The 72089-nt window shown below is 44.0% G+C and overlaps 1 protein-coding gene across 1 annotated transcript; it reads right to left on the reverse strand.

Moving 5' to 3' along the window:
- Positions 1-16311: 16311 nt before the first annotated feature.
- Positions 16312-57771, reverse strand: LOC132234471 (cyclin-Y-like protein 1). The gene is made up of 9 exons (XM_059695459.1): positions 57576-57771; positions 51999-52051; positions 33693-33790; positions 30731-30766; positions 28104-28155; positions 25543-25662; positions 20899-21065; positions 17754-17919; positions 16312-16600 (listed from the first exon to the last, which is right to left on the reverse strand). The coding sequence occupies exons 1-9, from the start codon at positions 57769-57771 to the stop codon at positions 16490-16492; spliced, it is 999 nt and encodes a 332-aa protein (XP_059551442.1). The 3' UTR covers positions 16312-16489.
- Positions 57772-72089: the final 14318 nt, after the last annotated feature.

Here is a 72089-nt window from a genome sequence, read left to right on the forward strand (position 1 = left end):
GCCTGCAACCCGTGATCATGATTTGAAAGCTGGGCCGCAGGCAAGGCGGCATTCTGAAACCCAGGATCCGCCTTGTTTGCGGCCCATAAGGTGATCATGAAGGTGATCGGAAAGCCAGGCCGCAGGCAAGGCGGCTTCTGGGTCTCGGAATGCGGCCTAGCTTGCGGCCCAGCTTTCAAATCTTCATCACGGGCCACAGGCAAGGCGGCTCCTGGGTGCTGGCTGTCTCCTTGCCTGTGGCTCAGGTTTCTGGTCACGATCACGAGCTGCAGCAAGGCGGAACCGGGGTCCTAGTGTGCTGCCTTGCCTGAGGCCTGGCTTTCCGATCACGATCACGATCATGAATCTGGGCCTCAGGAAAGGCGGCTTCTGGGTCTCGGAATGTCGCCTTGCCTGCGGCTCGTGATCACGACTGAAGCTGGGCCGCAGCCAATGCAGCATTCTGAGACCCAGAAGCCTTTGCCTGCGGCCTATATCGTGATCGTGATCCTGATAGTGGTTTTGATTGTGATAGTGATCACGATCGTAATCGTGATAGTGGTTGTGATTGTGATCGTGATCGTGATCATGATTGTGATCATGATCATAAATCCAGGCTGTGGGCAAGGCGGATTCTGGGTCTCAGAATTCCACCTTGCCTGCGACCCACCTTTCAAACCATGATCACGGGCCACAGGCAAGGCGGCTCCTTGGACCCGGGATGCCAACTTGCCTGTGGTCTGGCTTTTCCATCTCATTCACGGGACACAGGCAAGGCAGCTTCTGGGTCTCAGAATGCCGCCTGGCCTGAAGCCAGCTTTCAAATCACGATCATGGGCCTCAGGCAAGTTGGCTCCTGGGTCCCAGCTGTCTCCTTGCCTGTGGCCCAGTTTTCTGATCATGATAATGAGCTGAAGCAAGGCGGATCCTGAGTCCTGGTGTGTTGCCTTGCCTGAGGCCTGGCTTTCTGATCAGGATCGCTATCACGAATCTGGGCCGCAGGCAAGGCGGCTCCTGGGTCTTCCGGGGACTTCTTGTCTTTGGCCAAGCTTTCTGATCACAATCACAATCATGATCATGATCTCAAGCTGCTTTCAAGGCGGCTCCTGGGTCCCAGGCTGCTGACTTGCCTGTGTCCTGGCTTTTCGATCTCGATCAGAGGCTCTAAGCAAGGCAGCTCCAGGGTCATGGCTGTCTTCTGGTTTGTGGTCCAGTTTTCCGATCACGATCATGAGCTACAGTAAGGCAGATCCTGGGTCCTAGTGTGCTGCCTTGCCTGAGGCCTGGCTTCAGATCACGATCACAATCAGGATCACGATCATGAAAATGAACCTGGGCCGTAGGCAAGGCCGCTTCTGGGTCTCGAAATGACGCCTTGCTTGCGGTCCACGATCATGATTTGAAGGCTGTGCAGCAGGCAATGTGGCATTCTGAGACCCAGAAGCCGCCTGCCTCCGGCCCATATCGTTTTCGTGATCGGAGAGCCAGGCCGCAGGCAAGGCGGCTTCTGGGTCTTGGTGTCCTGCCTTGCCTTAGCTCCAGCTTTCAAATCATGATCATGGGCTGCAGGCAAGGCGGCTCTTGAGACCCGGGATGCTGCCTTGCCTGTGGTCTGGCTTTTCCAGCTCAATCACAGGCGGAAGACAAGGCAGCTACTGGGTCTCAGAATGCGGCCTTGCCTGAAGCCTGGCTTTCAATTCACAATCATGGGCCACAGGCAAGTCGGCTCCTTGGTCCCGGCTGTCTCCTTGTCTGTGGCCCATTTTTCTGATCACGATCATGAGCTGCAGCAAGGGAGAAGCCGCCTTGCCTGCGGCCCAGATTTCAAATCATGATCACAGGCCGCAGGCAAGGCGACATTCCGAGACCAAGAAGTCGCAATGCCTGTGGCCTGGCTCTCGGATCGCGATCACCATCGCGATCACAATCAGGATCATGATCACGATCACGATATCGGCCTGAGGAAGGCGGCTTCTGGGTCTCGTAATGCCACCTTGCCTGCGGCCCAACTTTCCAATCACGACACGGGCCGCAGGCAAGACGACATTCCGAGACCCTGAAGCCACCTTGCGTGCAGCACAGGTTCGTGATCGTGATCATGATCGTGATCATGATCGTGATCGATATCGGAAACCAGGCTTCAGGCAAGGCAGCACACCAGGACAGAGGATCCACCTTGCTTGCAGCTCATGATCGTGATCGGAAAACTGGGCCACAAGCCAGGAGACAGCCATGACCCCGGAGCTGCATTGCCTACAGCTTCTGATCGAGATCGAAAAGCCAGGCCACAGGCAAGTCAGCAGTCTGGGACCCAGGAGCCGCCTTGCCAGCAGCTTGAGATCGTGGTCATGATTGTGATTGTGATCGGAAAGCTGGGCCAAAGGCAAGAAGTCCCCGGGAGACCCAGGAGCCGCCTTGCCTGTGGCCCATGATCGTGATTTGAAAGCTGGGCTTCAGGCAAGGCGGCATTCTGAGACCCAGAAGCCGCCTTGCCTGTGGCCTGGCTTTCTGATCACGATCACGATCACCATCACTTTCACAATCACAACCAATATCACAATCACTAGATGATATAGGCCGCAGGCAAAGGCTTCTGGGTCTCAGAATGCTGCATTGGCTGCGGCCCAACTTCAGTCACGATCACGAGCTGCAGGCAAGGCGACATTCTGAGACCCAGAAGCCGAATTGCCTGTTGCCCAGATTCGTGCTCATGATCATTATTGTGATTGTGATCGTGGTCGTGATTGGAGAGCCAGGCCTCAGGCAAGGCGGCACACTAGGCCCCAGGATCCGCCTTGCTGCAGCACATGATCGTGATCAGAAAACTGGGCCACAGGCAAGAAGTCAGCTGTGAGCCAGAAGCCGACTTGCCAGTGGCCTGTGATTGAGATTGGAAAGCCAGACCACAGGCAAGGCAGCATCCAAGGTCCCATGTGCCGCCTTGCCTGCGGCCCATGATTATGATTTGAAAACTGGGCCGCAGGCAAGGTGACATTTCAAGACCCAGAAGCTGCCTTGCCTGAGGCCCAGATTCGTGATCGTGATCGCGATCGTGATCGTGATGTGAAAGCCAGGCCTCCGGCAAGGTAGCACACCAGGACCCAGGATCTTCCTTGCTGCAGCTCATGATCGTGATAGCAAAAATGGGCCACAGGCAGGGAGACAGCCGTGACCCAGGGGCCAACTTGCCTGTGGCTGATGTTTGTGATTTGAAAGCTGGGCTTCAGGCAAGGCGGCATTCTGAGACCCAGTAGCTGCCTTGCCTGCGGCCCGTGATTGAGATTGGAAAGCCAGAACAAAGGCAAGGTCTCATCCCGGGTCCCGGGAGCCGCCTTGCCTGCGGCCTGTGATCATAATTTGAAAGCTGGTCCGCAGGCAAGCGGCATTCCCTTACCCAGAAACCGCCTTGCCTGTGACCTGGCTCTCCGATCACGATCACCATCATGATCACAATCACGATCACGATCACGATCACGATATGGGCCTGAAGCAGGCGGCTTCTGGGTCTCGGAATTCAACCTTGCCTGCGGCCCAGCTTTCAAATCATGATCACGGGACACAGACAAGGTGACATTCCGAGACCCAGAGGCCGCCTTGCCTGCGGCCCAGATTCGTGATCGTGATCATGATTGTGATTTGTGATCATGATTGTTATAGTGATCGTGATGGGAAAGCCAGGCCTCTGGCAAGGCAACACACCAGGACCCCGGATCTGCCTTGCTGCAGCTCATGATCGTGATAGGAAAAATGGGCCAAAGGCAAGGAGACAGCTGGAGCCCAGGAGCCGACTTGCCAGTGGCCCATGATTGTGATTTGAAAGTTGGGCCGCAGGCAAGGTGGCATTCCGAGACCCAGAAGCCGCCTGCCTCAGGCCCATATCGTGATCGTGATCGTGATCCTGATTGTGATCATGATCGTGATCGTGATCGTGATTGGAGAGCCAGGCCACAGGCATTGAGGCTTCTGGGTCACAGAATGTTGTCTTTCCTGCGGGCCAGTTTTCATGGATCACGGGCCGCAGGCAAGGAGGCTCCTGGGACCCGGGATGCTGCCTTGCCTGTGGTCTGGATTTCCAAACTCAATCACTGGCCGTAGGCAAGGCACTACTGGGTCTCAGAATGCCACCTTTCCTGAAGCCTGGCTTTCTAATCACAATCATGGGACACAGGCAAGTTGGCTCCTGGGTTCCGGCTATCTCCCTGCCTGTGGCCCAGTTTTCTGATCACGATCATGAGCTGCACAAGGCAGATCCTGGGTCCTGGTGTGCTGCCTTGCCAGAGGCCTGGCTTTCCCATCACGATCACGATCACGATCAAGATCACGATCACGATCACGATCACGATCACGAATCTGGGCCGCAGGCAAGGCGGCTTCTGGGTATCAGAATGTCGCCTTGTCTGTGTCCCATCATCATGATTTGAAAGCTGGGCAGCAGGCAAGTTGGCATTCCGAGACCCCAAGTCGCCTCCCTCGGGCCCATATTGTGATCGTGATCATGATAATGATCGTGATCCTGATTGTGATCGTGATGGTGATAGTGATCTTGATTGGAGAGCCCGGCCGCCGGCAAGGCGGCTTCTGGGTCTCGAAATGTCACCTAGCCTGCGGCTCGTGATCATGACTGAACCTGGCCGCAGCTAATGCAGCATTCTGAGACCCAGAAGCCTTTGCCTGTGGCCTATATCGTCTAGTGATCGTGATAGTGGGTGTGATTGTGACAGTGATCGTGATCGTGATCGTGATCAGAAAGCCAGGCCACAGGCAAGGCGGCTCCTGGGTCACGGCTGTCTCCTGGCCAGTGGCCCAGTTTTCTGATCATGATCATGAGCTGCAGCAAGGCGGATCCTGGGTCCTGGTGTGTTGCCTTGCCTGAGGCTTGGCTTTCTGATCAGGATCATGATCACCGTCACGATCACGATAACAATCACGAATCTCTGACGGAGGCTAGGAGGCTACTGGGTCTCGCAATGTGGCCTTGCCTGCAGCCCGTGATCATGATTTGAAAGCTGGGCCGCAGGCAAGGTGGCATTCTGAAACCCAGGAGCCGCCTTGCTTGCGGCCCATAAGGTGATCATGAACGTGATCGGAAAGCCAGGCCGCAGGCAAGGCGGCTTCTGGGTCTCGGAATGCGGCCTTGCTTGCGGCCCAGCTTTCAAATCATCATCACGGGCCACAGGCAAGGCAGCTCCTGGGTGCTGGCTGTCTCCTTGCCTGTGGCTCAGGTTTCTGGTCACGATCACGAGCTGCAGCAAGGCGGAACCGGGGTCCTAGTGTGCTGCCTTGCCTGAGGCCTGGCTTTCCGATCACGATCACGATCATGAATCTGGGCCTCAGGAAAGGCGGCTTCTGGGTCTCGGAATGTCGCCTTGCCTGCGGCTCGTGATCACGACTGAAGCTGGGCCGCAGCCAATGCAGCATTCTGAGACCCAGAAGCCTTTGCCTGCGGCCTATATCGTGATCGTGATCCTGATAGTGGTTTTGATTGTGATAGTGATCACGATCGTAATCGTGATAGTGGTTGTGATTGTGATCGTGATCGTGATCATGATTGTGATCATGATCATAAATCCAGGCCGTGGGCAAGGCGGATTCTGGGTCTCAGAATTCCGCCTTGCCTGTGACCCACCTTTCAAACCATGATCACGGGCCACAGGCAAGGCGGCTCCTTGGACCCGGGATGCCAACTTGCCTGTGGTCTGGCTTTTCCATCTCATTCACGGGCTGCAGGCAAGGCAGCTACTGGGTCTCAGATTGCCGCCTGGCCTGAAGCCAGCTTTCAAATCACGATCATGGGCCACAGGCAAGTTGGCTCCTGGGTCCCTGCCATCTCCTTGCCTGTTGCCCAGTTTTCTGATCACAATCACGAGCTGCAGCAAGGCGGATCCAGGGTCCTGGTGTGCTGCCTTGCCTGAGGCTTGGCTTTCCGATCACGATCATGATCACGATCACGATCACGAATCTGGGTCACAGGCATTGTGGCTTCTGGGTCTCGGAATGTTGCCTTGCCTGCGGCCCCTGATCATGATTTAAGCTGGGCCGCAGGCAAAGCGGCATTCTGAGACCCAGAAGCCTTTGCCTGAGGCCTATATTGTGATCGTGATAGTGGTTTTGGTTGTGATTATGATCGTGATCTTGATCATGATCGTGATCGTGATCAGAAAGCCGGGCCGCAGGCAAGTTGGCTTCTAGGTCTCGGAATGCCGTCTGGCTTGTGGCCCAGCTTTCAATTCATGATCACGGGCCACAGGTAACGCGGCTCCTCCGACCCGGGATGCTGCCTTGCCTGTGGTCTGGCTTTTCCATCTCAATCACGGGCCGCAGGCAAGTTAGCTTCTGGGACTCAGATTGCCGCCTTGCCTGAAGCCAGCTTTCAAATCACGATCATGGGCCACAGGCAAGGCGGCTCCTGGGTCTCGCGGGGACTTCTTGCCTTTGGCCCAGCTTTCTGATCACAATCACAATCATGATCACGATCTCAAGTTGCTGGCTAGGCGGCTCCTGGGTCCCTGGCTGCTGCCTTGCCTGTGGCTTGGCTTTTCGATCTCGATCAGAAGCTGTAGGCAATGCAGCTCCTGGGTCACGGCTTTGTCCTTGCCTGAGGCCTGGCTTTCCGATCACGATCACAATCACGATCACGATCACGATCACGATCAGGATCATGATCACGAATCTGGGCCACAGGCAAGGCGGCTTCTGGGTCTCGGAATGCCGCCTTGCCTGTGGTTGGCTTTCCATTCTCAATCACGGGCGGCAGGCATGGCGGCTCCTGCGTGCCCACGGGCTGCTTTGCCTGCGGTCCTGTTTTCCGATCTCGATCATGATCACAAGCCACAGGCAAGGTGGCTCTTGGGTCTCCGGGGGACCCCTTGCCTTCGGCTGGGCTTTCTTATCTTGATCAGAGGCCTTAGGCAAGGCGGCTCCTGGGTCCCTGCTGTCTCCTTGCCTGTGGCCCGGTTTTCTGATCATGATCATGAGCTGAAGGCAAGGCAGATCCTGGGTTCTGGGGTGTCGCCTTGCGAATGGCCCAGCTTTCCGATAACAATCACGATCATGATCACAGGCCGTAGGCAAGGCGTCTCCTGTGTCCTAGGAGGGCGCGTTGCCTGTGGCCCAGCTTTCTGATCATGATCACGGGCCGCAGGCAAGGCGGCTCCTGATTCCCAGGGTGCCACGTCTCCCTCAGCCCGGCTTTCAGATCACGATCACAATCACGGGCTGCGGGCAAGGCGGATCTTGGGTCCCGGGGTGATGCTTGGCCTGCAGTCCAGCTTTCTGAAAATGATCACTATCACGATCAAGATCACGGGCCACAGGCAAGGCGGCTTCTGGGTCATGGGGAGCTGCCTTGCCTGCGACTTGACTTTCCAAGAATGATCACAATCACGGCTGCAGGCAAGGAAGCTCCTGGATCCAGGGGTGCCGCCTTGCCTGTGGCCCAGCTTTCTGATCACAGTCACGATCATGGGCCACAGGCAAGGCGGCTTCTTGGTCCCGGGGTGCTGCCTTGCCTTAGGCCCGTCTCTCCAATCATGATCACGGGCCGCAGGCAAGGCTGCTCCTGGGTACCGGCGTGCCATCTTTCCTGCGGACCGGCTTTCCCATCACGATCATGATCACGACCGTAGGCAAGGCAGCTCCTGGGTCCTGGACATCACCTTGCCTGCTGCCTGGCCTTCCAGCGGCTCCTGGGGTTTCACAGGAAATAGTAATACCCAAGCATGTCAAATTCGCAGTAAACAATACACTGAGGAAGCAGGCAAAAGAAAGACAGGGCTAAGTTTAGAGGATAAAAAAAGAGGATAAAAAAGGAAGAGGAGTAGTATAGGTGGCAAGCATGTTGTGGGAAAGCTTGTGTTTTTGACTCAGTTAAATTGTGGGAGGCAAGTATGCTTTTAATCAGCTTGCCTTAGTAGAACAGATTTATTTATTTATTTCCCAGATGCTACACTTGCTTTAAGAAATCATGTTTACTAGGCATATATAAAATATCAAGCGGCCCTACTCATTTCTGAATCACAGAGAGTAGACGGGTAGAGGGTTCCTCAGAATTCTTCTTTGTAGAATATTTTGTGATATTAACCAGAGAAAACATTAAAAAAAAATGTAGTGAAACTCCTTCAATGTTTGTTATTGAGTTAAGGACTGGGGAGGTGTGACAGTGTGTGGAGCATTGAGGACTGTAAACAAGAAGAGATTTGAGGGAATTACACACCGTAACCCAGTATGAGTTAAGTTATAAAACTGTAATTATAAAATTGTAGTGTTGAGTAAAATTATACAAACAAGTGCAATGCAAATTTCAAGGAAATATAAGCGCACTGGGGGCTATGACAGTTCACAAAAACAAATCTTGAAATATGGTTGAAATCCATAGACTGAGGAGAAGAGGGACGGGTACACCAGGTTTGGGGGAAGGTGAGGAAAGGCACAGAAGCATTCCCATGGTATGTGAGAGGAGGTATGAAAGACCCCAACTGGAGGAAGCGGAGGTTCTGGGTGGGAGTAAAGACTGGACAGGAGGTTGGGGGAAATCATGGAGTGCCTTCCAGGAGGCAGAGCCTTCTTCCATTAAAGTGAAGTTACAGGACTGAGGCAGGTCAACTCACTTCAATTCCATTTTATACTCACTGTTGTGTAGGAGATAGACTTTTTCTCAAAACATAACCATAGAGAAGGTTGTGTTAACAACTTATTGGTTAAAATCATGAAATAATGAAATAACATTAATATTCCACCTTTGAACCAAACATATTTATTTCTAAGTAAAAAAAAAACCTCACTTAATCTGTATATCTTGTGTTGTTACCAAAAAAAAAGAGTTAACATGCTTCTCAATGTTAAGAAAGAACTAAGAATAATACCTGTCCATCCCATGATTCTGTGCGAGCCATACTAGATGAAAGTGTTTGGCATGAATCCTAAACAATACCTAGGATTAGATGAGGGCTTGACTTTTTTTTTTGCTGTGAATGTTAATGCGAATTCTGTTAGTGGACTTTGTATAATGTAGCACCTGACTTTCAAAGCAAGTAGAAATTGGCAAAGACAACCAACATCAAGGCAAAAATTACCTTTTCACTGAACTTCCATCATATAGTATAAATTATTGCTCCCCAGGATCATGGGCAGCTTGACCCGAAGGGGCAGATCCAGTAGGGCAGCCACTCCCATACCTGAAAAGTGGGCTTCGTGCTCGCTCTGTCAGGAACAAAGGAGAGTTTTGTCTTTCCTTTTAGGCTTTATTTCCTTGGTCCAGGCCTATCTACCCCTACTTTAACCAAAGAAGCAAAGGGTCATATAGTCAGGTTTGAAGGGTCCTGGCCTGAAGACCTCCTGATCTGTTACCAGCCAGAAGCTACACCCCACTGCGCTGCACCAGGGCACCCCCAGCATCACAGTTACACCCATGGGACTTGTCTGTGGCTCTCCTGCCCCATGTAAGACAGGGCCTTCTGCCACTAGCATCTCCATATAGCTGGCTGTCTTCATGTCCTTGGCAAGACTGCTGGTGGCCTTCTTGGTGGGAGCAAAGCCAGCAGCCTTAGAGTGGGGGCTGAGGTAACTCTCCATTGAAGACCTGGGCCCCTGCCCTCCTCATCCCTTGTCCAGACCTCACCTGGAATGGCCGGTATGCCCTTTTGCCTGAGGCCCCGCTGTCTCCGAGTTCCGGGTTGTAATGTGGGGGCCCCATAGGGTGGAGCCCTCACAGGCTGGCTCCTCTCGCTTGAGGCCTGAGCTTCCAGAGCTGGGGAAATCAGTCCACAGGGCCTGGTCCAAAAATCATTTCTCTCTGAAACCAACACAAAACCACAGTCAAACCAAACCCCAAGTCACAACATATAACGCTTTGCGGGTGCATAGCTGGCTAATTTCTTCTGGCCTCCAAGGAGCTATGGTTCCAGAAAAAGAAAACTCCAGGAGTGATTGTACCAACCATTCTAGGGCCAGAGGCCTGGCTTTCCACCTGTCCCCTCCTAGACACTATGACCACACCTTTCTCAGGCTCCTGCAACCACTTCCCACTCCAGGTCTCAACGACGTTCTTTTGACCCTTGTTTCTCATCCAGTTCATCTGACTGCTACCCTTTATCCTTCTTGATCCTTTGGTGTCCACTGTCACCTCTCTTGCCTTAAGCTCTCACTTTATAATCCCAAAGTTTAAAAATTAAAAATTAAAGTAATGTAACATTCAAAGGGCTCAACAACATATATTCATTCATGTTATCAAATAAGAACAGGCAACACTTAAGAGTAAAGGACTGTATCTACCCTGCTTTGCTCCATAACAATTACTGCTCTCAGCTACAGAGCTCAGGCCCTCTCTGCCCAGCACAGCTACTTCCTCCAAAGGCTGATCTACCAAGCATGCCCAACTCCTTTCCTGGGGATCTCAAGGTAAGTGCTTAGTTGTTAATATTAGAAAGATGACTTTAATTGTCTGATATACCTACATGATCTCACAATTTTTTTATAGTATTGTGTACCATAAAACCAGTGAATGTTAACTTCTAATGAAAACTGGATTTGAAATTCTTTCCAGGGATAATATCTTAAATAGGGAAATTCAATTTGATTCAATTCACAGCATCTACCTTCACAACCACTCCCAAATGAGAAATATCAGCAATCATTTATTCAATAAACATAAGATTACTTTCCTTTTCCTCCATTTTCAGCCTTCCTTGCTATCTCTCCTTCTCCTAAAAAGAGCCTAAAGGGAAAAATGTGGTAAAATGAAGCCAAACACATGGTTTTGAATCCTAATTTTTGTTTTATTCTAATTTTGGCGACATGAAGTCTCAAGTATTTTTGCATAATATACAAGGATCTTCATATTCTAAACCTTATTTATATAACAGCCTAGTCTCATCTCCTACAGGTGCCTTTCTGGTGTACTATGCTGCAGTAAAGGCTGGTGTATGTTTCTCCAGACACGTTATACCCTCATTGATTATACCTTTATACTTGCTATTCTCACTGCTTGGGAAATCTTCCCACAGCTTTTCTGTCTAGAAAACTTCTTCATCCTTCAAATGATCCCTGCTATATAAGGTCCCCCCTGACTTCAAAAAATAAACTTAGGCATACCTTTACTATTTTCCGGTTTGCTTTGTGCATTCAACAAAAGACTACAAACACTAAGAAATGCTGCCATAATGGAAATGATCATTAATTATCAATTGTTGTTTATAACACCGAAGAGGAACCATTAAATAAATTCTATCCCACATCAGCAGCCCAGGGCCTAATATAGGGTCAATAAGCCTTTGTCAAGTGAAAGACGTCTGACTTCAGCAAGGCAAGTCTAGTAAGACAACTGAGACTAACAGGCCCCTAAAGATATGAAATTGGCACTGGGTACTGTACACATTGGATTAACACCTAGAGGTCAGCTGAGAGAATCAATACCCATAAAAGAAGCAGAATCCAGAACCCAGGGACTGAAATTTATGGAATATCAAAGTTTAGAGGAGAAAAGAAAGAACCAGGAGACAAAAGGTAAAGATGGAAAGAAAGATATAAACAAAAAAGGAATTATGAGACTATAGAAAGAGAACTTAGTGCTATGATTTATCACATAGGTAAGAAAGGGAGTGGGGGTTAGAAAGAGCTTCCAGAAGGGGGTAAGGTGTCATTTGCCAGACATTTCTAAGAGCAAAGAAAAGATAACATTCAGAAGAACTGAGCACATTTCATAATTAGCACATTATTGATAACCCCTGCAGTCCAGAAGGGCAGGGTGAAAGGAAGGTTCAGAGTGGTTACGTAACAAGTGAGTGGTGAGGAAAGGAAATTATTATCAGATAAGAGCTTTTTATTCTGAGATTCAGAAGCAACATCAAGAGTACATGTTGCAGGAAAAATATACTAAACTCAAACTAATAAAAGCCAGCAGAAGCATCTTCTTATACAAACCACTGTCAGTAACACAGAATTCAGGAAAAGCAATGCTCCAAGTGTGCTTCCCCACACTGAACACTGGTGCGAGACAGCGTCTCCTCATGCGGGTACACTTCTGAATGACGTTTTTCTGGGGGGTCAAAAGAAGTTAGTATGAGTACCATCATGATGTTTACGATATCCAAAAATGAGAAAAATCTTAAATTGTCTTAGACATTAAAATGCACATATCCAGAAGGAGATTTTTGTAAGTGTCTCAAATTTTCAAATTCAAATCTAGCCATTAAAAGCAAAAGCTATTGCGGACAACTGTGTGCGTATGTGTGTGTGTGTGTGTGTGTGTGTGTATCCAATTAGATAGAATGCCTACCTGGTAGGGAATCTCTTCATCTCTTAGGGGAAGTGTTTGGCATCAATAAATTATTCAATAATTATACAGGTCTTTAAGGAATGAGGTGAACCTCTTCTAAGATGACTTCGAGAACAAACAAAACTTGAATTTTTAAAGCCTGAAAATCATTAACAAATATCTGAATACCAAAGCTAAGTTGTACATTTATTATTCCTTTAAAAAAAAAACTAATATTTTAAGTCAAATGCTACTATACTACTACCACCACAGCTATCCTGACCGTTTCTCTTGGAATAACAAGTTTAAATGCTCTAATGAAAACATGGCCCTTTTAATGAAAAGTATAGAAAGCATATATTGACAAAAATTAAAAAATAATTCAAATATTGATCCCACTAGCAATCAATATTGAGGACAGAGAAACAGTAAACTGAAATTATTTTTCATTGAAATAATGAAAGAGCTTTTGATGTTATAAAAAGTGTATTTTGATAGTTATTTTAGAAATTTGAGTAATTTAAATATACATTTGAAAATTAGTTTTAAATTTGAAAACAAATTAATCCTCAGGTATATAAACCTAAGTACCTTTTCCTAGTATGAAGAGACTTAAAATGGCAATCTGTCCACAAGGCATTTTAAATGTTCCAAGGTTACTTACTGAATTAATGCATGAAATTTCTCAAAGCTAAGCTCTTTGGCAGCCAAGGCAACTATACCTAAAAAACACTGTTCAGCAATACACATGACAAATTAATGACACAAGATACACGCAGCAGAAGGCAAACACTTTCAAGCAACCAAAACTTTTCCTCTTCTTACTTCATTTAAATCCTCAGTTTACTTTAAACTTTACTATCATATAAATTTATGTTTCAACATATTAGTTGCCATCATTTTACTGAAATGGATATAATATTAAGAGTATAGAGGGTGAATAAATAACAAATACTTCTTTTCAGTTCAGGTATGCTAGGGTAGTTTTATTTTTTTTATTTTATTTTTTTATCAGGGTTTGCTTTTAAAATTTTTATTGATTTAACATGCAAAACATTTACATGGTTCAAAAGTGAAAACTGTATAAAGAGATAAGCAAAGAGAAGTTTCATTCTTTTACTTTCAAGATTTTCATTAGTTTCTGGTTTATCCTTATTTCTTTTTTTAACAATACGCAAATATATGTCAGCTTAATTCCCATTTTTTCTTATAAAATTATTTATATTATATATGTACTTTTTTACATCATGCTTTTTTAAATTTGGTATTTCTTGAAAACATTCCATATCAGTTCATAGAGATCTTTGCTGCATAGTATTCGTTGTTTGGATATACCATCATTTATTCAACTAGTTTTAGTTAGATGGGCATTTAGATTGTTCTCTGTTTCTTCTATGAAAATTGATTAGCTTAAACTTTTATCCCTAATAGGGACAATTTTGGAAATTTTTATTTTCCAAGGGAATTATTTATTTCAACGAGGTTTTCTAATGTATTTCCATGAAGTTATGCAGTCATGTAAATATTTTACATTTTCTTCTGTTTTTTTTAATTAAATCTTCATTGTTCAGATTATTACATTAGTTACTCTTTTTTCCCACCATAACTCCCCTCCACCCAGTTCCCACCCCACCCTCTGCCCTCACTCCCCACCCACTGTCTTCATCCATAGGTGCACGATTATTGTCCTATCTCTTCCCTCACCCCACACCCCTTCCCCCCGCCCCAAGAATAGTCAGTCCATTCCCTTTCTATGTCCCTGATTCTATTACAATCGCTCGCCAGTTCATACTGTTCATCAGATTATTTATTCACTTGATTTTTAGATTCACTTGTTGATAGATGTGTATTTGTTGTTCAGAATTTGTATCTTTACCTTTTTCTTCTTCTTCCTCTTCTTAAAGGATACCTTTCAGCATTTCATATAATACTGGTTTGGTGGTGATGAACTCCTTTAGCTTTTTCTTATCTGTGAAGCTCTTTATCTGGCCTTCACTTCTGAATGATAGCTTTGCTGAATAAAGTAGTCTAGGTTGTAGGTTCTTGCTATTCATCACTTTGAATATTTCTTGCCACTCCCTTCTGGCCTGCAAAGTTTCTGTTGAGAAGTCAGCTGACAGTCGTATGGGTACTCCCTTGTAGGTAGCTGATTTTCTTTCTCTTGCTGCTTTTAAGATTCTCTCTTTGTCTTTTGCTCTTGGCATTTTAATTATGATGTGTCTTGGTGTGGTCCTCTTTGGATTCCTTTTGTTTGGGGTTCCCTGTGCTTCCTGGACTTGGAAGTTTATTTCTTTCACCAGGTAGGGAAGTTTTCTGTCATTATTTCTTCAAAGAGGTTTTCAATATCTTGCTCTCTCTCTTCTTCCGGCACCCCTATAATTCTGATGTTGGTAAGCTTGAAGATATCCCAGAGGCTCTTTACACTATCTTCGTATTTTTGTATTCTTTTTTCATTTTGCTTTTCTGGTTGGGTGTTTTTTGCTTCTTCGTATTTCAAATCTTTGACTTGATTCTTGCGATCCACTGGTCTTCTGTTGGGAGTCTGTATAATGTTCTTTATTTCAGTCAGTGTATTCTTAATTTCTAGTTGGTCCTTTATCACAACATCAAGGGTCTCATTAGATTTCTTGAGGATCTCACTACATTTATTGGCGGTCTCACCAGTCTTCTTGAAGATCTCACTACATTTATCAGCGGTCTCACCAGTCTTTTCGAGGGCCTTATTAAGTTTATCGACGGCTTATAGACAGTTCTTTAAAGACCTTAAAAGTGTGGTTTTGAACTCTATATCCAGCAGTTTGCTTTCCTCCTATTCTGTCATTTGTGTCCTGTTTCTTTGTCTCGGCATTTTTTGTGCTTCGCTGTGTTGACAGAGTGCCTTTCTGTGCTAAGTGTCCCAATTACCTGAGGTGGACACTCTTGGTGCACCCCCTTGTGGGTTTTGTGCACAGTCTTGTTGTAATTAAGCCTTGATTGTTGTAGATATCACTGTGAGGAATTGACCTCCAGGCCAATTGGCTGTGAGAATCAGCTGTGTCTGCAGTGGGAGAACTTCTGTGCTGGAGACACCCCTCTGGGGGTAGACTTCCTTCGATGGGGCTTTGGTGCTCACTGAGTCTGCCCCCTGAGTGGGTCTTTTATGGTTCCACAGAGCTGCAAACTGCATGCTAGGATAGTTTTAAAATATGAGAAGTTATTGGCAATCATAGTGCTTCACACATCATTGTAATGTGTCCTGTACTTTTAAAACATCTGGAAACAAGTGTGCATTACCAGAAGCTAAAACTATACCCCACACAAGCCAGTGAAATTAATGCTTGTTCAGAATGCAATACTGACAATGGGGAAAATATCTCACAATTAAACATTTGGGATAAGATAAAATTTTTTCCAAAGAATACTAGTTTTTCTGTGACTGATTAAATAATTTTACTGTGCATCTACTACAAAAGTTGTCAAAAAGAGCAATTTAGAGAAAGGAGGCAAGCAATATATAAAGGTTAGCAGGCAGAATGGTGGGACATATAAAATCTGAGAAAAAGAAAATAGTTTGGAAAGAAGGGGAAAAAACCCTGGTAAAATAGATTGTTACCTGGAATAAAAATGTTAATGTATGTTCATCACCTTTGTTGACATCTAAGATAAATTCTCATATTTTCAGTTAACAAAACTTTTCAAATGTATACCACAATATAAAACAAATTTAAAATCTCGTTTTATTCATGTTCACTTTAAAAATGAGGCAAAGTAAATTGAAAAAGTACGAAACTATATTTTCAAAGGGGAATTCAGTGTAGTATGCCCACCTAAATTAGTTACTGAAGTAGCAAACTTAATGTATAATGAAGCCTTTTAATCTATCACTGTAGAACTTCCAGCACTGTCCACAGTATGTATGCAGTCTATACTAAGATACTAATAAAAAAAGTTACAATAAAAGATCTTACTATTTCCTTACTTTTTAATATAGAGACTGGCTTTAAGTACCTAATCATAAACTAAGCATAGGCTAAAAAAGATCCTGATCAGGTCAAAACCTTTCACTTATTCTTAAGAGGAAATACTAAACTTGCCAGAATAGGGAATCTTATATTTCAACAGTCCTTGTTTTGGTAGGTGAGAAACTCATTATGTCAATACCCCGGCCGCCGCCCCCGTCTCCCTTAAAAGGAAATAACTTAGCTGGGATTGGAGCAGGAGCGGTGATTCTTCTCCAGTCTGCAGATGAGGGGCTCATCATGTCACAGCCCTCATTCCTCCTTAAGATAAGATGGCATGGCCATGCTGCACATCAGTAAGGTTAGCACAGCTGCCAGATTTTTTTATGGCCACCCTGCACAGGTTTTTGTTTTCACAATATCTGGAAATGGCCTAGGGGGAGACATGAGACAGAGCACAGGTACATTCAAAATAAAGGAGTTGCAGCCTTCACAGGGAAAGCAGCACTGATAGCCACACGTTCCCACTTCTTTATATGGATTATAGTTATTGCCTCTTCGGAGAGCTAGCGTATACACTGCTTGGTCCTTGGGATCCTAGTTTATGTTCATCCAGGAAGTTAAGTAGTTTAGGGACTCTGATTAGATTGACAGAGCAAAGGGGAACTTAGGCTTTTTTAAAGTTTGGGTTTTTTCAATGATGTCAAAGGTGTGACAGTCTTCCTAACAACAGGGTCATCTGTTGTCTGTACACTTGGTTCCTTAAATATAATAAATATGCAGTTGGGAAAAGTCATTGTTTACTCAGTGATTTACATTCTACCCAATCTTCATTAGTTAGCATTTGCTCTAAGCAAATTTTAATGAGGCAGGCACGTGCTGTATTTTCCTGAAAGGTAGGAAAGGTCTAGTGACCGAAGCACCATAAAGGTACTATTTCACTTGCACATTAAGGTAGACGCACATCTTGTTCTAAAGGACTATTAGGTACCACAAAAACTGTCCATTTCAGTTGTAATTGTATTGTATACTCCCAGAATTCATAAGCCATAAATATTACTTTGTTGCACGTACTTTACAATTGCCATTAAAAACCCATATACTTTCTACACCCAGTGTTTGAAATACATATTCTACAATCTAAGTATCACTCTCTCAGGTTAGTTTTGTCTAACAAACTAAAGGTACTGAACTGTGACCTATACAGAAAAGACATGAATTTGCAAACTGAGTTAAGAGTGATAAGTAGAATATGGTTGTAGATATGATTAATGATACAATTGTAGGAAATGATTCATGTATGGTTATAAAATAGAATACAGTTTCAAAAAAAAACCATCAAAGCTTAAAATGGATTTAAATTATTCTGAATCGTGGTCACAGAAAAGATACTTTTTATAATGTGGAATTCTTATATACACCATAAAAATACTGCTAATATAATGTGAAAGAGTTAATAAGTCTTATTCAATGTGTTAGTTTAAAACAGCTTTTCATTTTCCTAGTCACTACACAATATGATTTATGCACAGATATTGGTTTTTGAGTCTGGCAGAAAACCCCACTTTGTGATTCCACAGCCTTACCTCTAGGTTCAGTGCTCTTTCTTTTTGAAGAGGAGTAAATGCAACAGGCAACAATCCATGGTCACTTGCTAAGGACCGAAGGTCAAAATAGTATTGGGCATAGACACTGGTGGAAACATAAAAATGAAACCGCAGTAGACATATGTATTGCCTTTCCAACTCATTTCTGGGGAAGAAGGAAAACACAAAACCACCACAGGGCCATTTTAGTCAACTTGGTTCTCTTCAAAATTGTCTTTCTAAGCTACTAGGTTGGCTCTGAGTTTAGTTTTGAAACAAATAAAGGCTACCCAGCTGGCTAATACACTAATGTTCAAACAGGCAAACAAGGTTCAACAATTTGTGGTCCCCTTTGAGTTTGGGACAAGGGGAAGGAGGTTATATCTCTTGTGCACAATTGCTGTTGGCTAGGGGCTCAATTATCAGAGTGCCATTAGTGCAGCTGTAGGTTTATTCTTCTTGCTCACTCACAGGGCTCCACTCTAGTGCTCAGATGAAAGGAATGACGTATGCTGTTTCTTAGCCCTGAAGAACTTGCAGACATTTTCACCAGGCTGATAGCAGGAAGGGGATTAGTAAAGTAGAGATGTGCCAACAAAAGGACTGGGCACATCACCACAGCAACAAATGGATCCATTCAGAGCCACCACTCTTATCTTTGAGGGGAAAACTCTTGGAAAATTATCAGACACCAAAGAAGAAATTGAGGAAGAGACAAATAAATGGAAGCATGTAAATGCTCATGGACAGGAAGCATTAACACCTTTAAAATGTCCATACCACCTCAAATCATCTCTTTCAACCAAATTCCTATCAAGACGCCAATGCCATCTTTTACAGAAGTAGAACAACTAATCCAAAGTTTTATATGGACCCACAAAAGACCCTGAGAGGAAAACAAAACAGGTTGGAGGTATCACACTACCTGATATCAAACTCCACTACAGGGTTATAGTCATCAATACAGCATGATACTAGCACAAAAACAAATATAGATCAATGGAACAAAATTGAAAGCCCAGAAGTAACCCCACACCTATATGTTTAATTACTGTTTGACAAAAGAGGAGACTTCATTCAACGGTATAAAGACAGTCTATTCAGTCAATGATGTTGGGTAAATTGAACAGATACATTCAAAAAATGAAGCTAGACCACTTCTTACACCATATACAAGAATAGACTCAAAATGGATTATTTACTTAAATGTAAGAGTCAAAACCATTGAACTCCTAGAAGAAAACATAGGCACTAAAATCTGGAATATTTCTCTTCATGTTTTGCTGATAGATTACCCTGAACAAGTGAAATAAAAGAAAAAATAAAGAAATGGGACTATCTCAAACTAATAGTTTTAGGATAGCAAAAGAAAACATCAACAAAATAAAAAGACAACACACTGATGGGAAAACATATTTGACAATGATATCTCTAATAAGGGGTTCAATATTCAAAATTTATAAAAAACATATATAACTCAACACCTTATAAAAACATGTACAGCTCAATACCAAAAATATGAACTATCTAATTAAAACATGGACAGAGGACCTGAAAAGACACTTATCCAAAGAGAGCATACAGATGGCTGATAGACATGAAAAGATGCTTAACATCACTGATCATCAGTGATATGCAAATTAAAACCGCAGTGAGATATCCTCACACCTGTCAGAATGGCTATCATCAACAAACAGCAAGTGCTGACAAGGATGTGGAGAAAAGGGAACCCTCGTGCACTTTTGGTGGCAAGGTATATTGGTGCAGGCACTGTGGAAAATAGTATGGAAGTTCCTCAAAAATTAAAAATTGAACTGCCTGTGACTCAGTGATTCCACCCCTGGTATACATATGAAGAAAACCAGGACACTAATTGAGAGAATACATGCACCCTATATTCACTGCAGGATTATTTATAATCCTTAAGCTGTAGAAGCAACTCAAGTGCTCATTGACTGATGAGTGGATAAAAAAGCAGTGGAATATTATTACTCATCCATAAAAAAGAATGAGATCCTGCCATTTGTGAGAGAATAGTTGGACCTAGAGAGTATAATGTTAGTGAAATAAGTCAGTCAGAGAAATACAAATAACATATGATTTCACTAAAAAGCAATATAAATGATCAAACAAAACAGAAGCAGACTAAGAGGTAAAGGGAACATTTGGATGGTTGCCAGAGGAGAAGAGGTTTGGGGGGGGGGCGGTGGCTGGGTGAAGAAGGTGAAGAAATTGAGAAGTACAGACTGGCAATTACAATGAAGTTATGGGGATATAAATTACACCATAGGAAAGAGAGTCAATAATACTGCAATAACTATGCATGGTGTCAGGTCAGTACTAAAAATACTGGGGAAAACACTTTGCAAAGCACATGATTTTCTAACCATTATGCTGTACACCCGAGACTCATATAAAATAACTAGAAGCCCTGTGCACAGATTTGTGTTCTTACACAATCCAGGACCCCTCGGGGGATGTCAGAGAGCCAGTTTTGGCCTAATCCCTGCAGGCCAGGCCGAGGGACCCCACCAGTGCACGAATCTGTGCACTGGGCCTCCAGTATGTATATAAGATCTTTGGTTAATCTCTTCCTGCCCTTCGCCCTCCCCCATTCTCTCTGAGATTCATCAGTCTGTTCCATATTCCCACGCCTATGGTTTTCACTCCTGCGTTAAGCGTCTGCCCCTGGTGGCCAGTGCACATCATAACTACTGGCTGGGCAGCCGGTCACTTAGGCTTTTATTTATATATAGATATTGAATGTAAAGTCTTATTGAAAATAAATGAAATTTTTAAAAGGGGGGAATAAAAGACCTGAACTGGTAGACAGCGTTAAGAAAGCCATGAAGGTATTAACATTACTGTTGTTTTTGGATGTGAGTTTCTACAAAGTTTGCTACCAGAGAAATATACCAAATCATCACACAGATTATTACAATAATAACACATGAAGACATACTAATTAATGAGGAGTATGAAATGTCAAAGCAAATATGGATAGAAAAATGTATGTAATTTTATGCCTAGTTCAGTCCTCTGCACAATGTAACCTTTCAAAATATTTCTTATTTTGTAAACTTTATGGGGGCAAATAAGGTATTCGAAAATGGTTAGAAACTTCATCAAAATCTTGCAAACTCACAAGTCCTTGATTGTAATGCCCTTTAGCAATGGGAAGAAGTGAAAAGTCCACATAATCTGATCGTGCAGATACTTGTATGTCAGAATAATCGCTCCCAAAACAATGCGTTTCCAGTTAGATGGGCAAATGTCGATTTCAGCATAAGATAAAAGTCTTTCTATGTAAACCTGCAAAGTAGAACACTGGTTTTTGATTCTAGTTCAGTTTAAGTTCTGTGATAAGAACTTTCAGGAATGATAGATTTCATCAGTTTTTGCCATGCCTTTTATTCTTAGCTTCTAGAGCAGCCGTGGGCAAACTACGGCCCGTGGGCCGGATCCGGCCCTTTTGAAATGAATAAAACTAAAAAAAGAAAAGACCGTACCCTTTTATGTAATGACGTTTACTTTGAATTTACATTAGTTCACACAAACACTCCATCCATGCTTTTGTTCTGGCCCTCCGGTCCAGTTTAAGAACCCATTGTGGCCCTCGAGTCAAAAAGTTTGCCCACCCATGTTCTAGAGAGACTGTTTGGCCAGTCAAAGCCAGAGGCCAAGAAACAGTTGCAAATCAGACACTTCTACTGCCTACTTTCCCATGTGAATTTCCAGCCTGCTCACCATAGACTCGCTGGTTCCACTCTTGGCCCCAGTCAGGACTCATGCGGGAGGCAATCAATAGATGTCTCTCTCTCATACTGATGATTCTCTCTTTCTCCTCTCCTCCCCTTTCTTTTCTACTTTCTCTGAAAATCAATGGATAAAATATCCTCTGGTGAGGATTAAAAAAAAATTTTTTAAAGACAGCCCCCCAGTGGCTGCTGTGTGGTGCAGCAGCACAGGCAGTGCAAACAGGTGTGTCTGAGGCAGGTCTCTACAACTGTCAGGTATTCCTGGACTTAGTGCCTTTGTAAGAAACACACACGCACCCCAAGGATAGTCATTTCATATCCCCTAAGCCTCACATCTCCATCATAATTCTGTGAAATCCATCTCTGTCTTACACAACCTGAAGCTTGGTCAGTTCTGTTGGTTTCAGGTGGTAGCAGAGCTGCAGGTCTCTATCTCCCTGGTTCTCCTCTAAACCTGCCAGATAGCTGGTGAGATCTCATGATTTCTACACATGTATTACATGTCTATTCTACAAAGAACTGGGTGAAGTTAACCTCTAAGCAAAGATTATAGAGGCAAGCTGTGATTTGCTGTTTCGTCAAAGGGTTCTTTGAAGAAGAGTATGTTTACTGTCCGAGGTTGTCACATTGACAGCTCACATTCACCAAAGGTGTTAACACCCAACTGTATTTTGGAAAGCAAAAGGTTATTGAACATTATGTGTTATTAGTGAAAGTTTGCACCAATCTTCCAAAGCTAAATGTTCCCAGATATCCTATGAATGAACCTCCTTACAAGGTTCAACTGTCAACTTTCTGGGAATAATTAATTAGAGACATATACAACATTGGAAATCACTCAACTTTCCTTCATCTCTTCTGCAGATCTAGAATGTGCCATTACTCATTCATTTATACCACTTGCCTTCCTGTGTCAGTAGAATTGAGATTTCTCTTCTCACTGAAACTCTTCTAGCAGTGAAGTCAATCCCATCCCACTTCTGAAGAACACCTCCCACAATTACCTCTTCTTGAACACTTTCCTGGGCCAGAGATTCTCCCCAATATGAATGTATTTATGTGACACCCATCCCACCCCCCACAATCCCTAGACTGCTCCTCTCTGTTTGCTTACAGTGAATGCCCTGAAGCTGCTTCTCATCTCCCACTCTCTCCTTCACCCACTGCAGTCTGCCCCTGGCACTGTCACTCGACTGAAACTACTACTGCTAAGGTCATCGGTGCGTTTGCACATACAAACCAGAGCTCTTCACCCCAGCTCCCCACTCCCCACGCATTCCCTAATGTCATGTGGGGCACTGCCATTTGCCTAGGTGCTTGGCCAAAGACGTCCAATTGAGTTGACCTGCTGCAATCTGTTAGCAACTCTTCTTATCTCTGCCTGTCACTGACAGTGAGACTGCTTCCTAGTCTATTTGTCACTTCTCACCCATGTCACTGTTATTGCCCCTGAATTCTCAGCCTCCACTCTGTCTCCCAGCTACAGTCATTTTCCCCAAAGCAGCCAGGATAGCTTTTGTAATCAAGAGCACTTCCCCACCCTGCTCAACTCTGCCAAAGGGTTTCCACCAAACAAATCAAAATGTCACTTCCTCCCATGGCCTGCAAGCTGCAAGGCCCAATCAGGTAGCCCTTGCCCTTCTAGGTCCTCATGCCCTACATTCTTTCCCTCATTCCACACTCTGACCACACTGGCCATACCTCACTCTTACTCAAATACCAAGTATAAGTTCCCGTCTCAGAGGCTGGCACTTGTTCCCTCTGCACATAACGCCAGAGCTCCTCATCTTCCTCAGTTCAGTCAGGCAAGGGTCAGATGTCATCTCTTACAGAGGCTCTTCTTGATCACCTCTCTAAAGTAGCAAGCCCCTCTCAGCATGATATCACGTCACCCTGCTGTACCTTCGTGATATTTACTACTACCTGAGATATTCACCTTTTAACAACACTCAGTTAAAGAAATATTTATATCTTCCTCACTAGGACAGAAGCTCCATAAAAGCAAACACTTTATTCAACCATGTCTCTCCTCTATCCTCTGCACTTAGATCTGTAAGGACTCAGCTCTGAAAGAGAAATTATCAGGCATAGCTTAGGGTGCTATCAAAAACAGGGGGAAACAAGAAAATAAAAGGAAGATAAGTGAGGTTCCAGAAAGAGAGTGAGGTCAAAGTGCTCAATGCTGCCAAGAAGTTGCTCCTTCCATAAATATCCACTAAATACCTGCTCTTGTTATTCTTCTATTTCCATGCACTTTTTATTCACACGTTTTCTCGGTACTGGAATAGCTAATACTAATTCCCTGCCAGTAGCTCAGATTCATGCTCTAATTCCACATATTCAAACGCGTGGCCTGGTGCATCAAATTCGTGCATGGAGTGGGGTGTTCCCTCAGCCCAACCTACACCCTCTCCAATCGGGAACCCCTTGGGGGATGTCCAACTGCCAGATTAGGCCCAATCCCATGGGCCTAAACTGGCAGTCGGACATCTCTCTCACAATCTGGAACTGCTGGCTCCTAACTGCTCACCTGCCTACCTGCCTGATTGCCCCTAACTGCCTCTGCCTGCCTGCCTGATCTCTCCCCCAACTGCCCTCCTCTGCTGGCCAATTTGGTTCTGACTAGTCTCTTTCTATGCCAATCAGCATCAAAAGCTCTGCTTCCTAGGCAGCCATTGGCTCCTCACACTTCACCCAGATTTGGTTCTGACTGGTCAGTTTCTATGCCAGTCAGAGTCTCTGAGCCTATCAACAGAGCCTGATCAGAAGGGCGGCACTGATCAGCAGCTCTGGTGGAGGCCTGGAGAGAAATGGAGGGGCTGCTGCTGGCCTGGCTTGGAGAGAAAGAGAGAGGCAAGTGTTGATCAACAGCTGCCACACAGGCTATGGATCAGACCCTGCTTCTCTCTTCAGGCTTCTCTCTTCTGGGCCTGGTTTGCAGTCCCCTCAGCAGTCTGTGCTGGGTCATCGTGCCTGCAGCTGCAGCATTCAGTACTGGGTCGCCATGGCAACCCAGTGCTGACTGCAGGACTGACTTCCGGTTGGCTGAACCTCCGGTTGTGACGGACCCAGGGTTTTTATATCGTAGGATGATCTCTAGAGATGCCCCTCTGTCTCACAGGTGCATCATCTTAATGTGTTTGAAAAGGAATCCCCCTCTTCTACCCCAGATACTCTCCTTGCTGAGTTCCCTAGCTCTTCAGGTGGGAGCACCACTCCCGCCTTTGATCAGCTATGCTCAGCACTCCAGATGGCTGGCAGCTCCATGGAAAGGACTGTGTCTGGTCCAGTGCCCACTGAGGGGTCTCTATTCAGAAGCACAGGCTGCCTCTCCAAAATTCTGACTGAACACTGAAGGAGGAGGCACTGCACTAAGTACTCTTCCCTCGGACCAAGCAGGAGACTTTCCCCTTTAGGATTGTCCGAGGGAGGAGTGATACAATCCCCATTCCTTCTCACTAGAATGGACCACTCATTCCAAATGACACACTCTTTCCACAGGAATCCTGGGTGAATGACACACAGGCCCTTACACAGCTGTAGCTGAGCAGACAACCAGCAAAGCCCTTTCAGGTCCTACTGGCACTAGAATCCTGGAAACATCACAGGCAGGCACAAGAGGACAGCAAGGACGGATGAACACCCATCATCCAAGGAACAGAGAACTTAGGGCTCTAGTTCTCCGTCAGGACACACATTACAACTGCGCGGGGAATGCAGCCTGCGACTCACCTTAGACCTACACTGAACCTGCAACTGCCTGGGGTCCAGAAGGTTCTGTTATTGCCCCCATCCTGCCCCATCAGCACACCTTGTATGCGTGCATTTTGTGCATTGGTGTGCCTATGTCTCCTGAGGTCTGGAGGGAGAAATTGGAAACCTCTCCCTCCTGCTGCCTTTGAGAGCAATCGCTTTGTGGTGAGAAAAGGAAGGACATTTTAAATCACAGTGATTATTAAGCTCAAATGTGTGAACTTTACATCCTTTGATAGGTTTCCCTTAATAAAGTTCTGAAAGAAGAACTATCTTACCAATGTTGTTATGGCATATCCTCCTGTTGCCTTATAGGCAATGAAAAAAGGTCGAATAAATCTGTAAATTGATTCGGGATCAGGATTATGATGAAAGAATTCCTCAGGAACCTTTTCTTCCTGAAAGAAAGTACCCATTGAAGAAAAATATTAAGAACTTTTGTAACAACCATGTTCCACTTGTGCCCATGTGCCGCTTAAAATAATTTTGATCGGGTGACATGTCTTTTAGCCTTTTAAATATAAATAATGGGACCTTAAAAAACAGTGACTGAATATGGACACTCATTAAAGATAAATACAGGCACAACCTCAGAATATTTATATATTCCTTTCCACCTTCCCCTACAATATTCTGTCTAAATGTGAACTATTTTTAGGCTCCAAAGACTTGTTGGTCGTCATGTCATACTTCTCTGCAATCAACTTTGAGAATGTAACCATCGGGCTCTAAGGCTGTGCTGTGCGTACAGTGCTCACCAGCCACATATTGTTATAGAGCATATCTGAAGAAATTTGAAAATTTTTGTCATTCTAATTAATCCAATATTTAAATAGCGGTTTAATTTTATTCTAGAGATTCTGACATATCTAATAAGGTTTATGTACAAATATTCATATTGCTTGATGCTCTTGAAAATTTTCTTTTAAAAATATACATTTTTTGTTTTTCAGGCATGTTGACCCACTGTAGCTCACTAATTATACAAAGCTGAAACTCAGTTCTTACTGACATATCCTATAGAATAAAAAGGTAATAAGCAAATAGACCGAATGGCGGAACAATTGGTCGCTATGATGCGCACTGACCACCAAGGGGCAGAGCCTCAACACAGGAGCTGCCCTCTCGTGGTCAGTGTGCTCCCACAGGGGGAATGCTGCTCAGCCAGAAGCCAGGCTGATGGCTGGCGAGCACAGTGGCTGTGGCAGGAGCCTCTCCAGCCTCCACGGCAGTGCTAAGGATGTAAGCCATCAGTCAGACATCCCCTAAGGGCTCCTAGACTGCAAAATGGCACAGACTGGGCTGAGGGATCTCCCACCCCCAGCACATGAATGTTGCGCACCGGGCCTCTAGTTTCTTATATAACACTAGAGGCTCAGTGCACAAAATCCATGCAAGGGTGGGTGGCCCTCAGCCTGTGCACTCTCACAATCTGGCACCCCTTGGGTAGGGTTCCTAGGCTTGACTGGTGATCAGGGCCTATTGGGGCTTTCCTTCCCCTGCCTAATGGCAGCTGGCCATGCCCCCGCTGCTGCCACTGCTTGCCATTGGTGTGGCCCTGCCAACCCTTACCCCATCACTGGTCATCTCCCTCTGCGGGCGACAGGCATGGGGTGCGATCATTGGCTGGCCTGGGATTTCCCTCTGCGGGGTGATCACTGGCTGGCCCTGAACACCCACCACCACATTGTTAGCCAGTGGGCTGGGCCTCCCTCTGTGGGTTGATTGATTGCGGGGGGCCCCCAGATCAATCACCCTGCAGAGGGTGGCCCTGCCCACACACGAAAGTGCTGTCTGTAGGGGTAGCCTGGGTCTTCCTCTTTAGGACAATTAGTTGTGGGGCTCTGCCCACACAGCTGGGGCTCTACAAACGGTCACCGCACAGAGGATGGCCTGGGCCTCCCTCATTAGGGCGATCACAGAGTGCCCTCGCCCCCCGATCGATCGCCCCGCCAGCCAGAGGTATGGGTCTCCCTCTTTGGGGCCTTGACCTCCCTCTGTAGGGCAATCGTGGGGCGATGGCAGGGCCCCCTGACCAATCACATTGCACCCACCTTGGCAGGCCTGGCGCCAGTGTGTGTCATAGCATGGTCATCCGAAGTTCATCTGGAAGGTCGTTCTGCTGTTCTGTTTTTTGGTTGATTTGCATATTACACTTTTATTATTATAAACTAGAGGCCTGGTGCACGGATTTGTGCACAGGTGGGGTCCCTCGGCCTGGCCTACGGGGATCAGGCCAAAACCAGCTCTCCAACATCCCTCGAGGGCTCCCGGACTGAGAAAGGGTGCAGGTCAGGCTGAGGCACCTCTCACCCCAGTATACGAATGTTGTGCACTGGGCCTCTAGTTTCTTATATAACACTAGAGGTCTGATGCACAGATTTGTGCACAGATGGGGTCCCCTGGTCTGGCCTGCAGGGATCAGGCTGAAACCGCTCTCTGACATCCCCCAAAGGGTCCCGGATTGCAAGAGGGCAGTTCTCGGGTTACACACCCCAGAATCGGCTCCCTCCTCTCTGGTTCCGGGTGCATCACCTGAGAACCACAGCTCCCAAGTCACAGCAGCTCAGTAGCTTCTGCATTGAGTGACTGACCCCTGATGGTCAGTGCGCGCCATAGCTACCAGTTAGACAGTCGCTTATGCTTTTATATATATAGATTCCTTTTGTAAAATAATTAGATACAACATGGGGTGGAGAAGAAAACTTAAAGGAAGGTAATGTTAACTCCAAGCTGGAGAAAGTAATTTTTTACTAGTGATTTCTTTTGAAGCAAATCAGCATGGAATAAATGCAACTGTCTTAGAGAAAAAGACAACCTCAATACAACTGGCACTTACTGTGACAGGATGGAGTCTCTCATCAAAAATGTCCTTGGATCTATTTGTATTTCTAGAAAATAAGAACGTCATTGAAAAAAAACTAATCCAGGAATTGTCATGTTAGTTTCACATCTGCTGGGAGTAGAGAGGGGTGGAGGGAGCTTAACCTTCAACAAAAAAAGTCCTTCTACAAATTCTTCTCTTAGATCCTGTAGGAATTTTCTGACCTCTTTTTACTCAGCACATCAAATTCTGTGAAAGTTTTTCTACAATGACCTGCCAGAGCTGCCTTTATAAGCATTGACCCTCCCTAATAGGCAATGCTAGGCAACCAAATCGATGGCCAGTCCTCTAACCTCTCACTGGCAGACACAGGAACATTTTACAAAGCAGTAGTAGTGGGCAATTCTTCATGTGAGAATGAGATTCCCGTGTTTTTTTTTCACTGTTTTTTTTCTTTTACTAGTTTCCTATATTATATTCTTATTATATATTTCTTCTTCATTCTTTACAAATAATCGGAGTTTAAAATTTGCCTTTGTATTTTAAAAGTAACCACTCTATTGATTTGAGGGGGGGAAAATGGATTGGCTGCCTCCTATACATGGAACTGGAAAACTAGCTATGTGGCCTTACAGAATTGAACCTACAACCTAGGTATGTGCTGCCCTAACTTGGAATCAAACCTGCCACCCTTTGGTGTACAAGACAATGCTCCAACCGAGTGAGGGAAACCAGTCTTCTGGGATCCTTTAGGTTTAATTTCCCACACTACTGCACTCTGCTCATTTACACAGCGGTTCTCCAAGTGTGTTTTGCAGGCTTCAGTGGTTCCACTAGACCATTTTCAGGAGACCCATGAGGCCAAAACTGTTTGTATAGAAATATTGAGGCACTGCCTGCATTTACACTGACATTTGCAATGACTGGATGAAAGCCAAAGTCAGTAAAACTGGTTTCTGAGCAAGAATCAAGGGAGGGGTCCCAACCTGTGCCTGCAGTCATTCTATTCTTCACTGCCCCTTGTTGACAAGAAACATGCTTTACTTAAGCACATCTTTGATAAAGCAGTGACAATGAATAATGTTATTTAAAGTTGAATCTTCTTTTTATACTCTACAGTGGTTCTCAACCTTCTGGCCCTTTAAATACAGTTCCTCATGTTGTGACCCAACCATAAAATTATTTTCGTTCCTACTTCGTAACTGTAATGTTGCTACTGTTATGAATCGTACTGTAAATATCTGATAGCAGGATGGTCTTAGGCGACCCCTGTGAAAGGATCGTTCAACCGCCAAAGGGGTCGTGACTCACAGGTTGAGAAACGCTGCAAGGGGAAGTATGCATTAAGCACTTCTGCCTGCTGAAATGTGGTTGTTAAGGAAAAGCACTTGGAATTAGTTGTGAGATGAATGCTCTACTGTTTTCAGAGAATAATATTTTTATTTGATAATACAAGAGTCATTCACTCAAGACTGAAAAGTGAGTCTGTCACTTCCAGGAATATAACTTGTACATTTCTTGCCAATTGCACAGTTCCAGCTATCAAGCTCAAAATCAAGATTGGGGAAAACTTGTACCCTTTTTGTGACCAAACAGTTTTTCAATAACTAAAGGTTTTTCTGGGAAGACTGGTGGTTATGTGATGCTACCGAACAAAAGTGAGTTTTGATACTGTATAAAGAAATGTGAGCCGATACTTTCCAAATGACCAATGCACAATGTTATTAGATAATTACTTACAATTTAAGAGATTCATTTAGCATAGAAGATGTATGCAGGGGTACTAATTTAACAGAGACCTTAGTACAAGTTCAAGGATAGGATTTAAAATTCCATTGAAACTAATTTCAGAAGACAGCTTCTGTGGACTTCTGGTATAGTATCAAAGAATATCCAAAATTATCTGAAGGCTTTGAAAATACAAACTTTTCTAGCCATAAAGATACATGAGGCTGGGTCTTCATATTGTTTATTCAAAACAAATTATTGAGATGACTGAGGTAATCACTAATGATTGAAGGCAGGGTGTAAATGAGAATCAGCTGTCTTCTGTTGAACCAGACATAAAGAGATTTGCAAAATGTAAATAAGTGACACAATTTCCATCCGACCAATTTATTGTGGAAAATGATTCTCTTTTATAAAGAATTATGTTAACACTATGGCTCGCTATCAGGGGTGTTTCTGCCCCCCAGGAAACATTCGGCCATGGTAGGTACATTTTTTGTTGTCAAAATGGGGCCTGGGAAGATGGTGCTAATGGCATCTAGTGAGGAGAGGCAGGGGAAGCTGTAAACATCCTGTAACACACAGGGCAATCTGCCACAACAAAGCAGCATCCTGCTCAAAATTTCAACAGTGCTATGAAAACCATGTTTCAACATACAAGGGATTCATTTTTAAACTCTCAATTTTAATTTCTAATGCAGTAAATATCAATATAACCCACATAAACAAATTTTCTTTGGGATCCTCAATAACATAAGCATGAGGAGTCCTAAGACTAAAACAAATGCTTCGCTTCAACAATGTAATAAAAGCACTATAGCTTACTCCAATAATATCTATAGCTAAAATCTAACACTAACTTTATATCTTGTAAGTTTATTAGCTAGAATAACAAGACTGGTTTTAAAACTCACCTGTTCTTTATGTGGTAATATATTGCTAGTGCCAGGCTGTGGAGAAAAGAAAAAGTAATAATTGAATTTATGTCAGGTCTGAAGACAGGTTTTAAAAGGGGTGTGGTGGGGGAAGACCATCCCAGCTGCCCAGTGGCCATGAGATTCTCATTCAGAAAGTACCGCCTAAGCACTTTGTGCCTTGTGGTAGTTTCTTTGTCAGTTACTAAAATTAGGAAAACCAAAATGCTAAGGAATATGCTGTTAGAAGACATGTTTTGGGTGATTATTATAACATATAAGTTATTACACTCTTGCCTTATCTTTTGCCTTTCTACTCAGAGAACCTTTCATCCTGTACAAGTTAGATCTACTTGTACACATGCTTAAATTTAAGCCACCGTAGTTTTTCCACCTGCCCACCTATTTTCCTTCTTCCCCTAAAGATAAATAAAATACTCTATACCAAAGAGAATCATTTAAGGTCACTTTTACATAATTGTTAAGAAAATTTAATGGCAAATATAAGAATACAATGCACTAAAATTATACACAGTGTAGTATTAAAAACATTTATTTCCAAATTAGTTAAAATAAAATTTTAATGAGCAGATGTAAGTCCTCATATACTGAGTAAGTTACTATATCCCTATGTTATTCCCAGATGCTGTGCAACATGAAACAAAAAAGTGCTGTAGATCAAGTTATACGCTTTTTCTCTTTGCCCCAAATATCAAAAATGAAGCTCCAAATAATTGAGGAAAAGCAAATCTGAATTTGATAGCTAGGTTATAGAATATTAGCAGTTGTAAAAAGGCCTGTAGCATTGTTAGCATCAAAAGTGGGCACTTCTATAGTGCTTCAAACAGTTTCATCTTCAAAATGATTTTAAAATCATGGAATCTGAAGCATATAAGCTGAAAGGAACCAATGAACTTGTGATGATATTGAACTCAACAACCCATTTTTCAGAGAAAGTAACCAAGGCTTAAAACTGACAAGGTCCCACCAAGAGTGAGAAGCAGTTTCTCCTTCTTCTACCCTCTAACCAGGCAGTGTGGTTCCCAAGCTTGGCTGTGCACTGGGATCATCAGAGGAGTTTTGCAAACTGCCTTCTTCCACCTTGAGATGCTCTGATTTAACCGGCATTGGTTAACTTTGGAAGCGTCTCGGGTGATGACAAAGTGTAGCAAAGTTTGAGAACACATGAATTAGAGTTAAAATCAAAATCATCCCAGATGCTTTTCTCCATATAAAAATGCCTTCCATCCCTCCTCAGCTTATCAGAAGGCTTGTGAGAGTGACAGAGTGTGTTAGGGAAGGAGAAATGGAACGCATGTGTTTAGAGACACATTTAGATAACATTGCGTAAGTGATTCTAATAAGGCTCACCCATCCATTGAGAACAATGCACTACCACCCCACAATAAACATATTTTCAGAACCATTCCTAAAAGCCAATGAGCTCTATTAATATTCTCACTAAACCTTTATTTTACCAACAGTAAATGTACTAAATGATCATTTTCAAAACTTGATAAGAGGAAATGAAAATTTACTGTACTTTCAAAAATTAGACGAATTTGGAGGGAAAAAAAGCGTAACACCCACTTGTCTGAGTAAGGCTAATCTTCAAAACAACTCTTGAATTATATATTGTAACACCAGAATCATCTAATTTAAAAGAAGCTATGAAATGCAGCCAGAAAGGACTGGTTTTTTACTCCCGGATTTAGTGGCCAGAATGAAGGAAAAGACTCAGTGATTGTGAGTTGGGTGCCAAATCTCAGGACTTTAGAGAGAGACGGGCTCCAGTTTTGCTGAAACTCAATTTGATCTCAACTGTTGTTATGAGAGAAGAAACTTACATTATTATGATTGTGAACTGGCTGTTTTTAATTAACATAGAAGTTACTGAGAATTTAATTTGCCCAAAAAGCTGGTACAATATAAACAAAATTAAATTATGTTTAAGGACTGAAAAATAAAATTAAGAATGAGGATTTTAATATTTTCAGGTAGAATTTCCCAAACTGTGTTCTGGAAAGTCAACCCTCTCATCCTGGGGAGACACCAATAATGATCCTTGGACAACGACAATGGGATTCAGGAAGTTCTACATCCTAGTTTGGTTTTATTTTGCTCTTAAGTAAGCTTGAAGGTTTCATATTAGGGTGTTTTTAAAGTGCATCTCCAATTGTGGACTATGAACTCACAGAATTTAATGAATAGTTTTCATTATCATGACACTGTTATGTTTGCTTAAGCGTAAACCTGACTGTGACTATGTTTCCAAAACTTCACCTCCCTCATGATTTTTTGCTTTGATTTTGTTATATATGAATTGATATAATGTAGTGTCTTGAAGATGTGTATATATATATATATACATATATATATATATATATATATATATATAACTAAATTTAATACATCTATGAAATTAAAACCTCAGTTGAACAAATTTAACCCTCAAGGAAATTATCTTGAAAAGTTGTTCCTTTAGACTGCTTTGATGCCATTTTCCTGGAAGGAGAGTGCATTTCAATATAGAAATAGTGCAGGAAAAAAGAAAGTATGATGGGGGAAATCCAATGAACTGTAATTGCAGATACACTCTGATGCCAGTAGGGGGCAAGCTGTCCCTTCTTCCAAAAGCAGCTTCCAGGGTAGTACACATGGTTTTAGGCCTGTATCTCATGAAGAAATGCTTTATTCCAGAAACATTCAGTAAAACACACCTCTCCTTTCATGGTGTTCAACAATGTCTCAGGAACAGAAATGCCTCAAGTAAAGGTAAACACTTTGGGGGGATTTTTTAATTGTTAAGTGGGTTTCCCTTCTTCCATTCACTCTAAGATTAAAATGGAAGTGGAAATCAATATATAATTGACACCAGTTTTTTAACCTGAGCACTGAAAAGGACAATCAAATGAAAGTACATATGGGCAGGATAAGGGGTCTGTCCCCTATCTGTACTCACCACTGCAAGGTGACTTTCAAATCAGGCTGAGAAATAGTGCTGTCTACAAATAGTGTAGCACACGAGCTGTACTTTTCCCTAAGGTGATCAGGAGACACCTGAATGGGAAGGGGAACAGAAGAAAATATCACAGTAAGTTAAACCTATAAAAGTGTGTTTTTCCTTGGTTAAAATGTCAAACACTTAAGCATTACAATTGTTCTCATACTCTAGGAACTGCTTCAGTGCAATACCATGTGCAGCTCTACGGTAAACCCACTACATGCTCTCACTTCCAACGATGAGAATTGACGAAGGGGTCATAAAATGCTGCCCTTGACATACTACCTATAATCCAACTTGGCAAACACCTATGATAAATTCCCTTTATAACAATCTAAAATATTTAAAATAAGATTTTAGTGTTTTTTCCTTGAGAAATGAAAACTGCCAAGATTTCTATTTCTACTATTTATTTTCTACATTAAGACATACTGCCTTCTATAATATTGAAGCAAGAGCATTTTATTGAAGTACATAGCAGCCAATAATAAATGTTAGTTCAGGAGACAGTGTGACAAAATACATGTATCTGAGGCAGAGGTGTGTGTGTGTGCTGGGGCTGGCCTGCGGCTCACAAGTTAGGGACCAGAGTTCTCTCTGGGACTCAGTTTCCTTACCTTGAGAATTAAAAAGTATTGTTTTAAGATTCTCTCACATCCAAAAATAGATCAAACACCTCTGAGAATTTAACACTCTCCTCATGTTAAAATAAGACCATTATTACATTACTCAAAAGAGAACCTCAGATGATACAGTACATAACATGATATTACGAATTCTGCTAGAGGCCTGGTGCACAAATTTATGCACAGGTAGGGGTTGCTGGGCCTGGCCGCCAATCAGGGCCGATTGGGGCCGCCTTGCCTAGCCTTGATCCGGGCTGATCAGGGCCGACCAGCCAGGGGGAGGGACTATGGGAGGTTGGCCGGCGATGGGAGGTTGGCTTTGGGAGCACACTTACCACCAGGGGCAGCTCCTGCATTGAGTGTCTGCTCCCTGGTGGTCTGTGGGCATCCTAGTGACTGGTTGACTGGTTGTAACGGTCTCTTAGGCTTTTATATATATAAACTAGATCCAATGTACGAATTCATGTATGAGTAGGGTCCCTCAATCAGGGATGATTGGGGCTGTGGGAGATTGGCAGGGGGACGGGCCATGAAAGGTTGGCCAGCCAGCCTGATCGGGGCCATTGGGGCCAGCTGACCAGGGGGAGGTGTCATTGGAGGTTGCAATCAGGACCATTGGGGCCAGCTGGAGGGAGGAAACACGGGAAGTTGGTTGGCCGGCCTTGGGGAACAGCCATGGAAAGTTGGTTGGTCAGGGGGAGGTGCTGCAAAGGGTTGGCCAGTCGCCCAGGGGGAGGGGCTGTGGGAGGTTGCCAGGCCCAGGGGAGAGACTGCAGGAGATTGGCTACGCCATCGGGGCCATCAGGCTGGCTGGCCGGTGGGGGGAGGGTTTCTGGGAGGTTGGCTGTGGAAGCACACTGACCACCAGGGGGCAGCTCCTGCATTGAATGTCTGCCCCCTGGTGGTCAGTAGGCATCATAGCTACCATTCGTTCAGTTGCTTAGGCTTTGATATATATAGATTCCCTCAGCTACAAGATACTTATCAGGACCCTGCCTCACTCAGATGCTCTCTCTGACTACAAGGCCTTTTTCTTCCACTTTTTCTCAGTAAGGTTAATCCCACTTCCCATCTACCTCCAGGACACCTCTGCCAGCAGCCACATGACACAACTGCTCCCTTTCTCTACTCTCACACACCTGAGTTACTACTTGTTACATGGTATCAACTGCTTCCAGGGCATCCCCCTCATAAAAAGTGAGCGTCTCTAGGGAAGACAGAACTTTCACACCTCTTATACCTCCAACCTGCTGAGCACAGAATCTGGGGCAAGTTAGGAGTGCGACAAGTGTTTGACCCATTATCTAAAATCAATTGCAACTGGAAGGCAAATCCTATTACAGATGCCAATTAGAATTTACCTGCAGTGGTGTCAGAGATATGACAATGACTTTTTGAGATATGCTAGAGAATAAATTATCTTTAAAACACTAGAAATATTCATGTCTTTTAGACGTATCCATTGATTTGTTAAGACCCCAACAATACAGCAACAATCAAATAGGAAAATGGCCCAAACGATGTTAGAAAAATCCTCTTAGAGTAAAACCAAAACCCAATTCTAGTCACTGTAAGTAGTTGAAATTAATAGTAGTATTCTTTAATATGACAGAATACCAACAATTTTAATTAGCTTCATTTTGTTAGTGGCAAAATGGCACCAGATGTTTGACTTTTGTCGTTGAGTTTGGCTGAGGAAGAATTTAGAGCCAAGAACTCAAATTATAAGAGGAAGTATATTTAGAAAGTCACAGAGGTAGAGCGGAGCCAGTGTTGCTGCGTGGGCTCAACACACAAGTTACAGAGGCAGAAGAAGGGCCCCTGGGACTTAGAAGAAAGAAAGGAAGAATATACACGCCCGGGAACAAGAGGGGGAAGGCATGGGCATGCTCCAGAGTGAGAGCACCTGAGAAGAGGGCGGGAAAACTACAGGCATGCTCAAGGGAGAGAGAGCACAGGTGCTGGGTCCTTCATCTTAAGGGCTTTTACCTAAAGGCAGAAATTTTAGGGAGGGTCTTAGGGGACCTAAGCTGGGCCTGAAGCTGAAACCAACTGAGGCCTAGATATTACCTCTACTTTGACCCAAACTATGACTCTGAGCTCAGCAGACCTGAGGCTTTGTTACTAAGATTGTTAGCATCAGGCCAGAGCCTCTTTTGTCCTCAGGGCTTAATGCTAAGGGAGTCAGGATGCAAGGGCTTGCATGGAAGTTGTATGAGGCTATTCTCTGGGCCCCTTGTTTCTCTTTAAGGGTGTCCATATGCTGGGGGAGGAAAGGCCAGGGGACCAGCGGTATGAAAGCTCAGGGGCTGTAACCTGCATGGCCCATGATAGGCTAAGGGAGGAAAGGTCACCCTTGGGAGGGCCCACCCTACAGTGCTGGGTCCCCAGCTTTGCCCATTGCTAGGCACCAACAGCTCTCTCCTTTGGGGACATCCTTGGCCTGTCGTCCCTACTCTGTCTGTGTCTGCCTGACTGCCTACTGTGTCAGTTTTTCTGTGTTATTATAAACTAATTCAGATAACCCTTCCTTCCTCACATTCCTATAAAATAGCTTTCATCATGCTGTCATACTTTCCCATCAGTGTCCCCCTCATATACACAAAAGACAGGAAAGGGACATTATCCGGTTGATATCTTTTAGAATACAGAGCATTTAAAAACTGCCAGTATCCAATAATCAGAAATATCTTTATATGATACTAGAGGCCAGATACACAAAATTCATGCAGGAGTGGGCCTTCCTTTCCCTGGCTGCCAGCACCAGCTTCCCTCTGGCACCCGGGACCCAGGCTGCCCTCGCAGCCCTGGCTTCATCTGGAAGGTTGGTTATCCGGAAGGATGTGGGGTCAAATTAGTATATTATACTTTTATTATTCTAGATAAAATATCATTTTGCCTGTTTCAGATGCTTCCCTTTAAAGCCACTTACTCCTCATTAACAAGAAGCTCCAGATGGCATAATTTGAAAGCAATCACTATTTGGAGGAATAAATTCTCCTTCAAGCTAGAAATATTTGAACTATAGCTAAAACTCTCATATGTTTCTTAAGCCATGCAGTTAACATATACTTTACTTTTCGGATCTCATCAGACAAATACAGCATAAAATATGAAAACTCATTCAAATACTTTTTTTCTAAATGGAAGGTTTACTACTACACAGGTGCAATATGGCATATAATACACCATAATAAAGTCAATTATGACCAGAAACCTATATAGAGGGGAGTAAAAAGAACAGGAGAAAATGCACCAAAATATAGACTAGTTAGTAAAACTTTGGGTGATATTTGCTCCCATTTCCTCTATTTAAAATTTTTTCCATTATAAATGTACATTGTGTTCTATTTGAAAATAATGCTAAAACACTGAAAATTTTCAATCAGACATGGGCTCACAGGTCTATGGGGGTTCATTTAGTAAAGCAACACTTTACAGTATAGTACTGTTAGGTCCAATCAAAGCAACACTGAGTACTTCCCCATCAGGCCAGGTCTACTCCCAATTTTTCAAAGTTTCCAGTACCAAGTATCTAGTACCCACTATGGTGGCAGAATTAAACCTCGTAGCAAATCCTGGATATACTGGCTGCCAGATGACTACGTTCCTCTCATCTTGCTTGAATATGTAAAACAATTGTTCTTTATGGTTAAAACTTCACCGTTGCTGGCTTACAACCTCAATAAACTCAATAAACTCCACAGAAATACAGAGATAAAAATGCAAATACTAAAAAAGAATCAAAGAGCCTAAATGCTAATGACAAGGTAGTGTTTATAGGTATTTCAGTAGGTCACTAGAATACACGAGGCAAAAATCCTATTGTATCTTCACTCATTCAGAACAAATGGTAGAATAGATTGACTTTTACAATCTTTTCAAGAAAGGGAAGGGGTTCGTAGATTTACTTATTTATTATTATTATTGTTTTTATTGTCTAACGTTTTATATGTCTACTTTTTCCCCAATTGACTCCCCCTGCCATTCCCACCCCGGGTGGGCAAGCCCCCACCGCCCCAGTGTCTGTGTCCATTGGTGATGCTAATATGTATGCATACAAGTCCTTTGGTTTCTCTTCTTACTCCCTCCCCCGTTCCCTGCTGCCATTTGTCTCTGGATCTATTCTTGTTTATCAAATAATGTTCATCATTATATCATACATATGAGTGAGATCATGTGATATTTATCTTTCTCCGACTGGCTTATTTCACTTAGCATAATGCTCTCCAGTTCCATCTATGCTGTTGCAAATGGTAAAAGTTCCTTCGTTTTTATAGCAGCACTAGAGGCACAGTGCATGAAATCTGTGCACAGGGGGAGGTGTCCCTCAGCCCAGATGCACCCTCTCCAATCGGGAACCCCTCGGGATGTCCGACTGCTAGTTTAAGCCCAATCCATACACCGGCAGTTGGACATCCCTCTCACAATCTGGGACTGCTGGCTCCTAACCACCCGCCTGCTTGCCTGCCTGATTGCCCCTCCCTGCTTCTGACTGCTGGCCCAATCGCTCCCAACTGCCCTCCCTTGCTGGCCCAATCACCCCCAACTGCCCTCCCCTGATGGGCTGATCTTGCCCTCAATGGCCCTCCCCTGCTGGCCTGGTTGCCTCCTACTGCTCTCCCCTGCCAGCCTGATCTCACCCTCAACTGCCCTTCCCTACCGGCCTGATTACCCCTAACTGCATCTGCATTGGCCCCCACCACCATGGCTTTGTCCAGAAGGAAGTTGGACGTCCAGAAGATGGTGGGTCAACCCAGTCTAATTAACATATTACCCTTTTATTAGTATAGATAGATTATATAGGATAGGATTGCTTAAAGCAGGGAGGGAAGCCATTTTCAGCAGGAGGAGATGCACTTGGCAGACAAAAATACATAATCACTATATCTTGATTGAGAGCCAGCGCTATGCACTTTACAGCCAAACTGGTCATTAAAAAATTGAACCGCTTTCTTACACCTTACACCAAACAACCATTGCCCTAAAACCTCTCCTCAGCCCCCACATTAAGTTCTGCCTTCACAGTTCACCCAGATTAGGTTTTGACTGATTGGTTTTGATGCCAGTCAGCATCAAAAGCTCTGCCTCCTAGGCAGCCATTGGCTCTAGATTATGTTCTGATTGGTCACTTTCAATGCCAGTCAGCGTCAAAAGCTCCACCTCCTAGTCAGCCTTTGGCTCCTCACAGTTCACCCAGATTTGATTGATTGGTCAGTTTCTATGCCAGTCAGGATCTCTGGGCCTATCTCCGGGCCTGATCAGAGAGGCATGGCTGATCAGCAGCCACCCCAGGCTTCTGGCAAGTAGGCTGAACTGCTGACCTCTCAGAGAGGGAGAGCTGCGGCTGCTGGTGAGGCCCAGAGAGAGAGAGGCAGGGCTGATCAGCAGATGCCATGGAGGCTGGGGATCAGACCCTGCTTCTCTCTCCAGGCCTAGCCAGCACCTGCAGCAGCTGATCAGCCCTGTCTCTCTCGTTTTCTGAGAGGGCAGCAGTTCAGCCCGCTTGCCAGTCCCTGCTCACCCGAGCCTGCTGCATGCGCAGTGTGCTGTTTGGTCGTCCCTTCAGTTGCTTTGGACATTACGGACCCTGGCTCTTTATATATATAGACTAGTAGCCCGGTGCAGAAAATTCATGCATGGGGGTTGGGGGGAAGGGGGCCCCTCAGTATGGCCTGCACCGCCTCCAATCCAGGACCTCTTGGGAAATGTCCGACTGCTTGTTTGTGCCCGCACTTTTAACAGATGACAGCTCCATTGTTGTTTCTTTCTTCTCATGCTTAAAACCATTGGAATTAGTAGGTATTCAAAGTGTGTATACATTTTGGGGGGACACTCTGTGTATCTCTAGTCAGTGGTGAAAGGAACCAACAGCAGATTTGGAACCCCCAGACAGGGAACCTCGCTCACTCCCCGCATGTCTCTCCGCTTCACTTTCCACCTTCACGGGCAGCGGGAGAATCAATATTCTCTCTCATTAACTCGGAAACGCACATCCTGTCACCGGCTGCCCAGCAGAAGTGCGCTAGGACCCATGCGAGCGAGGCTCAGTCAGGGCAGCCTATGCTCATGGGTGCTGGCACCCAAAGTGCCCTTTCCTCCTCTGCAGTCACCCTGACTCTCCCATCGTTTCACTGAGAGGACGGACCTCTTCGCCTCCTCTGGGTTCTTGATCTTGAATGCTGACCAAAGGCACCTCAATGAGGGCCGCCCAAGCCCACCAGGTGTGTCTGTCTGCACCTGCTCCCACCTCAGCACCTGCATTAGCCCCAAGAGGTGATCTCATAGCTGCACTGGCCTCCATGGGAATAGGGCAACATATCCCCACCCTCGCACTTTCATCTCACAGGCGCCCACCCTCAGAACCCAGAACACCCAGACACTCTCCAAAGGACATGAGCATGTCGGAGGGGACGTGTGCACATCCTGTGGGTCTTAGGCATGCGGGGGTTGATGGAATGGCAGTAGAGGGTTGGGGGGAACTTGTGCCAGGACTGTTGCAGGCATGCAAGGGTGAAAATGCCCTGTGGGATGTTTGCATGCAAGCGGGGGAGGAGAGGACATGCACACCGGAGGCCTATGGCTTTGCAGATATGCAAACCCCCATGGTGTGGCCAGGAGGACATCAGTCTGGCCCTCCGCAGTGGCTGTCCCTGCGATCACACACCTTCTGGGCCAGGAGGTGGGACTTGTGCAGCCATTCCTTGGCACTTCAGCTTGAACCACAGGCTCTGGTTGGAACGCTCACGGCTGCCATCGCCACCATGTGGGGAGTACAGGTCGCCCTCCGCAAGCCCGCCTTCCCTGTCCAGAGGCTCTTCTTACGTGCTGCCCACAGGCACAGAGCGGCCTGAGTGGGGCGGGATGCCCGCACATGCTGCTCACTGGCCCAGAGCGGCTGGGGTGTGGTGAAAGCCAGGTGTCCCACCCCGCTGTGGCTGGCTGCTCCATGCCTCCATGCACTGCACACTGGCATGGAGCGGCCAGGGTCGGACACCTGCCCCCAGCCACTCGGTGCCTATGCACATGCACGCTGCCCACAGGCCTGCCATCTTTGTTGGGTTAATTTGCATATTCAACCTGGTGAGCGTAGCGGAGGGATGTTCCCAGGGTTGGTGAAAGTCCTGGGCGCCCATGGGTGTGGCTTGGCGTGCCTCCTGGGGCTGGCAATGGTTCCAGGAGCCTGTGGCTGCGGCCACCGTCGCCTCCTGGGGCACGTGACACCTGCATATGCAAATTTACCGCCATCCTTGTTGGATACTTTGCATAGTCACCTGGATTGGCTTGTGGGCATGGCTTGTGGATGTGGCTTGAGCATAGCAGAGGGACGGTTAATTTGCATGTTTCTTTCTTATTATATAGGATAATGAACTCATAGAAAGGGAAATGAAAAAAAATCCCATTTATCAGTGCACCAAAAAAATTAAGATAACTTTGAATAAATTTAACTAAGGATGTAAAAGACCTCTACTCCGAAAACTATAGGACATTGAAAAAAGAGATAGAGGAAGATCTAAACAAATGGAATTACATATTATGTTCATGGATTGGTAGAATCAACTTCATTAAAATGTCCATATTACCCAAAGCAATCTACAGATTCAATGCAATCCCCATTAAAATACCAACTGAACATTTCAAAGATCTATAACAAACTTTTCAAAAATTTATCTGGAATAAAAAAAGACCCTGAATAACCACAGCAATGCTGAGAAAGGAGATCAAAGTTGGAGGGATCACAATACCAGATATCAAGCTATATTAGCAAGACATGGTTCTCACAACTGCCTGCTACTGGGACAAGAAAAGACATATAGACCAATGAACAGAACAGAGAACCCAGGGATCCTCAGATTTAAGTTCAATAGCAAAGGCTACAAAATTATCATGCCTAGGAGTGAAAGTGACAACTCAAACCTTACTATCAAGTACCTGTTGAAATCCTGCCTCCTGTCCCATCTTAACCTATCCTATATGATAAAAGCCTAGGTATTGTTGCGTGACATTGTCACAAGATGGCTGCCACAAGATGGTCACCACAAGATGGTTGGCAAGGGAGGGCAGTTGTAGGCGATCAGGCCGACAGGGTGTGCATTTGGGGGTGAACAGGCCAGCAGTAGAGGGCAGTTAGGGGTGATCAGGCCTGCAGGGGAGGGTGTTAGGGGTGACCAGGCCTGCAGGGGAGGACAACTGGAGCTCACCAGGCTTGTAGGGGAGTTGGGGGAGATTGGGCCAGCAAGGAAGGGCAGTTGGGGGTGATCGGGCTATAAGGGGTGCAGTTATGTATCAATCAGGTCGGCAGGGGAGTGGCTAGGGGGCAATCAGGCTGGAAGGTAGAAGTGGTTAGGGGCAACTAGGAAGGCAGGAAGGCAGGTGGTTAGGATCCAGCAGTCCCAGACTGTGAGAGGGATGTCCGATTGCCGGTTTAGGCCGGCAGTCAGACATCCCCCAAGGGGTCCAATATTGAAGAGGGTGCAGGCTGGGCTGGGGGACCACCCCACCCCTCCGTGCATGAATTTCAAGGACCGGGCATCTAGTTAAAAAATAAAATGGAACTTTACTGTTTTCTCTCTACTTTTTCACAAGTTTTGGATATTAAGAAATAATAATCACTTCTGAATCACTTAAAATTTCTAACACTTATATGCATTAATGTGAACTGCTCCATCTATGTGGCACAGAAATGGGAAAATTTGATGAAATGCAGTTTGAATAGAACTCTTAACCAAGGCTTTTGTAGAAAAGTGCAGTATGCTAACTATAAAAGTAACCAAAAATATTCTCTGAATTAATATTTTTAACTTCATTGAATTAAAACTTTAAACTTTGATTTACACTTTACTTTACAAGTTTGAGTTAGAACTTGTAAGTTTGAGATTTCTAAATTGACCACAATTCCATTTCCTTTCCCCTTCCTTTCAGAGATATGTCATTAGAAATAAAGGCATAAAAAAGCTACCCAAAGTATAAGAACAGAAGAGAGGAAGCACACTTTGGTGTCTAAAGAGAGTGACTGGAATAAGGGTAAGAAAGCCACTTTGTCTTACAGAACCCAAGGCAGGCTCAGAATGCAGACCCAAAATTCTTGCAGTGTAGTCCTGTCAGTTAAAAGTTCCTACTCACGGGAGAACCAAGATGGCTGCATAGGTAAACGCCTATATTTGCTGCCTCCCACAACTACATCAAAACTACAACTAAAAGACAAAATGGATATCATCCAGAACCATGAGAAGGCTGGCTGAGCGGAAGTCCAACAACTAGAGGGAAAGAGAAAAGCGCATCTAGACTGGTAGGAGATGCAGAGGTGTGGAAGAGCAGAGGTACGGAGGCATGTGAAATGGGCTGGCAACAGGGTACGCTGTTGTCTTTTTCAGTCAGGAGGGAGATACAAACCCCTGAATGCTCTGAAATCCAGTTCTCGGTGGGACTCTGGGGACCCAGACTCATATGGGGAGAAATTGGATTGTCTGGCATCAGGCCGGAACATGAGGGCAGCTTTCTCACAGAGGTGCTTGCAGCGATCATTGTTCCTGCACAGGGCCACGGGACACAGAGACCCAGGAACCTAACGGGGCAGGGCTGATGGGCAACCATTGCTGTTTGCACCACCCTGTGATTCTCTGAGACCACACTCCACCCAATTTACAACCTCACCCAAGCTGTTCACAGAGGCTTTTCATATGAATGGCCTGGCCCTTTGCAACCAAATCTAACAAACTGCAACTGGGTCAAAGAACCCCAGAGCTTCCAAAAGAAGGCCTAAGGCTCCTTAGCAGCCCACACTGCTTCACAGCTGCGCTTCATCTGGGCACCTCCAAACCCCAAACAAAGAGGAGGAATCTGCAGATCTCTCTGTAGCTCCTGCTGGGTGGCTTCAGGCAGTGGCTGACTTTGCACCTCCTTGGAGATCCAAGAGCCAGTGTACCCAGTGGTCAAAGTGAGACCACACCAGATTAGAACTCCTCAGATTCCTAAGAGACACACCCAGGGAGCAGAATCAGTGAGCATCAAAGACTCACTGAAACAAGTCCTGCCCCATAAGGGTGTCTCCAGGACAGCAGTTCTCCCATTGTAGGCCCAACTGGTCATCACAGCCAATTGGCCTGAAGGTCAGTTCCTTCCAGTGATACCAACAGCAGTCAAGGCTTAACTACAACAAGACTGTGCACAAAGCCCACAGAGGAGTGCACTAAGAGCGTCCACCTCAGGTGACTGGGGAGGCTGAGGCACTGAGCCCTACAGGACACCTAACACACAAAGCCACTCTATCAACACAGGGAAGCAGCCAAAATGCAAAGACAAAGAAACATGTCACAAAAGAAAGAAATGGAGGAGAGCAAACTACTGGATACAGAGTTCAAAACCACGGTTATAAGATTACTCAAGAATCTTCTAGAAACCTCCAAGAAATTTAGTGAGACCCTTAAGGATATGAAACAGGACCAATCAGAAATTAAGCATACACTGACTGAAATAAAGAATATTATACAGGGATCCAACAACAGACTAGAGGATCCAAAGAATCAAGTCAAAGATTTGAAATATGAAGAAGCTAAAAACACCCAACCCGAAAAGCAAACTGCAAAAAGAATCCAAAAATATGAAGACAGTGTAAGGAGCCTCTGGGACAACTTCAGATGTACCAACATCTGAATTATGGGGGTGCCAGATGAAGAGAGAGAGCAAGATATTGAAAAGCTATTTGAAGAAATAATGATAGAAAACTTCCCCTACCTGGTGAAAGAAATACACTTACAAGTTCAGGATGCTCAGAAAACCCCCATCAGCGGAATCCAAAGAGGACCACACCAAGACACATCATAATTAAAATGCCAAGGGCAAAAGACAAAGAGAGAATCTTAAAAGCAGCAAGGGAAAAGCAGTTAGTTACATACAAGAGAATACCCATACTGTCAGAGGATTTCTCAATAAAAGATATGCAGACCAGAAGGGAGTGGCAAGAAATATTCAAAGTGATGAATAGCAAGAACCAGGACCAAGATTACTATACCCAGCAAAGCTATCATTTAGCATTGAAGGTCAGATAAAGAGCTTCCCAGATCAGATAAGAAAAAGCTAAAGGAGTTCATCACCTCCAAACCAGTATTATACAAAACGCTGAAGGGTATTCTTTAAGAAGAGGAGGAAGAAGAAAAAGGTAAAGATAAAAATTATGAACAACCAAGTGGCAAGCAATACATATCTATCAACAAGTTAATCTAAAAATAAAGTGAATAAAAAATATAATGAATGGAATAAACTGGTGAATATAATAGAATCAGGGGCATAGAAAGGGAGTGGACTTACAATTCTTGGGGGGAAGGGGATCAGGTGGTGCAGGATGAGACTGGACAAAAATTGAACAGCTATGGATGAGGACAGTGGGGGAGTAACGGCATGGGGTGGGGTGGGAACCAGGTAGAGGGGAGCTATGGGGGAAAAGAAGATGAACAACTGTAATAACCTGAATAATAAAGACCTATTTAAACAAAAAAAGAAATAATGAAATTCTGGAGTAAATATGAAAAAAAAATTATGCTCACACCTTATGCTTCCAATCCTATATAATAAAGATGTAATATGCAAATTGACCCTCATACCCTCATGTCATCACAAGATGGCCGCCCCTCACATCATCATAAGATGGCCGCCCCACATTTTCACAAGATGGCTGCTGCAAGATGGCTATCCCCATGTCATCACAAGATGGCCACTCCCATGTTGTCACAAGATGGCCTGCAGGGGAAGGCAGTTCAGGGTGAGATAAGGCTGGCAGGGGAAGGCAGTTGAGGGTGAGATCAGGCTGGCAGGGGAGCAGTTAGGTGTCAATCAGGCTGGCAGGGAAGTGGTTGGGGGTGATCAGGCTGGCAGGCAGAAGTGGTTAGGGGCAATCAGGCAGGTAGGCAGGCAAGTGGTTAGGAGCCAGCAGTCCTGGATTTGATGAGGGGGATGTCCCAGATTAGAGAGGGTGCAGCTGGGCTGAGGGACAGCCCACACCCCCCACCCCTACCCTCCAGTGCACGAATTTTGTGCACTGGGCCTTTTGTTAGATATAAAAAGACAGCCGGGGACCACCACACATCTGAAGGAAGCCAACAAGAAAGATAGACCAAAGCAGAATGGTAATCACAAGTGTTAGAGAAGTTGTGGAGAAAAAGGAACCTTCATTCACTGCTGGTAGGAATATAAACTGTTCATCCACTATGGAAAAGTGTATGGAATTACCTCAGAAAAACTAGAAGAGAATTACCATATGACCTGACAACCCCTCTTTTGGTTATCTACCAGAAAAATTGAAAAACAGTTATTTGCAAAGATGTATGTTCATTGTAGCATTATTCCTGGTGGCCAAAACATGAAAATAAAGTGTCCTTCAGTAAATGTTTGGATAAAGAAGATGTGGTGTGCCTGCGAATGTGAGTATGTGTGTGTGTGTGTGTGTGCGTGTGTGTGTGTTTATGGCTACTACTCAGCCATAAGAAAGGAGGAAGTACTGCCATTTGTCACAACATGGGTGTTATATGCTAAATGAAGTCAGACAGAAAAAGCTAAGAAGCATATGATCTCACTCATATGTGGAATATAAAACTAAAACTCATAGACATAGACAACAGTACGGTGGTTACCAGAGGGAAGGGGTGTGGGGGTAAGTAAAGGGTAAAGGGGACCAAATATATGATGAGGGAAGATGATTTGACTTTAGGTGGTGGACTCACAATGTAATGTAGTGATCATGTATCATAGACATGTACACTTGAAATCTAAATAAGGATTTTAACGAATGTCACCCCAATGAATTTAATTTAAAAAATCTGAACTCATAAAGAAAAAGCAAATTGAAAGCATTTACTAAAATCTACATGCTAAGAACATCACATTTATTAGTTATTACTTTCATAGGACAATTTAGAATCTGTGGTATCAGCAAATGAGTTGTCCTATCTATACTAATAAAAGGTAATATGCTAATTAGACCAGACATCTTCCACAGGTCTGTCCTGACATAGCCAGGGACTTGGCTGGCCTATAAACTACCTCAGGACCCTTGCCTAGGCCAGCCCAACCCCCAGCCGGGACCCCCCACCCTGATTGGAGATGAGGTCAGCTTGCAAACCACCCAGGCCCCTCACCCAGGCCGGCTCCGCCCCCAGTGGGGACCCCAACCCAATTGGGGGTGTGGCTGGCCTGAAAACCACCCTCAGCTCCTCGCCCAGGCCAGCCCCGCCCCCTAGCAGGGATCCCCACCCCAATTGGGGGCATGGTCAGCCTGCAAACTGCCCCAGACCCCTCACAGAGGCCAGCCCCACCCCCAGCAGGGACCCCAACCTGATCAGGGGGTGTGGCCAGCCTGCAAATCACTCCATGCCCCTAACCCAGGCTGGTTCCACCCCCAACATGGACCCCCACCCTGACCAGAAGGTGTGGCCTGCCAGTATACCGCGCCAGACCCCTCACCCAGGCTGGCTCCACCCCCAGCAGGGACCCCCTACCCCGATCAGGGGTGTGGCCTTCATGCAAACCACCCCAAGCCCCTCACCCAGGCTGGCTCTGCGCCAGTGGGGACCCCACCTTGATTGGGGCTTGGCTTTCCTGCATAGTCCAGGTGGCCCCTTACCCAGGCCAGCCCTGCCCCCAGTGGGGACCCCCACTCAGATTGGAGGCAGGGCCAGCTTGCAAACCCCACAGCCCCTGCTCCAGTGGCCCTTCAACCCTGTAGGCTTCCCCCACCCTGATCCAGGACGCTTTTCAGGGCAGGCCTGCCGACCTCCACCCATGTACTAGGCCTCTATCATATATGACAAAAGGACTATATGCAAATTGACCCAAACGGCAGAATGACCAGAGTGACTACTGGACCAGTCACTATGAGGTGCACTGACTACCTCTCGTAGTCCCTTCCCCTGGCCGTCAAACACCGATCTCCTGATGGTAAACGGGTTGGGTGGTAGTGGGCGGCAGGGCCTGCAGCGGGAAGCTGGGGAAGATGGCCCTGATCGCAGGCCAGGCCTAGTGACTGTACCAGTCCATGAATTTCATGCATCGGGCCTCCAGTATAAAATAAACCAGTAGCATAAAAGGAAATCATTAATGTGAGCGATAAAATTCAGAAGCAAAAATAAATAAATAAATAAATCAGTCTTCCTTTGGCCAGTGATGTTCAGTAGTTAGAGCATTGTCCTTTGCACCAAAAGGTCTAGGGTTTGGTTCCTAGTCAAGGGCAAGTACCTGGGTTTTAGGTTCGCTCCCTTCCCCTGGTGGGGGAGCATTTGAGAGGCAGTCAGTGGATGTATCTCTCACATAGATGTTTCTTTCTCTTTCTTTTCTTTCTCTTTCTTTCTTCCTTTCTTTCTTTCTTTCTTTCTTTCTTTCTTTCTTGCTTTCTTGCTTTCTTGCTTTCTTTCTCTCTTCTTCTTTCTCTCTCTCTCTCTCTCTCTCTCTCTCTCTCTCTCTCTCCCCCCTCTCCCGCTTCCTACCTCCCATCCTTCTACTCTCTCTGAACAGCAAATTTTCTCTATATAAAAGCCTAACAACCGGAACAACTGGCCGACTGGCCGGTAGCTATGATACGCACTAACCCAGAACTTGCAGCTGGGGCCCTGACAGCCTCAAATCTCGTTCACCCACACCCTAGACCCAGACAGGAGGGAGGAGGGAGCCTGATTCCTCATGGAATTGGCTGTGCCTTGCTTGCTGCTACCAATTAGGGGGCGCTGGCTGGCCAACTTCCCAAGGTCCCTCCCTCCTGCAGGCCACCCCCCCCATTGGTCCCAATCACCCAGGGACCCCACCTGAGCACAACTTTGTGCACCAGGCCTCTAGTAAACAAACAAACAAGTAAGTAAGTAAATAAACTTCAGGAAAGCAAAACATTGTATTGGTAAAAGAATGAAATGCTATAAAAAATGACAGGATATAAGAGAACACTATCAATTAAAAACTAGATAAACAAAACAGAATTATAAAGTATTGGTGGCCCTAGCCAATTTGGTTCAGTGGATAGAGTACTGGCCAGCGGACTGAAGGGTCCCGGGCTTGATTCTGCTTAAGGGCACCTGCCCAGGTTGCGGGCTCAATCCCCAGTAGGGGTCCTGCAGAAAGCAGCCGATCAATGATTATCTTTTATCATTGATGTTACTATTTCTCCATTCCTCTCTGAAATCAATAAAAATTATTAAAAGAGGAGGTTGGTGAACAAACTCAAGGAAATCTCCAGGAAGCAGAAAAAGACAAAATGGGAAATAGGGTGAAATATTTAGAGATTATTCCAGGAATAGTGGTCTAAGAGTTCCAACGTCTGAGTAATGGGAATGTTAGGAAAAAGAAGGAATAAAGAATGTATAAAAGAAACAAAAATATCCCCTGAAAGTAGATAAGACCTGGAGTCTTGATGGCCACAATAAAATGCAAAGGTGCATACCAAAACATACCATCAAACTTCAGAATCCCAGGAATAGATAAGCCTCTAAACATTTCCAGAGAAGAAAGGGTGGAGGCAATTATTGAAGTTGCAAATATACAATGTATCATACATTACCAATATATTTAAGAGCAACACTATAATGAGAAAACAGTAGAAATATCTTTAGAACGGCAAAAATTAATTTCAACCTGGAATTCTCTGCTTTATTAAGTAGGAGGCATTTCAGACAGGCTAAATCTTCAAACAATTTCTGCCCATGTATCCTTTCCCACCAAAAAGTGCTTCAGTGAAACAAAGGAGAATCACAATGCAGAGGAAAACATAAACACGGGACAAAGATTTTCAACCAGTGTACCACTCTGCACACTGGTGTGCGGCAAGAATATTTACAAAATGCAATACCTGACTATTTGGGCAGGGGCACTGACCTTTTCCCTTACATTGTCAAATAACAAAATGACAACAACCAACACCACAATAGATGCCCAAAGTGAATGAATCACAATTATACTTTTTTATTTTTAGATTGGTAAAACACATATTTTTTTGGTGTGTCACAGAATTTTAGCCATTAGTTTATGCATGCCATGAGATGAAAAAGGTTGAAAATTGCTGATCTAAGAAAACAGGGATCCAACATAAGAGAACAGTATGTGAGATCCCAGATGACTTTAAAGAAATATGCTTAAAAGCAGGCCCAGAGCAGGCCTTCAGAGAACAAGTGCATAGTAGAGGAGGATAACAAAAAGCTAGGGAGATAGCTTCCAGTAAGAAATGGAACAAATGTGGTCAGTACATGGAAAATATTTTTGAGAGGCCTGTGACAAATGTCACAGCATGTTCGGAAAGAAAAATAGAAAAGAAGTGAATACACTAAAAAAATTAATTCCACAACATAAAATTGAAAACTTACTAGGTATTATGTTAATGTAGCATAAACGTAGAGTTTTTGTCCAACAGTCATCTTTCTCTGCCAAGTTACTAGATTGTTAGATATAAAGCAGTTATTTCTAAATTCAGAGAGACCAGCCTACTTGCTGCCTTTGGCTACGGGAGATCATGTTGACGAGGAAGAGGGGTTTGGATTATTCTGAAGAAGTGTAGCAGTGCTCAAATTTCAGTAATATAGGGGGTCCCAAAAAGGAATACACATTTTTACAGATGATAACTCAATTTTCACTCCTTTTCAGGTTTAATTGATTCAAAATAATAGGTAAAGTCAGACTATGTTTTGAATAAAGAAAACTTATTCTAAACTCTGACTAGACTTTTTTTTAATGGGGAGATATAAAACAGGCAATAGGTGACAAATTGAGGGCACACAAATATCAACTAAAATAATTAATTCTTGACATTTGCGATTCCATTGCTTAGTTTTCTTCGCAGTGCCTGGACCAGAATGGTTACCAGTTTGAAAACAGGTATTCACAAAATTATTCACTTCTGTAGATTCTTTCAAATTTTATAAATTAACTATTGTATATAATAAAAGCCTAATGTGCAAAACGACCAAACGGTGGAATGACCGGTCTCTATGATGTGCCACTCGGCTGCTCCCACAGCGGGCCTATCCCCACAGGCCACACCACCCACCAGTGCATGAATCACATGCACAGGGCCCCTAGTAAGTTAATAAACACCAACATAATCATGCAGAGTGCGTATACATTTTTTGAAAGAAGGGTATACAAGAAAAAGGCATAGCCAGAGAACTCGATGGCTCAACGGTAACAAATATTTGCATAGTCATGATAACAGAAACACTGATTCGGATTTACTAAAAACCATGATACATGTTGGGAGAACAGAAGGAGGGAAAAAAGACCACACTGGAGGGAGAAAGCTAAGCTTTCAGCTGCTAAAACAATAAGTCAATAGATAACACAAAAATTGCCTTAGCTATTATATTGTTGTTAATTTTGTTAAAAAGCAAAATTAAAAGTTAAGGCAAAAAATTAAGGCAGATCTTTATATCACAACCATGTTACTGACATTTAACTTAAAGGTCAGAACCCCTTAAAAAATGACCATTACTAAGCCAAAAACTTTCCTGAATACGTAAATTTGTTAACCAAGGTAACAGAAGTGATTAAGAAAATCTTCTAAAGCAGGTTCATGCTAATGATACTGGACTCATAATAGATTTTTAACAATTATGGCAGACAATTTTTAATTCAAATGATTAATTTCTTACATAACTTTTCAAGTATTACTTACATGGTGGAAATAGTTGTTCTTCCTCTTTCCTCCCACTAAGAATAAAAAGAATTAACTGATCAATACTAATACAAATGCCACAGGAAAACAGAAGTTACTGATTACCTGAAAGGTTACTAATATACAAAACTAGAGGCCCAGTGAACAAATTCGTGCATGGGTGGAGTCTGGCTGGCCAGGTCCCAATCAGGACAGATGTGGGTGGGCCTGTTGAGAGGAGGAAATGGCAGAAGGTTGGCTGGCCAGCCTGCCCTGACCAGGGCCTGATCAGGGCTTGGCTGGCTGCGGGGAGGGGGCATGGGTGATTGACCAGCAGGCCCCGCCCCCAATAGGGGTGGAGGAGGCCGATTGAGGGCGGGGCCAGCTGTGGGGAGGGGCTGGGTGTGTGGGGGGTCGGCAATCAGGGGCAGAGCTGGCTGTGGGGAGGGGCCACCGGATGATCAGGGTGGTGGGGGGTGATCAGGAGTGGGCTGGCTGGGGGTAGGAGTTGCAGGAGGTTGGCTGGCCAGCCCTGCCCCCTACTGGGGAGGGGAGCAATCAGGGTCAGGGCCAGCCTTGGGGAGGGGCTACAGAAGGTTGGCCAGCCAGCCCCCCCACAATACGGTCACTTTGCTGACCACAGTGGGCGTCCAAATGACTGGCTGGATCCCACCCGTTACGGTGTTCTAGTCGCTGGCTTTTTCTATATATACTAGGGGCCCGGTGCACGAAATTCGTGCACTGGGTGGCAGCGGGGAGTGTCCCTCAGCCTGCCCCCTCTCACATACTGGGAGCCCTCAGGCGTTGACCCCCATCACCCTCCAATTGCAGGATCGGCCCCTTGCCCAGGACTGACGCCTCTGGCCTAGGCGTCTGGCCCGGGCAGCGGGGACTCGCAGCTGCAGCGGCGCCATGATCGTGGGCTCCGCTTTAGGCCCAGGCAAGGGACCCCTAGCTCCCGGGACTGCCAGCTTCGCCCGTGCCCAGCTCCCATCGCTGGCTCCACCCCTACTTCCTGCTATCACTGGCCAGGGCGGAAAAGGCACCTGATTCTCCAATCATGGTTGGGGGGCAGGGCAAAGGCAGCCCCAGGGCCGCCTTTGCCCTGCCCCCCAGCTCTTAGCTCCGCCCTGGGTTTCCGATCACTGTTAGTGGCAGGGGGCTTCTTCCTGCTTTCCCTTTCGCCTCCCTGCATTGTGCCTACATATGCAAATTAACCGCCATCTTGTTGGCAGTTAACTGCCAATCTTAGTTGGCAGTTAATTTGCATATAGCCCTGATTAGCCAATGAAAAGGGTAGCTCGTACGCCAATTACCATTTTTCTCTTTTATTAGTGTTGATAGGTAAGACTACATTTTATTCCATTTCTTTTATAACTTCCAACAAAATATAAAATTTAAAGCACCTGGCAAGATGGGTCCTATTAACAGTATCTTAAAACTAAGTTTTACACTTTTGACCTAATGGATATTCTGTTTTAGGTACAAACAAAAGTCTCTCATGTCCAGAAGGAAAGGGCAAAGGGCAAAGCCAGGGGAGAAACTTAGCTAATAAAAAAGCTTATCTGTTGTGCCTCTGAGCCACTACTCAGTCGTAGTTTCCAATTCTACGTGGACACCCTCTATACTTGAACCACCAGGATCTAACAGTTGAGGGCTCTAAGAACCAGTGTCTGGCCAGGCACCTGCAAGCATCCTGAACCACTTAGGTAACCACCTAGAATATCTTACTAAGAAATTAAATGTGTCTCTACTCAACTGCAAAGTAACCTATCCAATTTAAACTTTAAAATGATGCGGCTAACCTAACTAAACAAATGTACAACATACAAAATCATTTTGCTCTAATAAAGATCTGAAGAAAAATAAAAGCTCCAAAGAGCGTCTTGGGCTGAACTCTGTTTCCCACTCTGCCTCCTTTAACGTGGGAGGGGCATCATAGGCACACATTCCTTAGGACTGAGGAGAGGGGCATGGGATAGCACTTCCTTTACTCTCCCACCCTCTCTCTACAGGTGAGCAGCCCCTGGCTCTGGAAGAAACTGAGAAATGCAGCATTCCTAAGCAAAATGATCAGCTCCAGACAGTCATGCACACATGCCATGAAAACACATGTTAGAACCCCCACTCTTTATTGAGCTGCATGGATTCAAATAAAATGGACCCTTTCCCGCCTGTACTTCAACTGTCACAATCAACTGAAAGACTCAATCCGTGTGCCTTTTTAAGCAAGTAAACGGGACTGAACGTAACATTAAGGAAATACGCAGGCAAGCAGAAGCAGTAAAGTCCTACAGTAAAGTCAAACAGGACACAGGAAATTGACATAGTTGCACATGCTCCTGCTAGGCTTCTGGGGAACCCCATAGGGCTCTGTTCCTCTGATGTACCCTGACAGCATTGCATAGGGCGAGAGAGTTTGAATAGCTTCCAATTCTAATGTGAGACAGGATCCTTTGCTTGAGCACTACGTAAGATCACAAATTCAATCCTCATATGTAAACAACTGAAATGTTTTTTATTTGTTCAAACAAAAACCTGTGACCTAAATCCTATCTTGACTTACCGATCATTTGACATTTCTTCCGGAAAATTGTGCCAGCCCCAGGATGGTCAGAAGGGATTAAACCTGAAGGAAGAAGAGAAAAAGGCATACAATTTTGTTGAGTAGAAATATTCGTAATTTAAAAAATAGCTACACAACAATTTATATCACTTACTGTTGGGACGACTTTTTAAGTAATGGTAATCAGCCAATTTTAGTAAAGGCAACAATATAAGAATTCTAATGAGAAAATTCAAAATTGCAGAATCTTGCTATACATGTGCAGTAAAACCAGGCTATGTCTTAGACTTTTTTTTTAACGTGCACCTAAATAATCTATGGATTATTTATGTGTTTCCCCACTTCTACCTATCAATTAGAAATACAGTCACTCTCTTTCACCCTGATATTACAAGCACATTTCAGAAACAGTGTTAAGAAACAAATTAAACTGTGGCCAATTACTGTCAGATACCTGCTAATATATCAAATATGCCCAAATCACATGAGCTGTATTTGGCAAATGTTCTTCACCGTTTGGCTAATTCTAACGCCATTCACAAAAGGAACTTATTTAGTTAGCTGTGGCTTACTTGGGGCTATTCATCATGGCACGTTTAAAAGGATACTATAAAAGCTCAATGCTTTAATCTCCGGGGAAACTTTCACAACAGTGACTTTTTATACTTTCATCAAAGTGATTTTTTTCAATCTTTATTGTTCAAAGTATTACAGATGTCCCCTATTTTCCACAATTGTCCCCGTCTAGCCCACCCCCAGGCCTTCACCACCCTACTGTCTGTGTCCATGGGTTATGCATATATGCACGCAAGTTCTTTGCTTGATCTAGTCCAGGGGTGGGCAAACTTTTTGACTCAAGGGCCACAATGGGTTCTTAAACTGGACCGGAGGGCCGGAACAAAAGCATGGATGGAGTGTTTGTGTGAACTAATATAAATTCAAAGTAAACATCATTACATAAAAGGGTAAGGTCTTTTTTTTTTAATAGTTTTATTCATTTCAAACGGGCCGGATCTGGCCCACAGGCCGTAGTTTGCCCACGGCTGATCTAGTCCCACACACCCACCCACCCACTCCAGCCTTCCCTCTGAGATTCATCAGCTGTTTCATATTTCTATGTCTGTGGATCTATGTTGTTCATCAGTTTGTTGTTGTTGCTGTTTTAGACATAGATGGAGTGGTAATTGTCGCTTCTGAGTTGTATACAATAATTTCAAATAGAAATAATCAAGACTGGAGCAAGTTAAATAGGCTCGCTTTGTGGAGAGTTTATAACATACAGGCTGCATTCTAAGGAGCGCTGGATGCATCACCAAATTGAATTGGGCGCATCTATCCCCTGCATGTCAGCCTCTCCTGTTCAGCGGCTGGTCACACATCCATTCACATCTCTAAGTCTCAGTTTCTTCATCAGCAATAGAAGAATATACACGGGACTTGTTTGTAGTTAGAAGGACCGAATGGGCTATACAGGGGAGTGAGCTGTAAATCTTAAAAGAAGTGTATAAAGGTCCTATTTTGGTCTCTCATCCAACACCACCCATCTACTACCTGGTTTATAAAATCACTCAGAGGCTTGCCTTACAGCACCAAACAGAGTGAAGAGAAATTTTCAGAGGTTCTCACTTGTTTTGTGTTTAAGGTACAATTCATTAATTCACGTAATTTGCTCATTTTCTCATACTATTTTAATATACTGAACAGGGAGTACTTTTCAGTTATAAAGACATAGCCAAGATCCAGGTGAACCCCTCGGCTTAATTATTCTAACTTTTAAAGGAGTGAAAAGCTCAACTAGAGTTTTCATAGAATAAGAGCTATGATGTGTTTTCTCTATGAAATAATCTCTGCCATTTAAATGAGAAAAAAAAGGGGGTCAAAGCGGCTTTAACATCTTTGTAAATGTATGTTTCCTACTTCACAAATCACAGTCTTCATTAGCTATATTGTTACCCAGAATTATTTGAAACCAAGTACCACATTTCCTCTCTTCTCCCTCTGCTCCCACTTCTCCACTCCCCAAGCCCCTCTTCAGGAATTTGGTCTTCAGAACTTTGTCCTCAACATTCTTACAGTTAAACAGAAACCTACTGGCAGTAGGGGAGACGATGAAGACAAACATTCTTGTGCACAATTTTACATCTTAACTGCCAAGACTTATGTTACAAACTAAAGTCTACATATGTGTGTTCTCTTTAGAAACTTTTGACCAACACCTTGTGAACCACCCACGCTCCTTTAGAACAAGCAATGTGACAGGGAAGTCTGTTAGGTCACTGAAGTAAGACCGCGGAAATTTTGTATCAGCGTGGACATATCAAAGTAATCAGAACTCCCTGGGTTCTCCTATAAGTAAAAAAACAAACAAGCAACTATTCTCTGTAGGACTGACAGTAACACTTCACATGATTCGAGAAATTTTGAGTTCCCTCTCCCACCATTTCCTTCTGTGTTCAAATTATAAGTTGGAAGGAATAAATAGCTTCTATCCAGGCAACTGAAAACAGCGAATGTAGTAACACTATATAGGTTCTATGTCGGTTATCAATTTTGAGTTTACATAACAACCCTTAAAATCTTTGCAGCGGAACTGTTCAGAGTATCAACTGTCTTAACAGATAGAAACAAGGGTATCACTGGGCCCTACTTGATTCCTTCACTAGGAACCAAAAGGCTAGGTAAGGACAGGGAGACGGGAGGGAACCTTGGAAGTTGGGATGTTAAAGTTTTCACTGAGAAAAAGGAGAGAATATACCCCAAATTCTTCCTGGAGTCCCAGGAGACACTAAACAGAGCCACGAACAGGAAGGGCCAACTGGAGTGTCTCAGGCTGAGTGGGGATGGAAGAAAGAATTGGGTATTTGGGTACTGAACAGGGAAAGAAACTGGCCAGACATGACAGGGAAAAATAAAGGTTCGGGATGCCAGAAAGAAGGCAAGGAGGAGTCTGAGGTGGTGCCCATCTAGGGGGTCCTGGGGTCAGCAGCGCCCAGAGGTGTGACTGAGATCAGCGAACCCCTGCCACTCCTTACCTTTGGGCCTTTGCAGGTCACTGAGGCGCAGCACAGGGTGGCATTTGCAGAACTGGAAACCCAAGTCCTCATGTGCCCAGGCAGCTTGAGTCACCTCACAGGCATCAGACTCAGGGTGTGGATTCACCCACTCCAAGCTCCGGCCCACCTTGGGGCTGGCATTGGGCTTCAGGCAGCAGCTGAGTTTGTTCCCCATGAGGAACTTCTACTCGCACCGCTGTCACTGCCTTCACTCAACAGTCCCCCTAACCACCCCCCGCCCCACCCCCAAAAGGGCAAACCCAGGGGCCCCGCCGCCCCCGCCCAGCTGTCAGCTGCTGCCGCCTCCACGGAGTTGACTAGTCTGTGAGGACAGCCAGCAGTCTCACGTATTTAAAAGGTGTGCTGATCAGGCAACTGCTGAGAATCACAACCACTGCAAGAAGAGAGCGCAGCCGAAGCTCCACCGCCTGCCACAGCTGCTTCTCAACTGAAGGCAGGGCTCCTGGCCGGCCCCAGCCAACCAGAACACAGCCTGTGGTCACCTGGTTACGAGGGACCAATCACGGCAGCGTTCCCTCCACGTGCCCACCTGGCAGGGAAGGCAGTGGGTCAGAATGCTGGCCCTCCCTGCCCTGAAGCCCCTCTATCCCCTTTCCCAGCCTCGGGCTCCAAACAGAATTTCCTAAACACACTCAAATGTGGTCAGGAGGGCAGGAAACCTACAAATGCCCTTGGCGATGGCAAAGAGGTGAACACAATGTTCAATTACTGTACACGTTTTTCAGAAGAACAGAAAACATATCAGGGAGAAAAAGACGTGTTCAGCAATTGCAAAATGTATAAACATTTACAAACTCTTCAATCAAATAGTTGCCCCCCAGAGGACCAGAGGGAGCGGTCTCCTTTATTAAAAGAATAGGAGAGAAAGGTCACCTCAAAAAATCAGGGAAGCAGAGATTATTAATATTCAACAGTGTAAAAGATGTAAGTCTGGTGACATGAGCAATACATTAACATGTGGAGACCACAGTGGAATGGGAAATGATCTGATGAACTTCAGTTTCTTTGAAATAGCACTTAGTTACATCCTTAGAACCTGGATGTAACTGGATGCTATTAATAATATTATTGTCTAAAGTCCTAGGAATGTCATTAGATAGCATTTTGGATGGCTCTTGGAAGCTTGAGACAACACTGAAGATTATGTTGTAAACAGTGCCGGCACTTAACGACAGAGACGCACACAACAAAATTCAGACTTCATGTGCCAGAACCCTAAGAACACCTGCTCTTTCCGCGGACTCCGCCCCTCCTCCCGCCCTCCCTTCCCTGGATCAGCCAGGAGAAAGCCTGTGACAGCGGGCATAAGGGCATAAGCCTGTCCCTACAGCACCAGGAGCTCACTCTCCTGTCCCCACCCCCTTCTACTTTTCCGACAGCGCCCCAAACACTGCTGCCAGATCCAGGGAGCCAGGGCCCTGCGCGCAGGGTAAGACATCCTGTTGCCACGGGGCCACGGGTGTCTGGGGCTTCTCCCCGCAGGGCAGGCTCCATGGATGCGGTGGACACAGATGCGGGAAGGAAGGAGCCGCCCGGCCAGCCTTCTATCTGGGCACCTCCACCCTGGAGAGGGGGTATCCATGGAATCCGCCCTGGGAGCTCCCCACCCCCCAGCCCCCACAACCCCCCCATCCCTGCTCCCCAGCTTTCTCTACTGTCTCTGGTTTGTTGCCCTGTAGGTAAATATAGATTATTACATAAGATTATTTCAAGGATCAGCTCTCAAGTGGCTTATGTTACATACAGTCCTATTCCTTTATTTAGATTTAGTCATATGGCCTCCAACCTAACCGTAAATGAGGGGCCCAGGAAAAATAGAGGGAAAGGGATTCTGTGGATGTTGTGCCCAGATTTCAAGGTTCCCAAAAAGCCCATCAGGGAGCCAGCGAGTCCGATGCAAAAGCAAAGAGTCCTTCATTTCAAACTAGTTCGGCTCCCCGACCACACTCACAGATACAACCGTAAGCCCAGTGGCTGAAAGAGAGCGAGGCCTGATGGGATTGTGGGTTTTATAGTAAGGGCAGGGGAGGGGACTGTGGGCCCGCCGATTGGCCAGGCGTGAGTAGGGTTTTGTTACACAGGATGTGGTCATCTCTATGGCGCGCACGTCCCTTGATTATCATTGGTTCGTCCAGAGAAATCCTGGGCGTGGCCAGCAGAGGCCTGGGCCTCCGGGAAGAAGCCACAGCCGAGCACATGGCTCTGCCCAAAAATGGAGGACACAGGGCAAGATGGAGGGCACAGTCCTCGCCCCCCCAAGGGCGAGCTGAGCCCGGGCTCCAGGGGCCAGTCCGGTTGCTGGCGGTCCATCAGATCAACCAGTCCCAGCCCAGACAGGCAGTCCACATCCTCTGTCTCGTCCCCGGGGGCGCTGGCGATCGCCTCCTCCTCCATCTCCTCGGGCAAGGGCACACGTCCTGCCCCGCCGCCGCCACTACCGCTGCCACTTGGGTCTGGTCAGGGGCGGCGGGCGGGTGGCCTGCGCCGGGCTCCCGCCGTGGGCTGGGGAGTCGGTGCCCGAGGCCGCCAGCAGTGTGGTCAGGCTGTGCCTCATGGGGCCCGGCGGCCAGCCCACGTCGGCCCCGTGATGACTCGCCCTTTCAGTGGACACTTAGCTTGTTCTCTGCCACAGCCCATCAGATACCAACCTCAGTATGTTCCCAAATACAGAACACTCCCCACTCCCATTTTCTCCCTAAGAAACACAACCCAAATCCCATATAGTCAAGATCCAGTATCAGTGGGTCGTGTGCAGTCCTTTCGGTCACATCTTGTTGGCTTGATGATGTAAAGATTAAAGAGACAAATGATTTACCACCCAACGTCCATATACAGCTGAAGAATGGGGACTATCAAATAGCAATAAATACACAGAAAGGTGAAGAATGGGAACACTCCACAGTCCCTGATCTCCAGCAATCTAAAGTCCCAGGGAACAGACACCAAGAAGGCTTCCCACCTCTGGGCTAGTAGAAGGAAAAAATGCCCTAATTCATCTAGGAAGATCTTATCTCTGAAGATGATTTTTTTTAACAAAACATAGAAGTAAAAATTGAAAGACACTAAAAATATCAAGCTTACATAGGTTTTCAAAAAGGGGATATTATCTGTGTAATGTCTAGAACAGTGGTTCTCAACCTGTGGGTCATGACCCCTTTGGGGATCGAACAACCCTTTCACAGGGGTCGCCTAAATACATCCTGCATATCAGATATTTACATTACGATTCATAACAGTAGCAACATTACAGTTATGAAGTAGCAATGAAAATAATTTTATGGTCGGGGGTCACCACAACATGAGGAACTGTATTAAAGGGTCACGGCATTAGGAAGGTTGAGAACCACTGGTCTAGAACAATGTCTGTCACATAATAAACATTCATTTAACATAATTTAATAAGATCTATTATATACTCTGGGAAGCAGGTAATAAAAGACTCACTCAAACTGGCTTTAACAATTAGGAAACTTGTTATCTCATAAATCTTGAAGTCCAGACTCAATCTAGACTTCAACTCCTGGCTACTTAATGGCCCCGTCTTCTCTCCTTGTCTTTGCCCTGTTGGAGGGCTCCTCATAAGAAGCCTGCCAGCAGTAATAGGGGCAGCACACTTTCTTGATCACACTGTGGGAAAAAGCAAAAGCCTTGCCTTAACTCTGGGATTTCTTTCCCCTTTGGCTCATTGAACTAACTTAGGCCACATGCCCATCCCAGACCAATAACAATCCCCAGGGTAATAGCATGTGCTGATGGATTTGACCTTAGAGCTGAATGGGGCTTCATGGCCTCTGAGTAGATGCCTGACTAAGGCGGGAATTATGGCTTGGCAGGCAACCATTAGTGTCCATTTAATTTGCTACGTGCCAAATGTTTTGCTAATTGCTGGACATTTTGAGATATCTGTGACGCTAGTTAAAACAAACTCAAAACCTACCTTGCTGAGGAAAGCTGAGTATGCTCTGGGAATGTATGAAAGAGACATAATTTGAAGGAGGTGTATCAGGAAGGGCACAATAATGGAGGAACAACAATCCCAGTGGGGTGGTGGGATGTGAATGAGGAGGAGAAAAAATTTCAGCCAGAGGTGGCAGCTAATGGAAAATCCCAAACTTAGGTTGGCATGGGGAAGACTGGGGAACACTCAAGCATCCTAGACTTCCACTATCTGATATGGTAGCTACTGTCCACATGTGACTATTGAGTACTTGACATGTGGCTAATGCCACATGTTGGAATGATAATTTTTTATTGAGATATAATTGACATGTAGCACTGTGAAAGTTTAAGATGTATAACATGTTGATTTGATACATATATATATATATTGTAACATAATTGCCACCACAGTGGTAGCTAATACCTCTGTCAACTCCTGTAATTATATATATTTTTATAATGGGAACAATTAAGATTTCTCTCTTAGCAACTTTGAAGTTTACAGTATAATACATATTTTTGTCTAGAACCACTATGCTGTGCATTAGATCTCCAAGACTTATCTACTAGTTGCAAGTTTGTACCCTTAATATTTCTCCAATTTCCTCACCCCCAGACCCTAGTAACCGCCATCTACTCTTTTTATGCATTTGGCTTTTCAGGTTTCACATATAAGTGATATAATACAATTTTGTCTTTCTCTGTCTGACTTATTTCACTGAGCATAATGCCCTTAAATTCCATCCATGTTGCAAATGGCAGGATTTCCTTCTTTGTCATGGCTAATTAATGTTCCATCGCACATATACACGTGTGTGTGTGTGTGTGTGTGTGTGTGTGTGTGGCACATATTTATCTGGAATGGTAATATTTTAGATATGATAGCTTAAATATAACACTTCTTAAAATTTCAACTCTTCTGTTTATTTTTTACTTTTTTGGGGAGCAATGTTGGCTTGGGCAGACCGAAATGAAAAGCACAAGGAAGATATGGACAGCGGTGAGGTTGGGGAATGAAGCAGGGCTGCTGGCTCATGTGAGGTGGGGAATCGTATGCCATGTAATTTACATGTTATTGTTCTATCATTGGGAGTCACTGACGTGCTGATGTTCACTTCAGCAAGTCCATTGGCTGCTTTTGGAGAATGGGTTGAAGGAGGTAAACAAACGGGCAAGGGGCCTAAGACACAGTTGCAATAATTCAGGCAAGAAATGGCGAGGCCTGAAAAGGTAGCAGTGGGGATGGTGAACAGATTCAAGATACAGTAAGGGGCCCAGCTGGTGTGGCTCAGTGGTTGCGTGGTGACCCATGAACCAAGTGGTCCCCAGTTTGATTCCTGGTCAGGGCACATGTCTGGGTGGTAGGCTCCATCCCCAGTAGGGGGCACATAGAAGGCAGTTGATCAATGCTTCCATCTCTCGATCTCTCTCCCGTCCTCTCCCTCTAACACAATCACTAAAAATACACACACGCACGCACACACACACACACACACACACACACACACTTTAAAAACAAACAGTAAGGGGAGAGAATCAGCACAATTTTGTAATTGATCAGATACTTGGCAATGGCTGAGGGGCAATGTAGTGAGGCTTGTGGATTTCTGCCTGGGGTACCTGGGGTCCTGAGTTCATTGGTAGAGGAAATACACAAGAGGGAGACAATTTGGGGCAAAAGTTGATACAAATGCCATGTGATGGGAGAGGGAGAAAAAAACAAACAAAACAAAGCCTGGCTTGAGGAGTAGAGACTGGGGATGGTTATCTTTGCCATGCCCTCACCAACACAGCCTCTGGAATCTAGTCACATGAGCTGTAGGTTCAGTCTGACTGTTCCTGACATCTACTATTTGTTATTTTGTTTTGGGGTATTGTCCTTCTAAGATATTGACTTTCCTGGCATTGGGACCAAGCATATTTTTATTCCCCAGTTTCTCTAATAAGTTAGCTTATACTCAGACTTTTATTAATGAGTAAGGAATCCAAGTTTCTAAGAGTTTCCTCAGCATGTCTCATGATTATGAATGATCAGGTAACTTTAGTTTTTGCTCACATCAAGAAACTAAATAATCTCCCTGCCTTTCAGCATTGTCCGTGAAGTTTTGGCTTGTCACAGCAAAATGTCTGGCCTGTTTCCATTCTTTTCAGTTGCTAGACTCAAAAGGGAAGATGATTTAGAATTCTAATAGTTTATATATTTTATTGCTAGATATCCTCAGCTCTACTATAGAGCTACCTATATTTGCATATGTAAATATGGGTTTATGTTCCTGGAGAGGTACTGAAAGAGAGCGGTTTCTATGTCACCCCTGGTGTCTGGATTCACCGGTGGATCTGCTGTGGGAGCAGCACCAGGAGGCAGATGCACCTGCCCGACAGAGGCTGTCTGAGAAAGTGTACTTGTTGGACGCAGGGAAGTCTGTTGATTTTAATGACAAATTTCCCTGAATCGCTTTGATCAGGTTTTTGTTATTTTTTTAAAACCAGTATTTCACCAGAGTAGAGATGAAAAGCATAGTCTTCCTTTCATTATTTTGGATAGACGTATGAGCATATAAGGGATTCTCAGGAATAAACAGAGAGACAGTTTTATTGAAGAAGCACCTTTAATAAGCCTTCTTTCTGCGGCAAACCTAAATCCAGAAAATTCGTGTGGCCCTTCACTCTGACATGATCCTGTTTTCTCCAGTACTCGTAACAGGAGTGTCAGAATAACCAAGAGAGCTACTGTGGGTTGAGCATCTACCACATGTCAACCACTTTATATGCGTGCATTTTCTGATCCTTAAAGCAACTCTACCAATTAGGCAGCATTATCCTCATTAAAAATATACAGATATATTGGACTTCAGGTACAAATACTTTAACTTGGTCAAATCTCTAGTTGTAGACATATCCTTATCATTGGTGAGTGAAGCTCTCTTTTGCTTACTTGTTTGTGCTTATAATATCAAATGCTCATGAAAAATGAAGCTAGTACAATGATGGTAAGTGCATCTCTTATGTAATGTTCTGCCTTCCTCTCCTGGATTCCTCTCATCTGAGAGAAACTCTATCCTGAATCTAAAACTAAAGCTAAATCTATATTGAAATCTGTTTAACAAGAGGCTTGGGGATAATTAGATATGCAAGCACACACATACAAAAACTTAGGTCCTTACCTACACCATACACAAAAAATTAACTGAAACAGATTATAGATATAAAGGTAAGAGTTGAAACTATAAACTTCCAAAAGAAAACCTAGATAACACTTTTGCGGCCTTGGGTTAGACAAAGGATTCTTAGCCATGCCACCAAAGCTCAGTTGTAAAAATTTAAAAAAAATTAATAAATTAAAACTCATTAAAATAAAAAATGCTACAATTACACAGAAACCATTAAAAAGGCAAGTGTAGAGAAAACATTTGCGAATCTTAAATACAATAGACTTGTACCCCAAATATGTAAAGAATTCTTTAAACTCAATAGTAGAAAATAAGTAATCCAATTAAAAATTGATCAGCCCAGCTGGTGTGGCTCACTAGGTTGAGTGGTGTCCATGCACTAAGGAGGAGAGGTCGCTAGTTCGATTCCTGGTCAGGGCACATGCCAGAATTGCAGGGTTGCAGGGCTTCAGGCTCGATCCCCAGTAGAAAGTGTGCAGGTGGCAGCCGATTGATATTTCTCTCTCATTGATGTTTCTAGCTCTCCCTCTCCCTTCCTTTCTCTCTAAAATCAATAAAAATGTGTTAAAATTTTTATTGAAAAAACTTGAAAAGCCATTTCAGAAAAGAAGACACAAAGTGACTAATAAATACGTAAGGGACAATCAATTTCATTAGTCATTAGAGAAATACAAATTACAATCACAATTAGATAGCTCTTCACATTCACTAGAATTAGCATAATAAAAAAGTCAGCCAACACCAAGTGTTGGTGAAGATGTTGAAAAACAGCAACCTTATAAATCAACAGTGGGAATATAAAATGATGTAGTAACTCTGGAAAGTTGTTTGGCAGTTGGTTACAAAGTTAAAAATAAACTTATCATATAGCCCAATAGTTCCATTAGCAGGAATCTTCTGAAGAGAAATGAAGATAATAGTCTATACAGAGACTTGTACCCAAATGTTAATAGCATTGTTCATAGTAGTCTAAGCAAACCAAATACCCATGAAATGATAAATGGATGAAGAAATTGTGGTATATGAGTGCAATGGAATATTGTTCAGCATTAAAAAGGAATAAAGTACTAAAACATGGGGCAATATGGATAAACTTTTAAAAACCTAATAAATGAGAGAAGCCAGGTACAAAAGGGTACACATAGTATGATTCTGTACATATGAAATGTCCAGAAGATGCATTTTTTTATTGCTTAAAGTATTACAAAGGGTATTACATATGTATCCATTTTATCCCCTCGCCCTAGACAGTCCCCTAGCCTCCCCTATCCCCCAGTGTCTTATGTCCATTGGTTATGCTTATATGCATGCATACAAGTCCTTTAGTTGATCTCTTACCCCCCTACCTCCTGCCCCCCAACCCTCCCCTGCCTTCCCGCTGCAGTTTGACAATCTGTTTGAGGCAGCTCTGCCTCTGTATCTATTATTGTTCAAAAGTTTATAATGGTCTCTATTGTCCATGAATGAGTGAGATCATGTGGTATTTTTCCTTTATTGACTGGCTTATTTCACTTAGCATAATGCTCTCCAGTTCCATCCATGACGTTGCAAATGGTAAGAGTTCCTTCCTTTTTACAGCAGCATAGTATTCCATCGTGTAGATGTACCACAGTTTTCTAATCCATTCATCTACTGATGGGCACTTAGGCTGTTTCCAGATCTTAGCTATGGTGAATTGTGCTGCTATGAACATAGGGGTGCATATATCCTTTCTGATTGGTGTTTCTGGTTTCTTGGGATATATTCCTAGAAGTGGGATCACAGGGTCAAATGGGAGTTCCATTTTCAGTTTTTTAAGGAAACTCCATACTGTCTTCCATAGTGGCTGCACCAGTCTGCATTCCCACCAGCAGTGCACAAGTGTTCCTTTTTCTCCACATCCTCTCCAGCACTTGTCGTTTGTTGATTTGTTGATGATAGCCAGTCTGACAGGTGTGAGATGGTACCTCATTGCTGTTTTGATTTGCATCTCTCGGATGATTAGTGACTTTGAGCATGTTTTCATATGTCTCTTGGCTTTCTGAATGTCCTCTTTTGAAAGGTGTCTATTTAGGTCCTTTGTCCATTTTTTGAATGGATTGTTTATCTTCCTTTTGTTAAGTTGTATGAGTTCCGTATAAATTTTGGAGATTAGGCCCTTATCAGATATGTCATTGGCAAATATGTTTTCCCACACAGTGGGTTTTCTCGTGGTTTTGTTGATGGTTTCTTTTGCTGTGCAGAAGCTTTTTATTTTGATGTAGTCCCATTTGTTCATTTTTTCTTTAGTTTCAAGTGCCCTAGGAGCTGTATCAGTGAAGAAATTGTTTCGGCATATGTCTGAGATTTTGTTGCCTTTGGATTCTTCTAGAATTTTTATGGTATCCTATCGTACATTTAAGTCCTTTATCCATTTTGAGTTTATTTTTGTGTATGGTGTAAGTTGGTGGTCTAGTTTCATTTTCTTGCATATATCTGTCCAATTTTCCCAACACCATTTATTGAAGAGACTATCTTGGCTCCATTGTATGTTCTTGCCTCCTTTGTCAAATATTAATTGAGCATATTGGTTCGGGCCGATTTCTGGGCTCTCTATTCTATTCCATTGATCTATATGCCTAGTCTTGTGCCAGTACCAGGCAGTTTTGAGAACAGTGGCTTTGTAATACAACTTGATATCTGGTATTGAGATCCCACCTACTTTGTTCTTTTTCAGGATTGCTGCAGCTATTCGGGGTCTTCTTTTATTCCAGATGAATTTTTGGAAAGTTCGTTCTAGATTTCTGAAATATGCTGTTGGTATTTTAATGGGAAGTGCGTTGAATTTATAGATTGCTTTGGGTAGTATGGACATTTTAATGATGTTGATTCTACCAATCCATGAACACGGTAAGTTCTTCCAACTGTTTATGTCTTCCTCTATGTCTTTTTTCAACGTCCTGTAGTTTTCTGAGTAGAGGTCTTTTACCTCTTTAGTTAAGTTTATTCCTAGGTAGCTTAATTTTTTCGTTGGAATGGTAAACGGGATTGTTTTTATAATCTCTCTTTCTGAAAGTTCACTATTGGTGTATAGAAATGCCTCAGATTTCTTGAGGTTAATTTTGTATCCTGCTACATTGCCAAACTCATGTATTAAGTCTAGTACCTTTTTGATGGAATCTCTAGGGTTTTGTATGTATAATATCATGTCGTCTGCAAATAAGGACAGTTTTACTTCCTCTTTTCCAATTTGGATGCCTTTTATTTCTTCTTCTTGCCGAATTGCAATGGCTAACACTTCCAGTACTATGTTGAACAGGAGTGGTGAGAGGGGGCATCCTTGTCTTGTTCCTGTTCTTAGGGGAAATGGTGTTAGTTTTTGTCCGTTGAGTATGATGTTGGCTGTGGGCCTGTCATATATGGCTTTTATTATGTTGAGGTATGATCCTTCTACTCCCACCTTGCTGAGAGTTTTTATCAAAAATGGGTGTTGAATTTTGTCAAATGCTTTTTCTGCATCAATTGATATGACCATGTGGTTTTTTTCTTTCAATTTGTTTATGTGATGTATCACGTTTATTGATTTGCGGATATTGTACCATCCTTGCATCCCTGGGATAAATCCTACTTGGTCATGGTGTATGATCTTTCTGATGTACTGCTGGATCCGATTTGCTAAGATTTTGTTGAGGATTTTGGCATCTATGTTCATGAGGGATATTGGCCTGTAATTCTCTTTCATTGTGTTGTCTTTACCTGGTTTTGGTATTAGGGTGATGCTGGCTTCATAGAATGAGCTTGGAAGTGTTCCTTCCTCTTGAATTTTTTGTAGTAGTCTGAGGAGGATAGGTTTTAGTCCTTCCTTGAATGTTTGGTAAAACTCCCCTGTGAAGCCGTCTGGTCCTGGGCTTTTGTTTGCTGGAAGCTTTTTGATGACTGCTTCAATTTCTTCCATAGTTATTGGCCTGTTGAGATTTTTAGATTCTTCCTGATTGAGTTTTGGAATGTTGTACTTTTCTAGGAATTTGTCCATTTCCTCCAGGTTGTCTAGTTTGTTGGAATAGAGCTGTCCATAGTATTTTTTAACAATCATTTGTATTTCTGTGGGGTCTGTTGTTATTTCGCCTCTATCGTTTCTGATTTTATTTATTTGGGTCCTCTCTCTCTGCTTCTTGGTGAGTCTGGCTAGAGGTTTATCAATCTTGTTTATCCTTTCAAAGAACCAGCTCTTGGTTTCATTGATTTTCTGTATTGTTTTTTTGGTCTCTATGTCATTTATTTCTGCTCTAATCTTTATTATCTCCTTCCTTCTGCTCACGCTGGGGTTTTCTTGTTGCTCTCTTTCTAATTCTTTGAGTTGTAGAGTTAGATGATTTACTACCATTTTTTCTTGTTTTTTGAGATAGGCCTGTAGAGCTATAAACTTCCCTCTCAGGACTGCTTTCATTGTGTCCCATAGGTTTTGGATTGTTGTGCTTTCATTGTCATTAGTTTCCAGGATGTTTTTAATTTCTTCTTTGATCTCATTGGTAACCCAATCAATATTTAATAGCATGCTATTCAGCTTCCAGGTGTTTGAGTATTTTGGGTTGTTTTTATTGTAGTTTATTTCTAATATTATGCCATCGTGGTCTGCGAAGACGCTTTTTATGATTTCAATCTTCTTGAATTTGGGGATACTTTGCTTGTGACCCAATATGTGGTCTATTTTTGAAGATGTCCCATGAGCACCTGAGAAGAACGTATATTCTCTGGCTTTGGGGTGAAGTGTTCTGAAGATGTCTATTAAGTCCATGTGATCTAGTGAGTCATTTAGGATTGCTGTATCTTTGCTGATTGTTTGTCTATAGGACTTATCCAGTGCTGTCAATGGTGTATTAAAGTCCCCTACTATGATTGTATTGTTGTCGATTTCTCCTTTGATATTTTCCAGGAGATTTTTTATGAATTTGGGTGCTCCTACATTGGGTGCATATATGCTTACCAGGGTTATATCTTCTTGTTGTATTGATCCCTTTAGTATTATGAAGTGGCCTTCCTTATCTCTTGTTAAGGCCTTCACTTTGAGGTCTATTTTGTCCGATATAAGTATTGCTACCCCAGCTTTCTTTTCCTTTCCATTTGCCTGAAAGATATTTTTCCAGCCTTTCACATTCAGTCTGTGTGAGTCCCTTCTAATGAGGTGGGTTTCCTGTAGACAGCAGATGTATGGGTCATGTTTTTTTATCCATTCAGCCACTCGATGTCTTTTGGTTGGAGCATTTAGTCCGTTTACGTTTAAAGTTATTATTGAAAGGTACTTGTTTGTAGCCATTTCTTTTTTGTGTGGCTGTTTTCTTTCTGAGATTTTTATTTCTTATTTTTATACCAGTCCCTTTAGCATTCCTTGCATTGCTGGCTTGGTGGTGACAAACTCCCTTAGCCTTTTTTTGTCTGTGAAGCTTCTTATTTCCCCTTCAAGTTTGAATGATAGCCTTGCTGGATAGAGTATTCTTGGATTCAGTCCTTTGCTTTGCATCACTTTGTAAATTTCAGTCCATTCTTTTCTGGCCTGATGTGTTTCTGTTGAGAAGTCATTTGACAGTCTAATGGGAGATCCCTTGTATGTAACTTTCCGTCTCTCTCTTGCAGCCTGTAAGATTCTCTCTTTGTCCTGAACATTTGCCATGGTGATTATGATGTGTCTTGGTGTGGGTCTTTTCGGGTTCACCTTGTCTGGGACTCTCTGGGCTTGTGTGACTTTTTTCTTCCCCACCTCAGGAAAGTTTTCTGATATTATTTCTTCGAGTAGGTTTTCTAATCCTTGTTCATCCTTCTGTTGTTCTGGTACTCCTATTATTCGTATGTTGTTTCATTTCATGTTGTCCCAAAGCTCCCTTAGGCTCTCCTCCTGTCTTTTAATTTTTTTCTCCAATTGCAGTACATTTTGGATGTGTTCTGCTTCCTTGTCTTCTAATTCACTAATTTGGTCCTCCGCTTCTCCTAGTCTACTGTTGATACTTTCAATGGAGTTTTTCATTGCAGCTATATCACTCTTCATTTCTTCTTGGGTCTTACTTAAGTTGTTGATTTTTTCATCTGTTTCTTCTAGCTTCTTCCATATGTTATCGATTTTTTCATATGTTTCTTCTTGCTTCTTGCAGAGGTTGTCGATTTTTTCCTCCATCCGGTTTATGCACTCTAGGATCCTTATTCTGAATTCTTCATCTGTCATGTTGCATGCCTCTGTATTACTTAGCTGCTTTTCTGGAGAGTCCTCCTTCTCTTTCCTTTGGGGGTTTCTTTGTCTATCCATGTTTGATCTCACTGACATATCTAGACGTTGAGTTGTTCAGTGGTTGCTCCCTTGGTGGCAGTGACTCCTTGGTCTGTGGTTGCTCTTCGGGCGGTTGCGGTAGTAGCTGCTCTTCAGTTGTCAGCAGCTCCTCTGGTGGGTGCTGTTCACAGCTGTGGTGGCTCTTCTGGCTGGTGGGGCGAGGTTTCACGTACAGCTGCTGTTCCTCAGCAGAGGATGTGGTGCTCAGGAGGTTGCTATTGCTTGGATCTGCTGCGTTGATTTAAAGGCACAAAATACAACACAACAAGGCACCACGTACCAGGCACTATACACAAATATATTCACGATATTAATAACCCCAATTAAAGGTGACCACCTGAATTAAGAGAATTAGGGGATAAGGAAGAAGGAAGAGAAAAAGATAAAAGAGAAAAAGGAAAAGAAAAGTAGGGACCAAAAAAAGGGAGTGCAAAAATGAAATTGGGAAAAAGGAAGGGGGAAAATAAAAGCGAGAAAAGAAAAGAAAAAAAAAAAAGAGCGAAAAGAGAGAATGAAGTGGACTTTTTATATGAGGAGAATACTCCTATAGAACAGCCATTAATCCCAACAAATTCCAGCAACAGTTCCCTGGATATGAATGCAAACTAGAAACAACCAATAATATAACGATGAAAATAGAATGGTGAACACTAATCCCAAAATAAAATAAAGAAAAAATAAAATGGCACTTTAAAAAATGGTAAAATGGTAGCAGTAATAATACTGGTTAAAAATAAGAAGGTAGTAATTAAAAGGGTAAAATCAGGTGATGGAAAAAGAAGAAAAGAAAAAGAAAAGAAAAAAAAAGAACAGAAAAAAAAGAATGAAAAAAAAATTGGTTTCTTAGTTAAAAAGTGAAAAAGGAAAAAAAATTGCAGTAGTGAAGGTCCTTCGTTTCTTCTATTCTTCAGTGTGGCTCGCCTTAGACCTTCCAGGTATTCAGGAGAGTGTTGAGTTTCCCTGCGATATACTGTTCCTCTGTGTTGTAAACCACAGTCCTTATTTTAAAGCATGCCGCATTTATTTCCCAGACTGCCTTATTTTGTGTTTAGCAAAGAGTCAGTTTGTGGGTCAGCCTCTGGTTGACAG

This window comes from Myotis daubentonii, chromosome 1 (genome assembly GCF_963259705.1).
Source record: "Myotis daubentonii chromosome 1, mMyoDau2.1, whole genome shotgun sequence".
Classification (NCBI taxonomy): domain Eukaryota; kingdom Metazoa; phylum Chordata; class Mammalia; order Chiroptera; family Vespertilionidae; genus Myotis; species Myotis daubentonii.

Bases quoted from the DNA above. Each gene is read 5' to 3' on its own strand.
- LOC132234471 (XM_059695459.1), bottom strand. From the start codon at position 57,771: ATGGGGAACAAACTCAGCTGCTGCCTGAAGCCCAATGCCAGCCCCAAG. The intron at 33,791-51,998 runs GTAAGTAATACT...CTTCCCATTCAG, and splicing joins AGAACAACTATTTCCACCAT to GTGTCTCCTGATCACCTTAG. The intron at 25,663-28,103 runs GTAAGTGCCAGT...ACTTTCTTTCAG, and splicing joins AGAGACTCCATCCTGTCACA to GAAGAAAAGGTTCCTGAGGA.